Below are 72,089 nucleotides of genomic sequence, written 5' to 3'. Positions count from 1 at the left end.
AGAAGTGGACATAACAGCTGAAACTGCATCTCCAGGGCATATTGTTACCCTTGCACCATCATCAGATAAGCATCCGAAGGGTCCCCCATCTGAAGCTATATCTTGTTGAACAAAACCACCAGGAGGGTTAATTAAAGATTGAAAGGTTATAGTTGAGATCATTATAGCCACTAAACTCAAATTTCCTCTCGTATCTTCTAGCCAAGTGGTGTCGTTATGACTCAAAATATATGCCACAAGCTCTAGAATCTTTCTCCAACCCTTGTTCTGAGTAGTTTTGTTGGCCGGAGTTGAGGTTGCCGGCTCAGTTCCGTTCAACATGCCTCGTATCTCAAGGGTCCTGAATGTGCGTTATGTTTCTGTTTCGCTACTTGTTAATTCTGGTTTACTGTTGCTAACAGATCCAGCTGTTCTACAGCTCATTGTACACGTGTCACTAGATCGTCTGCTCACTTAGGCTATATATAATAGTGCACTGTACTAGCCTCTTTCAGATAAGATTAATAAGAGCCAAATCAGTTTTTCAATTCATTTATTCCTCTAAATTGGCATGGTATCAGAGCTTCTGCTTCTGGCAGTACTCCGATCACTGGCCGCATAAGATTTCATCATCGTTAATTGATCTCCATCATCCTGGATCGATCGGTTGACAAAGATGACGACATTGTCTGGCTCACAGTCTGGTACTACAGTGATGGATTCTTCTTCAGGATCCTCCATTCTAGGCTTTTCGAACAAAAAAATTAGTGTGAAATTGGATGAATCCAATTATCTCCTCTGGAAGCAGCAAGTTGCTTTCATGGTAAAGCAACACCGACTCAAAGGTTATCTAATGGGGACAACTACTGTTCCACCTCCGAAGGTTCGTGATACGGGAGGATCAGAGATTGATAATCCAGATTTTGAAGCATACGAAGCGGTGGACTCAGCTCTTGCGTCTTGGCTCCTTTCATCTGTGAGTCAGTCCATTCTCCCAGAGCTCGTTGGATTAGAATCGGCCTCTCAAATCTGGACGAAATTAAATCGTCTTTACTCCAGCAAGTCTGCTTCGAAGGTCCTGTATTATAAGAACTTGCTTTCAAATCAAAAGAAAGGTGAAATGGCAATGCGAGACTACTTGGCCACAGTTAAATCCACCTGTGATCACCTAGTTATGTTGGGAGAACCAGTTCCTCAGTCAGCTCAGATTTCACATATCCTTAACGGATTAACTGCCGAGTTCGAACCGGTGATTACTGTTATCAACGCTTCTCTGACCAGCTTTGATCTAGATACGGTACAGTCGCTGTTGATTGACTCGGAAGCAAGACAGAAGGCTTTTATACAGAACACAGTGGCACATGCAAACTATACGACACATCTACCCTGGGATTATGGCATTGATGAACAGCCGCAAGTATACTCCTCACAAGCACCCTATATCTCACAAAACAATGGCGGTCGAGGCCCTCCACGAGCACCATTTCCGCTAAATCCGTTTATTGGACGCGGACGAGGTCGTGGACGATCATTTCCACCGAATCGAGTGTCGTGCCAGATCTGTCATCGCATGGGGCATACAGCTGATCAGTGCTACTATAGGTACAATTCCTCTCCAAATCACACACCAAATTACTTTGCCAATGCCTATTTCATTGACTATGGCACATCAATTTACGATGACAATCACTATTATTCTGCATATGTGCCTAATATTTCTGCTGGACATGAGTATCACAATCCGGCTTCGGCTGCTGCTTCTGATTCTTCTACCAAGTCCAGTGTGACTTCCTCTCAACCTACTGCTAGTAGCACTGAATTGCCATCTGCTCAAGCATTTATTGCTAGTCCACACATGGTCTCTGATGATGCCTGGTATGCTGACTCTGGAGCCACTCAGCACGTTGCTAAATCTATGACTGGGCTACAGCAAACTATCACCGGTAATAACGGTAAGGTTATGGTAGGCAATGGCTTTGGCTTGGATATTACTCATACCGGAAATATACAACTTAAATCCCCCTCTTCTCAATTACTTATGAATAATGTGCTTTGTGTTCCTGCCATGAAGAAAAATTTAATGTCTGTTGCTCAAACCACACAAGAAAATGGAGTCTCAATTGAATTCTTTCCACATGCTTGTTTTGTCAAGGATCTGAGAACAAAAAGGATACTGATGGATGGCGTTGAAACGAATCGTATGTATAAAATGGGAGCTGCTCCTCATATGTGTCAATCTTCTGCTCCAACTAAGCCTGTGCCTATGTGTAATCAAGTAACTGTAGCTGACTCTCTCATGGTGTGGCATCATCGACTTGGACATCCAGCTATGGACACTGTCAAAGCCGTTCTAAAGCAAGCATCCATTTCCTTTAATAACACTAGTACTCCAATTTCACTGTGTTCTGCTTGTCAATTTGGGAAAGCTCATAAACTTCCCTTTTCTGCGTCTTCTTCTGTATATCAGAAACCATTGGAGTTAATAACACTTGATCTTTGGGGACCTGCCCCTGTTCTGTCTCATGGCTTCAGTTACTATCTTGCAATTGTAGATGCTTACAGTAGATTTACATGGATCTTTCCATTATATAAAAAATCTGAAGCTTTGCAAAAATTCAAGGAGTTTAAGACGCTGGTTGAAAATAGACTAAACACGGGAATCAAGATGATACAATCTGATAATGGGGGTGAGTTTCAGTGTTTTAAGCAATATGTTGCTGCGTGTGGTATAGAACACCGGTTTACATGTCCATATACTTCAGAGCAAAATGGACTGGTTGAGAGAAGACACAGATTAATTGTTGAAACTGGACTGTCTCTACTTGCTCATGCAAACCTACCAATCTTCTACTGGTCAGATGCCTTTAGTACTGCTGTCTTCCTTTTAAACCGGTTGCCGAGCACTGCTATCCATGGTCAAACACCATTTGAAATGCTATACAAGTCCAAACCTGACTATTCTATCCTAAGGGTCTTTGGTTGTGAGTGCTTTCCTCTTCTTCGGCCTTACAACAAGCACAAACTAGAATATCGTTCTGCTAAATGCATCTTCCTTGGGTACAGTCCACAACATAAAGGTTACAACTGCCTGGATATCCAAACTGGTCGCATTTTTGTCTCCAGACATGTTCGATTCAATGAACATGTATTTCCTCAGATTTCCCAAGTGAATGTTAAGAAGCTAGCTGAGAATAACAGGTCAGAAGAGTTGATGTCATCTTTATGTCCGATTGCCAAACCATCATTGCCCATTTTTTCAAACTCCACAGCTTCTCGAACCACCGACTCTCCCACATCACTGTCCTGCACACAGACCGAACCAATCAACGAACAACCCATTCACAGCACCATCCCACATAGTCTTGCCTCAACTTCTGACCAACCTGAGCCACCACCACTTTCCTCTCAACCTAATACTACTCATTCCATGACCCCACACAGTCCTGTCTCTGCCTCTGACCAACCTGCGCCACCACCACTTCCTTATCTACCTACTAATACTCATTCCATGGTGACTAGGGGAAAGAGTGGTATTTTTATACCCAAAGTGTTTATGGCTATCGGAGATAACTCGATTCCTACCACTATTGAAGAAGCCTTTCAAGACCCTCTCTGGAAGCACGCTGCTGAGGAGGAATTTAATGCTCTAATTAAATTTGAAACATGGGAATTGACTGAACTACCTAATGGACAAAAACCCATTGGATGCAAGTGGCTGTTTAAATCTAAACTTCACGCTGATGGCACTTTAGCAAAGAGGAAAGGTAGATTGGTTGCAAAAGGTTATGTAGAAGAAGCAGGCACAGACTACACTAAAACATTCAGCCCAGTAGTAAAAGCTATAACAGTTCGAATTCTGCTTACCATAGCTGTTACTAATGGCTGGAAACTTCACCAAGTTGATTTTAACAACGCCTTTCTAAATGGTGATTTGCAAGAAGAGGTCTTCATGCAACAACCTCCAGGATTTGAACAGTTTAGTGCTAATGGTAGACCATTGGTGTGTAAATTGAAGAAAGCCATCTATGGCCTCAAACAAGCCCCCCGTGCATGGTTTCAAAAGCTTCATCATGCACTTGAAACTCTGGGGTTTCAAGCTTCAAGAGCTGACTCCTGCCTCTTTGTTAAACAAGCAGGTGACGCCATTATCTATCTCCTTGCCTATGTTGATGATCTTGTGATTGCTGGAAATTCTGAAGTTGCTGTGGAAAATTTGATTACACAAATGAGTGACATTTTTTCTCTAAAAGATCTTGGTGAGTTGTCCTTCTTCCTTGGGATAGAATTTACTTCTACTTCATCTGGGCTATTACTCACGCAGAGGAAATATATTGATCAACTACTGGAAAAAACAAATCTTTGGCTTACCACTGCATATGCTAATGGTAGTAAATGTTCACTTACTACCAGGGGACAGTGCACCATTCTCAGATCCGTCACTATACAGGAGCATCCTTGGTACTCTGCAGTATGTGTGCTACACCAGACCAGATATAGCCTACACAGTCAACAAGCTGAGTCAATTCATGCATGAACCTACAGTCAAACAATGGGAATGTGTTGAAAGACTGTTGAGGTATCTTAAAGGTACATATACACATGGATTACTCATTAAATCAGCTCCAGCTCTTCGTATTCAGGCCTTTGCAGATGCAGATTGGGGAGGTACTCAATCAGACAGGAAATCTACTAGTGGCTTTTGTACTTATTTAGGTCCAAACCCCATTACTTGGACTTCTCGAAAACAAAATGTAACCTCCAGATCTGCCACCGAATCTGAATATCGAAGTGTAGCGGATGCTGTGGCTGACATTATCTGGGTCATGACATTACTAAAAGAAATGAAAATTAATGTTGTGGAAACACCAACCATCTGGTGTGATAATTCTGGCACTGTTGCTCTTTCTGCCAATCCAGTGCTGCACAACAAGTCCAAGCATGTGGAAATTGATCTCCATTTTATCAGGGAAAAAGTATCTGCTGGGATAGTACATGTGGGCTATGTTCCTTCATTTGATCAAGTTGCTGATATCTTGACCAAAGCACAGACTAGTGCAGTATTCAACTATTGCAAAAACAAACTTAATGTTGTATCCCTAGAAGCACCTGACCTGGTTTCAGATCGTTCAACTGCTGTTGAAAATGTTGATGCTTCTTAGCTAATCTAGTTTCTTTTCTCTTACCTTGCTTATCCAAGCAGGGGGAATGTGCGTTATGTTTCTGTTTTGCTACTTGTTAATTCTGGTTTACTGTTGCTAACAGACCCAGCTGTTCTACAGCTCATTGTACACGTGTCACTAGATCGTCTGCTCACTTAGGCTATATATAATAGTGCACTGTACTAGCCTCTTTCAGATAAGATTAATAAGAGCCAAATCAGTTTTTCAATTCATTTATTCCTCTAAATTGGCACTGAAGTCATGTGGAACCATCTCCAGCATATCATTAACTGTTAAACCAAACTTGTTCTTTAACCCTGCTGCTGCTTTTTGCCTCATTTCAGGTATTGAAAGGAGGTACCTTATGGTCTAATTCATTAAATAGTGAACGTGTCAGAATATTCCGCGAGGCCGAGCTAAATATGCGTATGATTGAGTATATTGTGATTATCAAACACCACCAGCATCATGGTCCAACCAATTTGCAGTTTGATTTCATTAACAAATTACTATACCTAGTCACTACGTAATCAAAGGCTAAATTAAATATTTAATAAAATATAATGTTGCTTTACTGATAATTAATTACATTATAAATAAAAAGAATTGTGGCTGAAAATACGTTACCACTCATCTCTAACTATATTTTTCTAAAAACAAACAAATAAGAGTAAAATATTTGAAACGACATATGAATTTCCCTTAGAATTAAATTTTATGTCACACAAGCCTCCTTTACATAATTAAAAATCCATTTTTATCCATCTAAACTGTTGGTTGACCATTAAATTTGACTCTTAAACTTTTGTTTTAACCAAAATACCCCTTTTTATTATAGGAATTATTCAAACATTTAAAAGTTAATTTTTATAAAAGTTGTTCTGATGCATATAATTTCAAACTCCCTAATATTTTATCAAACTTATTACTTCTAATGCATATAATTCTGAACTTCCTAGTATTTTGTCAAATTTATTAATTTTGATTATATTATAAAATTTGAAAATTTTGATTTTTCATCACATTTATTTAAAATTATTTTCTAGGTTTCTTTTTTAAATGGCTAAAATATAGTTAAAATGATATAATTTTAAGAGATTATATTTTATAATAAGTCGTCACTCATGATGTTTTCCTGTAATAACAATAAGAATTTTAGTTTGTCAACTCAATTAGAAAAATCCTATAGCAAATACCACAGAAAAGGGTCAAAAACTTCATGATGAATTCTTCTCTGAAATTAATAGCACATGTAATTGTTAAAAAAAATAAAGAAAAAAGATGGCCCCAAAAAAAAAAAGAAGAAAAAAAGGTAATATTATCATTAATGAAGAAATGGGTAGGAGGAAAGAGAAGCAAAGAGTACCTCAACTTGCTTCAACATGATAGCTGAATGGAGAATGGTATTCTCGGCGCGATCAATACTATTGAAGTTGAGAAGCTCGCCGGTAATGTGAAGCTCTAGTTCTATTAAGGCTTTCAAGGTTTCAAGATGATTGTGCTTAACACATAAGTGAAAAACAGTCTCCTCCTTGTTACGAACATTCAAGGACTCTGGCTTCGCTCTGACCAAGTCTCTCACAACCTCTACTCGCCTCCTCATCACTGCATAATACAGAGGAATTCTTCCTTTTTCATCAACATACAAGCATGGATCACTATCAGTTTCTACCAGTTTCCTCACAATTTCAATGTGACCCTCTGCAGAAGCCAAGTGGAGGGCTGTCCTATTGGAGTAGTCCAACTCAGTGGCTAGTTTGCTATTGAGAGTGACAAGTTCCTCTGTGAATTCACGATGGCCAAGAGAAGATGATATGTGTAAAGGAGTTTCGGCGAAGTCAGAAAGTGAAATTTTGTGCAAGATTTGTGAGTTTTCTTGTACCAATGATTTTAACATCGATACATCCCCCTTCTTAGATGCCTCAAAAAGAATGCTCACTTGGTCGATTTCTTGTTGAGACATTAGAAAAGGGAACTCAAAAGCCGTTGATGAAGCTGAGCTCTATGACTCCCCGTCGCGTTCACTCACTTTTCTTGACTAACTGGGGAAGAATTTACCTTCCAAAAGGCTTTCTTGCTTCTGTCAAAAAGTATAGGCTGCATATATATATATATATATATATGTAATCGATGTGTAGTGGAAGTTCTGAGAAATTTCCAAGCTGTTTCAGACTCAGATGCAAAGAATTCTCATGCCTTCATTTTCTACATCTCCGTCTCTTCCAAGATGTTTCGGACTGTTAGCAAGAAACTTCCAAGTTATTTCAGAGTTAGTTCAAGATAACTTCGATATTATTTCAGATTCAGATAAATCTGGAGGAGTTTCTTCAGGAGGAGGACCAACGTCCACGCGTTGGCACAGTTGAACAGCCATAAATACATAGTTGACTCATCTGCATTCCAAATTGATGGGCTGCGAGTAAACGACCCATGAAAGAAGCTAACGTTTTTAAAACAAGTCATTTCCTTAAACAAGAGGGTGCACGCTTGTTAGGACTCTTGGGGCGCGTCTTCACATTTTCTAATTTATTTATTTAATTTTTTATTTAAAACAAGTAATTAATGACGTATACACAGGTGTGATTGGTGATAATTTTGTACTACTTCAGGTGATTATGAAACAACCTCCAATCCCAAAAACTGCAAACATATTGGAAGGTGATGTCAAAACTCTCCAAACAATATTAGAATTAAACCTTTGGAATGGCTTTTCCCCTCACATAAACGGACTTCGTCAACGCAGAAACTTAATTTAAGCCCAAAATTGGAGTTAAAGTTGAAAACTCTCTAGAGTGGGAAGCATAAAATCAGTTTGGTGCTGTTTATTATTAGAATATATTGGAAAGTAGTCTCTTATTGACTACCTAGAAAGGATATATTTTTCTACTATTTTGATAGGAACCACTTAGACATCATATAGTCACAAATAAAAGTTGCAGAGACAAAGTTCCATAGTCTCAAGATGCCGACGATATATGGCTAGAGAAGAAGCAAAGACATCATAGAGAAAAAGAGTGTGACTTGGTAAAATTCATCCACGTCTTCAAACCTATAGTCATGTTCGATACAAAACATTAAAAATAAGAAGTAGAAATTGAGATTAGGACTGAGAAAATCTATAAAATAAAGATGTCTAGTAGGACAAGTTGAATATTGCATGGAATCAGGCAAATCTGTGCAGACAGGATTAGGGAATATGATAGGGGGTGACATTTCTCAACCCACATCGATGGTTTTGTCTAATTTTATATGATAAGTAATTACTTATATTAAATATTTTTTTAATAATTTTTCTCAATCACAATCACAATCCCTACCTTTTAGTTTTAATGTTTCGTACCAAACGAACTTATGCTCCTTCAAACCCTTGGACATATTTTTCAGCCCATTTGCTTCATCTGCAGCCCATATTTCCTTTTGGCCCATTTCCAGTAAGCCTTGTACCGTGACACTTCATTAATTAGTAAATAATTATTAATTGGGTTGCCAATGAAAGTTGGATAGAGAGAGATTAAGGGTGTGTTGGATTAACATGATAAAGCTGACTTTTATTTCATTGACTTTTGCAAATGTGAGTTAGGTTAAAAATCAGTTAGTGTAGAAGAATTTATATTTAGATTGATTTTTGTAAAATTCAGTTTAATAAATTGAAATTTGTTTGAATAAGTAAAGAAAAAGTAGGTTAAGATGTAAAATAAATGAAAAAGGTATCATTTTTCTCCAAATTAATTTGCTTGATTTACAGATTGATCTGCAATATAATGATACACATAAATATTTTAAAAAAAAATCATATAACATATGATATAATTAAGTAATTTATTTAACTTTCTTAATCTCTTCAAAATAGTCTATTGGGTCTTATATTAAGAACTAAAGCTAGCACATCATATATATAATTTGATAAATTAAGAAAAAATAAAATAATTAAATTTTATTAGTAAATTATTTTCTTCCCACAATATTTTTTATAAACATCAAATCATTTGATCAAGATACGACCCACTTAGATACCCTTATTTTTCTTTTCATCCAATCATCTATTCTCTCTCCACGGCAGAGATGGGTTTTTCTTCGAAAAGTAGCTCTAAATGACTTTCGCAGTACCGAAGCTTTTGGGTCAAATGCTCATCCAACAAAATGCTGACCCAAACAACATGTTGAGCTTTATCACTTCTCAACGTGGCTTCTTTCTTCCTCAATGTGGCTTTTCCCTCCTTAATGCTATGCCAAACACGCTAAAAATGCTGGAAAAGTTGCTAAGTTCGGTAATGTGACTTGAAATTCATTACTTTAATTTTTTTATATATTATTATGAGTCAAAATCCAACTTCTTTTTTGCCAATTAAGGCCTTATTTGCCATCAAGATTGAAATCACTTATAAATACATTTCATATAAGTTGAGATAAAACTCCTCTTATATATTTATCTTGTATTCTTTAAATTACAATTGAAAAGAAGTTTATGAGCCATTCCAAACAGGCTTTAAACATCATGTCTTTTAGACAACGAACAAGGACATAAAAAAAAAGAAGATAAAGTTCAATCGTGGAATTGAGCTTGAAGATTTATAAATAGAAAATAAACTATATAGATTTTATTCTTTGAATTAAACAAGCACAGTTTTGTTTTAATTGAAATTATACAAATATATTTATTTTTAAAAATTCTCCTTAAAGTAAAGTAAATAAATCTTAAACTTCATTGAAATAATAACATATATCTCTATGTTGTTTTAAAAAATAAACTTATAGATATGGTTTATGATATCAATGAAATGATGGAGAGGTTTTTTCATGGGAAAAAGGTTTCTCATACACATAAACAAGTAAGACGAGCTTCAAACCTTGAAGCATGAGATACAAAGTTTGTGCTGAGAATGAGACGAGGGAAGATAAGGAAGACAGTACTGAAAACTACTAAAACACAAGCCATTCATTAAATATTTAAGTGCATAACACATATACACATCGAACATTAAAAGTAATCTACCCCTCAGAAGTTGTAAACACCAAAGACACGCATCAATTGATTGAGATCGACCATATCAAGCATTATTAGCAGTGTGGTCACTGGACTTAGTGGACTTTGCCTTCAATTTCTTCACTACCCATATAACAAATATCATTATGCTGTATAGAATAACCAGTAGGTGTAAAGCAGCAAAAATCCAAGAGGCTACGATCGGCACATCATCCGTATAATCATTGTACGGGATGATAAGGAAGAGGCCGAATAAATAAGTATTTAGTAGGCACGCGAGAGCGGTACCCATGGCTGCAGATAGCATCCACATCACAAACCTATGTTTGAGAGGAAGTCCACTTACAAGCAAGAACGCAACACAAAGAGATGCAACAAAACATATGGTATTGTACATTATGAAGGGGCGAAAGTATTCTTCATTACTATAAGCAAGCATGGCTTCCCCGGGCAATATTGGTCCGGAAGAGAGGTTATGCCCAGACTCATCTCTGTACGGCAAACAGCCGAGGGGTCTGTCTTCTGGAGAAGTGAGGTTAAAAGGGGGATCGCCTGGTCCTACATTTTGTTGGGTGACGTTTCCTGGAGGGTTAAGTGCCGCTTGAAAAGTCATGTTTGAGATGACAGCAGCCACCATGCTCAGATCCCCCCTCATTTCTTCTAGCCAATCGCCCTTATACACAAGCCATTGGTCTATAGTTTCCAAAACATATCTCCACCACCTCTTCTTCTTCTTCCCACTTGTGTCTTCTTCGCTCGCAACATCAATCCTTTCTCTCCTTCCACATTTGATTCCAAACTCCATCAATATGACTTGTATTTCAAGGCTCTTGGAGTCCTTGGGAATTCCGTGAACAATATCGGGGGCGCTTTAACCCTTGTCGTTTTTCCAGTTCAATGCTTCTGATCTTATTCTTGGAATTGACATGATGTAACTCACAGTCTAAACAACAACGGAAAAAAAAAGAAGCAAATTTAATTTGTTACTCTTGTGACTTATATATAACAGGACCAGAAAAAGATCGAAACCAGTTTATATACATAGGTCGTGTCAAACGAATCTTGCATCCTTGCTGCCAGCCATTTTTCTTTCCTTTTTCTTTTTCCTAAATCAAAATTTACATGAGAAAGAGATTCCTTGGAAACATGCAGGTTTTATTTTATTCATAACATTTGATTAAAACACGAAAAGAATTAATGATGGCAGCAAGGGAAGTAAGATCGTCAACTGAATGAAAGGAGATCCTGACTCAAGTCTAGATTGATCTCAAGCTCAAGCTAATTATACATGAGTAAAAGTACCTTGACCTGCTTCAACATGATAGCCAAATGGAGAATGGTGTTGTTGCCAGCCAAGTCTCCTTCAATGAGCAGCTTATTGGTGTGATGAGCACCCAAAGCCACCAAATCCTTAAGTCTCTCCAAGTTTGGGCATCACACACAAGCGGAAAATATTTTTCCCGTTGTCATCATGTAACCTCACAGACTCTGGCTTTGCTCTAATCAGCTCCAACGCAACGTCTCTTCTGCCTCTTATAACTTCATAGTGCAGAGGGATTCTGCCTTCTTGGTCACCAACCAGGCACGCCTCCTTACCAGCTTCCAACAACTGTTTCACAGTGTCCGTATGGCCTTCTGCAGAAGCTAAGTGGAGAGGTGTGCTTCGTAAACAGTTTCTCTCAAGGGCAAGTTCCGGTTTACGAGAAAGGAGGGCTTTTGTGAATTCATGGTGGCCATAGGAAGCTGATATGTGCAGCGGAGTTTCTATGAAGACAGTTTGTGAGCTAATTTCTGCAACATTCCTTGGTCCGCCATTATGCTTAAACCACTTTCCCATTCACTTGAAAATTTTCTTTGTCCTATGCTTCTTCTTTGGTCTCCCAGAAGCTTCGTCAACAACCACAGCAGTAACCAGTGTCTGATGAAGATTTTCATTTCTTGTCTTTTCATCCCTTTTGATGAAAGTTTTCATGGATATCAACTCTCTTTCAAGGCTCTTCAAGTCCTGTTGAATTCTTTTAACAAAATCACGAGAAAGTGTAACCCACGCAGTTCTTCATATTTGCCACCTCTTATTTAAGAACGGAAAGCAGGTCCCTTACAGTCTGCATATATAACCACACATTAAATAAGTATGTTAATACTTGTGTCCCCCCCCCCCCCCCCCCCCCCCCCAAAAAAAAAAATCTCTTAAGTTAATTAAACTATAGTACAGAATTTGTAAATGGTAATAAAATTGAAGTACATCAACTTGCTTCAACATGACGGTCAGATGGAGAATGGTGTTATTTCCATCCAAATCTCTTGAACTGAGGAGCTCGTACGTGTCAGTAGTGTCCAATTCCACCAAAGCTTTTAGGATCTTCAAGCGATTGATGACGCAGAGGTGGAAAATGGTGTTCCTTTTGTGAAGCATGCTCGAAGACTCTGGCCTGGCTCTAATCAATTTCCATCATCACAACCTCAAATCTCCCTCTCATAACAGCATAATGCAAGGGAATCCTGCCTTGTTGATCAGAAACCAAGCATGCTTCATCATAAGCTAACGGCAACTCTTTCACAATCTCGACGTGGCCTTCTGCTGAAGCTAAGTGGAGGGCTGTGCTTTGGAAGGAGTTCAGTTCAAGAGCGAGTTTGGTCTTCTGAGTAAGAAGGGTTTCGGAGAATTCAAGGTGGCCAAGTAAAGCTGATATGTGTAAGGGAGTTTCAACAAAGATAGTCTGTGAGCTGATTCCGTGTAAGATTAATGGATCATGCTGTGTCAGTGCGTTCGAAATCACGTTTAGTTTGAGCCCACTCAAATAGACTTGGAATAAGAAAAAAGCCTATATGGTTTTAATAATTAAGTAATAAAAAATTAATGTAACTACTTTGGCTTATGATTAAGTCAAAGATCATTTTAGAATAAGGTTCTTGGATAAGCCATATCTGACTTTGGGAAGTGGTGTCACTAATATATGTGTGTGTTCGGGCACGCGCGCTTTGTAATAATTAATTTCCTTTGTGGGGCCAAAGTATTGCACCTTAATTTACTGCCTACGTTTGCGAAAAACTTGATTTCATATTTAACTAAGGTTGCGTAGATGAATTCATTATATTCTCTTCAACTCTTCCATCCAATTTCATACCTTGAATGATTTGGCTGTAAGTTTAATTGAATTTTTTAAATAATAACAACTTAGGTGGATTAAATCATGTATGCGTATAGGTGTGTGAATAATATGCACACACACATATATGTTATTGTGAGATGTGTGTGTGTTATTAAAATTTTATACACGTGAATAATATACATATATATAATTTTTCTTATCCTGTTCCGTCTGATAATAATAATACATATTATAGTATTTATTTATATATAGGTTAAAGTTATTTATATATATATTTATTATTATTTAGTATTGTTATAGTGTATTAAATCTCAACAACTGGATATTAATCTAATGGTAGAGATAGTAAATAGAGAAAAGTAGAGAAAAACCTAAATGGAGATATTCTTCTTCGCATGGCGTCAGGCCATAAGATCATTGTTCATGGTTACTATAGTTGAACTTTCAACCTAAAGATCAGTGTCTTGGTCTAATGAATTGATTTGTTTTATGCATAAAAATAAGAAATGGACTCTTTATGCCAGTTCAGAATACTTGCAATTTCTTCCACTCCGTGAAATATAGAGACAATGAAACTTTGAAAAGTAGATTTGATAATGCATAGCAAAGTTGGGATGAAAATATGAAAAGCCCCTGCGATCCTACTTTTGACGTTTTAAGAAAAAGTGCATACAAATAAAGTGACTGCATCCACATCTGCATGTTATATTAGGTCTCTGTCTCCATTCCTCCCTCTCTTATTATTCCTTTAAGTGCCACAACTTCAAAGTATATCAAAAAGGCATCTCCCCTTTGTCTCGTGACTTTTGAGTTCTGACTACTGAGAGAACCATGCATATCTTAATTATCTATAAAATCACTTTTGATAAGAAACAAGTGGCTTGAAAGAAGAGAAGTATTTAACATGGTTGAATTTTCAACTTGGACTTATTGCCTTCATCTAACCAATGGAATAGTTGCGTATGTGAACATTATAATTAGAAACCGACCTTTGCTAAAAAGTAGAAATGCTGACTTGATTTTGGTATTGGTATTTTTTAAATATTGCATCTCTCTATAAATTTTTTATTACGTAATTGATAACTATAATAAAATAAAAATCAATATTATTTAGTTACTACATCATTATTGTGAACATTATTCAATATCGTCAATATTAATACCAATACCTCTGCACCCAAAAAAAAATACAATACCAATTAAATTTATAATAAGTTACTATTTTTGTGTCTTCCAGGGAATGGAGACTCAATCACAATCAGATTACCTATAATTTAAAATCTACAAATCATACAATTCATAGTAAATTTAGTATAATTGAACCTGGTGGCTTGTGGGGATAAAAATCCTTGCAGAGCACAGTTAGAAAACGTGTCATGTATCAGAATAACTGATCTCTGATGTCATAATAATTGAAATTCATAGAACATAACTGATACAAGTCTGAATGAAAATCAGTTACTGAAGTAAATAACATACAGCAGAAGATATAATTTCAGAGAGAAGTAGTAGAAAGACGCCACAGAAGGAGGAGAAGAGACATGGCAAAATGTGGCATCTAATTCACTGGCAGCATCATGCATTTTGGATTCCGGTCCTCGGAAACGACAAAACATTATCCGACAGCCAGTTGGGCTTCTTCCCCCTTCTGATCTTAAGCCAAAATGCGGAGCGCAATGTGGTCAACACAGCAACAATCCCAAGCATCCCAAACCAAAACAAAAGTGATCCGGAAATCACTCTAGTATGTGAGTCGAGAAGCGAAAAATTTGGATTCACCATGGAGAGGGCTTGAAGGTATGTGAGTGTTAAGAATGTGAGAGTAATACACGTGCCAATAGATAACACCCACATAACTGGCTTAAGCTTGACGCATTGACATCCAATGTTTGATTACCTTGACGCATTTCTTCACTGCCCATATAACCCCTCCGCTTACGATGTGTACACCGATGACTCCAAGCGATGCAACCCAAGTCAAACTGGCAACGTTATATACTTTTGATATCAAAAGGAGGCATTGAAGCAAGTGAAAGCCAGGGCTGTGAGAGTGATACACATTCCTATGCATAGCGTCTACAACACAGCTTTATTCTTCAGAGGGAACCCGCTTACGAGCAGAAGGGTAACGCCTAGAGATGCAACGAAAGAGATGTATTGTAAATTACAAAGATGCGAAAGGCATCTGGATAACGAGAAGCAAGCATCGCTTCCCCTGGACATGCATGAATCGCACAATAATCATCTTAAAGCAGCGGAGGGGTCCCACGTTGTCAGCGGATTTGCCGTTGGAATCAGCTATACATCGTTGAATGAAGCTTCCTGGAGGATTAATGGCAACTTGAAAGGTCATAGTCGCAATAACAGTGGCCACAAGACTTATGTTTCCTCTCATCTCCTCTAACCAATCACCATTATGCTTAAACCGCTTTCCCATGCACTTGAAAATTTTCTTTGTCCTATGCTTCTTCTTTGGTCTCCCAGAAGCTTCGTCAACAACTACAGCAGTAACCAGTGTCTGATGAAGATTTTCCTTTCTTGTCGTTTCATCCTTTTTGATGAAAGTTTTCATGAATATCAACTCTGTTTCAAGGCTCTTCAAGTCCTGTGGAATTCTTTTAACAAAATCACGAGCAAGTGTAACCCACGCAGTTCTTCATATTTGCCACCTCTTATTTAAGAACTGAAAGCAGGTCCCTTGCAGTCTGCATATATAACCACACATTAAATAAGTATGCTAATACTTGTGTTTTTTTCCCCCATAATCTCTTAAGTTAGTTAAACTATAGCACAAAATTTGTGAATGGTAATAAAATTGAAGTACCTTAACTTGCTTCAACATGACGGTCAAATGGAGAATGGTGTTATTTCCATCCAAATCTCTTGAACTGAGGAGCTCGTACGTGTCAGTAGTGTCCAATTCCTCCAAAGAGGTGGAAAATGGTGTTCCTTTTGTGAAGCATGCTCAAAGACTCTGGCTTGGCTCTAATCAATTCTATCATCACAACCTCAAATCTCCCTCTCATAACAGCATAATGCAAGGGAATCCTGCCTTGTTGATGTCATAGCCCAAGATGCCAACGTGAGAGAGGCCTACGTAAGTCGTAACAGGATCCATGAGGAGGGAAAGGTGCTAAGGCACAGTACACGTGTCAGAAGCTCCACCTGGAATATGCGGGAATAAAAGTCGTTGCCGAGTGGAGGGAGGTGTGGAATATTTTGTGAATGATCTCACTCTGGCCCTTCCTCTCTTATTCCCGGATTTCCTTTCTGTTTGTCTCCATCTGGACCCCTGTGGTTATTTCCTTATTGCTTCCTTGCTTTCTTTCTGTTATTTTCAGATTATATCCATTGTAGTTGCTTGCATTTCTATGTCTGGATTGGTGTTACTGCATATTGGTGATAGAATATCGTTATCAATGAATCCATATTGTTATCCATTTGTGTTGTTTGATATATATATCCATAACATTTTGGTGCTTTCATTGAGAGGGTCATGATGGCCGAAGCAACTCAATTTAAGGATGTACAAGCTGAGGTGAAGAGCATAAATGAGCACATTCATCATATTGAGGTGTCTTTGAACGCCCAACTAGAGCAACAGGAGAAGAACACTACGGATAAGATTGAGTAGCTGGCAGCCAGTCAGAATTCACGGCTGGATCGAATTGAGGCTACTATTGAAGCCTTCACTTGGGTACCCGATGGCCTATTAGAAAAATCTGTGGCGACACTGACTGGAATGAGCACAGACATTGAAATGCAGAACCGAAATATCGAATATTTAAGTCAAATGGTGTTTGTTGGCAGAACAAGGTGGGACCCAGGGTCTAGTCCGGGGGGTTGAGCTCGATCCACCAATCAAATTTGTCTAAACAGGTGAAGGTTGATTTTCTGAAATTTGATGGGACCGACCCAGCGAATTGGATATTCCTTGCAGAGCAGTACTTTGATTATTACGGGACCCCAGATTCGCATCGATTGGTGTTAGTGGCTATCAACATGGAAGGTGATGTTATTCCATGGTTCCAATCACTCCAAAAGACCAAGGTGATCCACAATTGGGCCGCTCTGACGCGGGCGGGTGAAACCGAATATGGGCCTTCACTGCTTGAACAACCCAGGACCAGATTGTTTAAACTGATGCAAACCGGTCCAACGGAGGAGTATTGTCAACACTTCATGGCTTTGGCAAACCGCACTGAAAGCCTCTATGAGGAGGCCCTTATTGATTGCTTTACAAGTAGTCTGAAGCCTGAGATATGGCATGAAGTGGTATCCTGTCACCCTAACACGTTGCACAGGGCAGTCAAATTGGCCAAGCTATACCAATGGAAGGATAGTGGAGCCATTGCGATGAGGTCACGGAATCAATCTATGGTGACCGGGGCAGGAACCAGGAATCTGGGAGTGTCGTCTGCGGGGAGTACGGCGAAGGCTAATTTGCCGCCCTTGTTACCTAGCCCAAACGTGAAGCCATTGTTTGCAGTAAAGAAAATGTTGCTAGTAGAGATAATGCTCCGAAGAGAGAAAGGACTTTACTATACCTGTGATGCCAAGTTTTCACCAAGCCACCGCTGCCTGAATAAACAATACATGCTGATTGTGAGTGATGAGACAGACGAAGGGCTGGGCTCAGAAGAATTGGTGAATGCTTAGGAAGCAGGGCTCGGGTTAGATGGTGAGGGGGCTTTGCTTCATCATTTGTCCATTCATGCTTATCGGCGATCACCAGGAAAAGCTACCATGCGTTTTGAAGGGGTGATTGAGGGCACTACAGTGCAGATTTTGCTAGATGGAGGGAGTTCAGATAGCTTCATACACCCACGGATAACACAACATTTGAGATTACCAGTAGAGCAGACTCGAAATGTTAAAGTAATGATAGGGCATTGTAATGCTATGAAGGGGGAAGGACTGATTAGGAATTTGTCAGTACAAATTCAGGGGCACATTCTCAAATTTCCTACATATGTATTGGCGATTGCAGGTTCGGATCTGGTTATTGGCGCCTCTTGGCTCGTGACACTGGACCTACACATTACTAATTATACTATGGGGGAGTCATATCTCAAGTTTTACATGGAAGGCAATTTTATTACCTGACAGGGTACTAATGGCACTATGGTGACTCAGGCTGGATTTCATCAGCTATAGAGGATGATTCACACCGATACGGTCAAGGAATGTTTCATGCTCTACTTACATAAGGTAGAAGAGAGTCAAACCACGTATTTGCTAAACCACAGGAGCTGCCACCCTCTCGAGATCACAAACACCGAATAGTGTTACAAGAAGGCACAGGTCTAGTAAAGGTGCATCCTTACAGGTATCCTTTTTCACAAAAGGTTGAAATAGAAAAGATGGTGTCGGAATTGCTTAATGAAGGGTTGATACAACCCAGTACTAGCCCTTTCTTTGCTCCTGTAATTTTGGTTAAGAAGAAGGATGGGACATGGAGGTTCTGTGTTAACTATAAAGCCCTGAATGCTGTGACGGTAAAGGATTCTTTCCCTATGCCTATCGTAGATGAATTGTTGGATGAACTAGGTGGTTCAGTTTTTTATTCCAAGTTAGATCTAAGGTCGAGCTATCACCCGATTTTGATGAAGCCTGAGGACAGAGACAAGATTGCATTTTGAGCTCACCAAGGACTTTTATGAATGGCTTGTAATGCCATTTGATCTCTCCAATGCACCAGCAACTTTCCAAGCCTTAATGAATTTGGTTTTTAAACCTTTCTTAAGAAAGTTTGATATTTTTTTGATTATATATTGATTTATAGCTCTGATTGGCAACAGCATCTACAACACGTAGAAGAAGTTTTGAGATTGATGGAGATGCATCAGCTTTTTGCTAAGTGATAAATCACATTTTTACATACTTTTTATCCTCTCCATTTGGTCTTTTTAGTGAGAAATTGTGCCTAATTGAGTTTAATTAGATCATATTTTATTTTATAGACATTTTACACTTAATGGAAATTAATTGATTAAATCTTAGAAATTTATGGTTAAATCTTCATTTAATATTTTTGCATATGTGGCTATTGATTATTATCTTATCTTGTGCAGATTTTGGGAGATAAATTGAAGATTGATGATGGAGATTATTTGGGCTGAAGTTGATTAAAATTACTATCTTAATTTTAATTTTTCTCTTGGGTGAAATTGTGTAAATAGTTTTAGGGTAGTTTAATTATTTTATTTTATTTTATTTCATATTACTTTAGTTTGAAAGAGGAGGAGTGGCGGAAGTTTTAAAAAGGAAAAAAAAAAAAGGAATTAAAAAGTGGAGGAGGCGGTTAGAATTAATGAAAAAAAAGGGGAGGAGATGTAGATACGCAGACGCAGACGGAGCAAAGGACGAGAGTAGCGATCTTCACTTTATTCTTCTCCAAACTTCTGCGATGCCTTCTTTTCTCCATGATCAGTAACGTTGTGCTCTTATTTTCTGCCATGAACTTCTAATTTCATCTGTAATTAACTATAAGTTTGAACCTTGGGTTTGTAATGAGAGTCCAAGACTTGTAATGGGAACTCTTTTGGTTGAGATTCTTATTTAATTTTCCTTTCCTTTGACTCTCTTTTATACATACTTTTTCTGTGCTCAATGTATGTTCAGAATTGAATATAATCTGTGGTATATCCGGTGAGGGCTTGTGCTGAAAATTCCTGATTATAGATTTATAACTTGAACTAGTAGGCTTTTGAAATTTCAGATTTGATAGTTTCTACAATTCCTCTCTGTTAGGACTTAATTTCTGCAAGTTTGTGTTTTCCAGATTTGGAATATGTTTACTTTGCTATTTTTCTTGAATTATTGAGAGGTCATAAGCCTTTAATCGATTGATTGGAAGTTTGAGAGGGAAATTAAAGGAGGAAATTGATTGATTTTCTCTGTTTGTTAAAATTCCAGGATTAATTGTTGCTTAAGTTTAATTTGGAGTTTAAGTGAGATGTCATTGAACTTTGATTTAAACAAGAGCATAAAACTTGAATGATAATTCAAGGATTTTAGTTTGGAAATTTTCTTAAGGAATCTCAATCAAAGGAATTGAATCTTTTATCCGGACAAGGACCATTACATCCTAAGGGAAGAACTTGTAGTTAATTGCATCGCCATTATAAATTCTTGGTAGTTGTCAATTTGCTCTGTTGTCATTTATTTTTTACTAGTTAATTAGACTTTTAATCTTCAGTTTACAAACCCCCTTTTTTTTTTTAAGTATTTTCGAGTGATCTTTTTCTTATTGAAATTCTTAATTTAAGTGATTAACTCATTGGCTCATCGGGAGACGACCTAGGTTGCGCTTTACTGCAAAATCTAGTTTTATATTATTTTGATGCTATTCGACAGTGGTGTCACTAAGATGTCGAAGTGCTCATTTGGTCGAACCAAGGTTGAATATTTGGGGCATGTCATATCAGTGCTGGGGGTAGAAATGGATCCCCTGAAGGTTGTGGCAGTGTTACAATGGCTCTTGCCATGAAATGTTGCTCAACTGTGAGGTTTCTTGGGTCTTTTCGGCTATTACTGTCAGTTTATAAGGCAGTATGCGAGTATAGCCAGTCCTCTGACACGGTTGTTGTAGAAAGATGGGTTTGCATAGACTAATGAATCGCAAGAGGCTTTTGATAAGCTTAAAGAAGCTTTGACCTAGGCACCCACCTTGGCACTACTAGATTTCAATAAAATGTTTGTGATAGAGACTAATGCATCAAGTTGCAAAATTGGGGCTGTGTTAAGTTAGAATGGACACCCAATAGCTTACTTTTCCAAACAAATTTCTCCTAGGATGCAAGCACAATCTGCATATGTCAGGGAATTATATGCTATCACTCAGGCTGTGGCTAAATTTGGTCATTATGTATTTAGGCAGCATTTTATAATTAGGACTGACCAGGAAAGTCAGAAACACTTACAAGGATAGGTCATACAGACTCCAGAGCAGGAGTCTTATTTGCCTAAGCTGATTGGGTACAATTTTATGATAGAATATAAACTAGGAAAAAACGAATAAAGCACCAGATGCTTTGTGTCGTGTCACATGCATAGCCTTGGTTCAAGTGTAGTCAGACTGGTTGACTGAGATCACTCAGGGGGTTCACTCCTCAGATTGAATTCAGGGATTTATTGCACAATGCATTAATGATCCTCTTTCCATGCCTGAGCACTTTGTTAAAAATGGTTTATTGTTCTGGAAAAATAGATTGGTCGTATCGCATGAACATGTTGATTTGGTTCAGAAACTGTTAGAGGACTTTTATGAGTCCGTAATAGGAGGTCACGCTGAAGCATTTTGAACTTTCCAAAGAATTTTGGCATTATATTATTGGCCCAATATGCGTAAAGATGTTGCTCAATTTGTCAAACGCTGTCTGGTTTGCCAACAAGCTAAGCCTTTGCAGACGCAACCTGCTGGTCTTCTCGCTCCTTTGCCCATTCTCGGTAATATATGGGAGGATATAGTCATGGATTTCATCACCTCGTTGCCCATCACTAAAGGTTTCACTATTATTTTCGTGGTGATTAATAGGTTGACTAAATTTGCTCATTTCATGCCTTTAAAGACAAACTTTACTAGCTAGCAAGTTGCAAGGGTTTTTATTCAGACTAGTGTTTAGTTACATGGGTTCCCTCGGTCTATTGTGTCTGATTGTGATAGGGTCTTTATCAGTTCTTTTTGGAAGAATTTAATTGAATTTTTTAAATAACAACAACTTAGGTGGATTAAATCATGTATGCGTATGGGTATGTGAATAATATACATATATATATATATGTTATTGTGAGATGTGTGTGTGTTATTAAAATTTTATACACGTGAATAATATACTATATACAATTTTTTTATCCTGTTCCGTCTGGTTATAATAATATCATAGTATTTATTTATATATAGGTTAAATTTATTTATATATATTTATTATTATTTAATATTATCATAATATTGTTGTAGTATATTAAATCTCAACAACTGGATATTAATCTAATGGTAGAGATAGTAAATAGAGAAAAGTAGAGGAAAACCTAAATGGAGATATTCTTCTTCGCATGGCGTCAGGCCATAAGATCATTGTTCATGGTTTACTATAGTTGAACTTTCAACCTAAAGATTAGTGTCTTGGTCTAATGAATTGTGCAACATCCAACTTTTATATACTAATATATAGGATCATTTTAACGTCTGTGAATAACTAACGCCAGGTTTCCGACCTGGGAAAAGACAGGGAATTTTTTTTTTCTTTCCTTCAACGTTGGAATTCGTCGATCAAGAAAATTTCAAACCTTTAGAATAATTGAAGAGTGATCCACAATTAACCCTGTTTTCAACTTAATCTATAATCACCTAGAATGATTTCACACTGTGCAATCTCATAATATTATATTAAAAAAATATAGCAACCATCTTTGTTGACAGCACGTACTTTCACCCAGCAGTGCTCTCCTTGTGAAGGATACAAAATAATATTTATATAAAGCAAGTAAAGTTACTTGCCCATATGACATATATAGTAGTACATATATTAACTTATCAAGATATTCTACTTTATACGTACAAAATATAGCAGGCATCTCTGCTCTTCAACCAACTCACCTTCTTCTTAACAACCTCCTTATTCTTTGAGCTACTAGTCTTCGTTGTTCATCATAAATGGGAGGGTGAGATTCTAAAGAATCCCTGTAGTAGTAATTTCCATCAAACAAATGTGCATATTACATAAAGCATGCAAAACAAGCCAAAATGGAATATAACCTTGCAAGCTAATGCATTTAAGCATTTATGCGCAATGACAGATAGACAAGCTGATTAAATAATGCGCAAATACTTGGTAGATACTGCCCCATGTCTATCAGCTACACGTGATCACGGCTAAATAATCCATGCAAGGAATTAAAGATTACATGTTCTCATGCTTTAAACAACAATATGGCACAAACAGACATGCAGCAATCATACACAAGTGTAAGGTAGGAAAGAACTACTACCTGGGCCGCTTCCCTCCAAATCAAACCTTACCATTCTCCTTTCTTTCTGCTTCTTGGTGGGCTTGAGCAGATATAAAAACCTATCATATTCGTAAGGGTAGATCAATATTTGATCCAACTGTAATTCATAAATTAAATAATTCTCTTTAAATCTCAAATCTTCTTTAATCTCTACCCTTACATAATAGTTGGTCATCTTGGATAATTTTTCTTATTCAAACTATTCTCTTTGGAACACTTCCTTCCTTATCTCAACCCATAGTGTTACTTTACTTTTCCTTATTCCACCAAATAATTTAATCTAACACTCCAAAATAAATCTACAAACCTTTCTAGTTATTATTAGCAATTCATATACCTTTAAGATCCTTATTTAACTTCAATAATTCGAAAATTCCAACTTTCCCAATTATCAACCTCACGGACAACAGCAACCAAACAGCACATGCATATATTAATCTAGTTTCCTTCTTTCCTCCCGCCATGTGTGTGTATCACTTTTCACTTCCGATCTGATTTTAGCTTCCAAACTCACTCCTCACGGCATCTTCACACATACATATATACATATATAATAAATTTGTTAAGACAAATCTGCGACTATATATATATGTATATATATTATATCTCATTTATTCTATTGGATTACTTCAACTTCTCAAGCACCAATATAAACTCCATTAGATTTCGGCCAAACACAGAACAACAATACTAGAGAACATTAGAACTCCAATCTCCAAGTGTAACCTCATCTATATGCGTGTATGCCTTCACCTTCCTCTAATGTCCCAAATTCAACCCCCTTAATATAATGGCAAGCTCTCTGTTTTGATAGTCATAAAATAGAGACAGAGAACTTATACACATCACCCCAAAATTTGGAAAATATTTCCAGATTTTAAAAGCATTTTCTACCATCTTTACAAGCTCTTAAGAAAATTAACCACTTTAATTTCCTCCAAACTCCAACTAACTGAAACACTCTCCCAAGTATACATATATATTAAGCTCTTAGCTTCGCCTTTCTCCCGTATTAATTAATATTTAATGCTGCAACTTTTTCTTCTTAAATCACTGAACCAATCGGACACTTACACACACACCCACACACACATTCTTGCATTTACTACTAAACCCCACTGCGCACAACCTATTTCCAATGTACCTCACGGCCTTCATTCCAGGACAATCATTTCAAGCCTAGCATCATAATAATAATACTCCATCAAGCAGAAACGATACCTATGAACCGGGTTACTAACATATATATATATATATATATATATATATAACCCAAAATCAACTCCATTCTTTTGATTCATTGGACTCCCGATTCGGTCAACACAAATAAAATATAATATCACATGCACTTCCAGAAATCCAACTCTTGAAGTTCAAACTGAGAAATTTCCAAGCCTTATATTAGATTGCTTGTCCCCTGTTTGGGAAATTATGAACAAGAGCAGAAAACTCACATGCAAAGTAATATATATATATGAATTCCGGATTCCTCTCTCTCATAGCACCATGTAACCCGATACACATGAACCAAACTCACACCCCCTGTTTCACATTCTCACAGTAGAGAGGGAAAAAGAAACATGCAAGCCCAAAAAAACACCATTACACCATCCATTGTCATCCTTAAACACGACATCATAGCTTAGCTTCTCCCTTCCCACACTTTCTCTCACTATAACCAAGATTCTCTCTCTGGAATCACACCCAAAGAACAGCACCCAATAAAGAAAATGAAACCACGAAGGGATTCATGAGGCTCACCTCGGTCAAAAACCAAAATTGCATGCAAGTTTCAGGCGTCCGATCGGTACTTTCTTCTTCTCTGCTTCTCCACCGTTCTCTCTTCTCTCTCTCTATTTTTTCCTCTGGTTTTCGATGCAGAAATGAAATGAAAGAGGTGGATAAGTGATCCGATGGTTAAAAGGGCGAGGCACACGTGTGAGCTGCGGGAGATTCCTGGACCAGTTTGCCCCTCTATCATATTTATTCCTCAAATTTTATCCTACTCCTATTTTTCTGAAATATAAAATATATCCAGAAATTAAACCAAAATATCTTATATGGATTTTTCTTATCCATTAGCTTCTTTGACCCATAAAATAATGTCTATAAAAATGTTGGGTCAAAAATCAACTCATAACTATTTTCCTTGAATTTTCCAAGAAAATAGCCCTTAATTCCAGAAATTAATCCTTAACTCCTTTTAAGGATTTAATGCCGCAACTATCTTCTTTGCTATCTCAAATGATTATCCTAAAATTTTCAGATTAAATATAAATCTCCAAGTATTTTTCCATAATTTTCAGGAAAAATAAATCATTTTTCTCTTAGAATTATCTATTAAAATTATTTAAGCCATTTTTGGGAAATAACTTTCCAAAATATCTGTAAACCCTGAAAGTCAATATTTCATAATTTTTTTCAATTTTATTTGGCCATTAAATAATTTTAATGAATTTTCTCTTTTCTGCTCATCCTGAGTCAGAAAATTTGGGGTGTTACAAATTGATTTGTTTTATGCATAAAAATAAGAAATGGACTCTTTATGCCAGTTTAGAATACTTGTAATTTCTTCCACTCCGTGAAATATAGAGACAATGAAACTTTGAAAAGTAGATTTGATAATGCATAACAAAGGTGGGAATGAAAATATGAAAAGCCCCTGCAATCCTACTTTTGATGTTTTAAGAAAAAGTGCATACAAATAAAGTGACTGCATCCACATCTGCATGTTATATTAGGTCTCTGTCTCCATTCCTTCCTCTCTTATTATTCCTTTAAGTGCCACAATTTCAAAGTATATCAAAAAGGCATCTCCCCTTTGTCTCATGACTTTTGAGTTCTGACTACTGAGGGAACCATGCATGTCTTAATTATTTATATAATCACTTTTGATAAGAAACAAGAGGCTTGAAAGAAGAGAAGTATTTAACATGGTTGAATTTTCAACTTGGACTTGTTGCCTTCATCTAACCAATGGAATAGTTGCGTATGTGAACATTATAATTAGAAACCGACCTTTGCTAAAAAGTAGAAATGCTGACTTGATTTTGGTATTGGTGTTTTTTAAATATTGCATCTCTCTATAAATTTTTTATTACGTAATTGGTAACTATAATAAAATAAAAATCAATATTATTTAGTTACTACATCATTATTATGAACATTAGTCAATATCGTCAATATCAATATCAATACCTCTGCCCCAAAAAAAAAAAAAATACAATACCAATTAAATTTATAATAAGTTATTATTTTTGTGTCTTCCAGTGAACGGAGACTCATTCACAATCAGATCACCTATAAATTAAAATCTACAAATCATACAATTCACAGTACAATGACTATAATTGAACCTGGCGGCTTGTGGGGGAAAAAAATCCTTGCAGAGCACAGTTAGAAAACATGCCTTGTATCAGAATAACTGAGCTCTGATCTCATAATCATTGAAATTCATAGAACATATCTGACACAAGTCTGAATGAAAATCAGATACTGAAGTAAATAACACAGCAGAAGATATAATTTCAGAGAGAAGTAGAAGAAAGACGTCACAGAGGGAGGAGAAGAGACATGGCAAAATGTGGCATCTAATTCACTGGCAGCATCATGCATTTTGGATTCCGCTCCTCGGACATGACAAAATATTATGCAACAGCCAGTTGAGCTTCTTCCTCTTTCTGATATACCAAAATGCGAAGCGCAATGTGGACAACACAGCAACAACCCCAAGCATCCCAAACCAAAACAAAAGTGATCCGGAAATCACTCTAGTGGGTGAGTCGAGAAGCGAAAAATTTGGATTCACCATGGAGAGGGCTTGAAGGTACGTGAGTGTTAAGAATGTGAGAGTAATACACGTGCCAACAGATAACGCCCATATCACTGGTTTATGCCTCAAAGGAACTCCACTTACGAGTAAGAGGGTGACACACAGAGATCCAATGAAACATGTGGTATTGTACCTTTGGTAAAGATGAAAAGCAGAACTAGATTTAACGGCTAAAAGTGCTTTTCCAGGGCATGCTAGTACGTAATTGTTTTCATCTGATAAGCAACCGAAGGGATCCTCACCTGAAGCCACAGCTTGTTGAACAAAACCACCAGGAGGGTTAATCAAAGCTTGAAAGGTTATAGTTGCGATCATTGTAGCCACTAGGCTCAAATTCCCTCTCATCTTTTCTAGCCGTTTAGTGTCCTTATCACTTAATATGTGTACCACAAGCCCAAGAATCTTTCTCCAACCCTTGTGCTGATGAGTAGTTTTGATGCCAGGAGTTGAGGTTGTGGGCTCAGTTCCGTTCAACATGCCTCGTATTTCGAGGGTCTTGAAGTCATCTGGAACAAGCTCCACAATATCATGGACTGTTAAACCAAGCTTGTTCTTCAACCCTGCTGCTGCTTTTTGCCTTACTTCAGGTATTGAAAGGAGGTACCTTACGGTCTGATTGATAAAATAGTGAACATGTCAGAATATTGTGCGTGGCGGATCTAAATATGATTGAGTAGTAAATTGTGATTCTCAAACACCACCAACACCGATCAAGAACCAACCAGTTTGCAGTTTTAATTCTTTTACAAATTACTAAAGAGTAAAGAGTACCTCAACTTGCTTCAGCATGACAGCTGAATGGAGAATGGTATTCTCAGCGCGATCAGTACCATTGAAGTTGAGAAGGTTGCCGGTAGTGTGAAGCTCCAGTTCTACTAAGGCTTTCAAGGTTTCGAGGCGATTGTGCTTAATGCATAAATGGAACATCGTCTCCCCCTTGTCACGAACATCCAGAGATTGTGGCTTCAGTCTGATCAACTCTCTCACAACCTCTACTCGCCCTCTCATCACCGCATAGTACAAAGGAATTCTTCCTTTGTCATCAGGGTACAAGCATGGATCACTATCAGTTTCTACCAGTTTCCTCACAATTTCAATGTGACCCTCTGCAGAAGCCAAGTGGAGGGCTGTCCTATTGGAGTAGTCCAACTCAGTGGCTAGTTTGCGATTGAGAGTGAGAAGTTGCTCTGTGAATTCACGGTGGCCAAGAGAAGACGATATGTGTAAAGGAGTTTCAGCGAAGTCAGAAAGTGAAATTTTGTGGAAGATTTGCGAGTTTTCTCGTACCAATGATTTTAACATTGATACGTCCCCTTTCTTTGATGCCTCATAAAGAATGCTTATTTGGTCGCTTTCTTGTTGGGACATTTTGATGATCCAGAAAAGGGAAGTCTTGAGAAGCCTCTGTTAATGAAGAATTTAAACTTCAAATGGCTTTCTTGCTTCTTTCAAAAAGTATAGGCTGCATATATAATTGATGTGAAATGCAAGTTCTGAGAAATTTCCGAGTTGTTTTAGACTGATATTTATGTAAGGAATTCTCACTATCTTCAACATCGCCATCTCTTCCAAGTCATTTCAAGGTTTGTTCAAGGTAACTTCGATGTTATTTCAGATTCAGTTAAATCTTAAGAAGTTTCTTTGAGGAGGACCAAGTTGAGCATTTATAAATTTAAAGCTGACTGATCTGTATTCCAAATTGATGAGCTGAACATAAACGACACATGAAATCGTCAAAACCTTGGGCCTAGTTCGAGTGATTATGAAACAACCCTTCAGTATTGCACACCAAAACGGGTCCCAACAAAGATTTGGTCGAAGAAAGTTGAAAGATTCGGTCGTAGAAAAAGTTGGGATGAAATTAATAATTCTTATGTCTCATTGTATTTCCATGACTTTTTTTGTGTGTAGAATATGTTAAAAGTAATATAAAGAGAATCAAAAAAGGAGTATTTTGTAGTACAAATGATTAAATGAGATAACTTGATAAAACCAAATCGCATTATATATAGACACACATAACTAGCTACTTTTTTTTTTAACCAAATAAAACTAACTAATATTTAATTCTTCCATGAGAACAATTGGGGTTTCATATTTTGGTCAGTGATCTCAAAAATTAGTTTTCCATTCCTTTATAAAGAATATCCCTACGTACCCACGTGTTGGAAAGCGACGTCCATGGCGGCCTGCGGCCACATCGGAGAAGCAGCCCCTGGAAAGGATAAAGTGGGGCGGAACTGTCATAATATCAATCACCCGTTTTCCCCTCCCACCCACTCATCACACACAAATACGGAACAAGTTTCTTTGTCGTCTTCTGTGTTTCTTGCGTGAAAGGAACATGGTTTTTGGATATAACTAATGTTCAATGCAAGTTCACATCATCTTCCACGTAGTTTCAAAAAAGTGTTGATCAATGATCATAGAGTGATCTTTTGTCAAAAGTCTAAATAGATAGCAGCGTCCTAGCTCGTTAGTATTACATCATTTACATGACTCAGACGATGGCCACACCTCAATCATATTCAAAATAAATGATATGACTTGAGACATTGACTCTTACTATGATCAGCATATGTATATTTGGAGGGATGTGCATCTTTTTTTTCTTCTTCTTTTGTCTCTTTCTATTTTCCTAATCTCTCCCGTCCTTTTGATTCCTCTTTCTACCTACTTTTTTATTTTTTAACGCAATCACATGGTTCAAAAGGCTGCTAGTAAACCCGGCATGACTGGATCCCACAACACTACTCAACAATAATATTAAGTCAGTCTTTAATATTAAAACTAGTTATAACTTAAATTTGGTTCTTAATATAATATTTTAATTAATTAATTAATTTTTTTCATAATATTGTTATTGATTGTAAGAGGTTTCTATCAAGAGATAATTCTAATAATCTAATGCACATGAAACCACCATTTAATTAAGAAATCATTTTCATTATATAATTTGAGGATTAATTAAGGAAAAATTGGTGACAAATCCCTTATTAGAAAATTAATTGACAAATGGTTCTTAGAAATGATGGGTTATACAAAAAAAGATAAGATGCACATAAAAAAAGTTAGATTGCATATAGGAAAGATGATTTGTATGAAACATTATTTAGATACAAGAAACTAATCTGCACGCAAAAATGATAACTTGCATATAACGAAAGATGGCACTACAAGACTTTCAGCAACAAAGTCTGATAACCATGTCGCCGCTAAAAGTATTCAGCAACGACCTAATGTTGCCACTGAAAAGGACTTTAGCCTGCTACATTTTCAACGGTGACACATATTCAAAGCTCCAAACAATGCAGTCTCTCCCTTCTCTCGCCGGAAACCAGCCCCTGATCTCCCTCCTCTTCAGCTACTCTGTCGAGCTTCCTCTGAGAAGGAAAGCTAGGAAGAACAGCAGCGTGCTCGCCGTCGGTCTCGATCCACTGGCTCAGTCCGGTGAACTCGTCCCCTGGTCCAGAGAAGAAGAGAATGAACAGTCGCCTCATTGTGCAGCTAGATCTCTTCCTCTCTTTCGCTAGCTCGCCTGCGTCTCTGGTTCCCCAAAGAAGAAAGACGAGGAACAGTAAAAAAGCCGCCTCTCTAATCGAACCTGGTTCTTTTGCTCTTAACCCTCCATGACCCTCCGCTCTTCCCGTTTGCTAAAGCGCTGTCGTTCTCTCTAATGCCTCTGCAGTGAACTTACGGCTTCAGTTTCCCAAATCTGAACTCCTCAAAACGGTGCGCATCCGGCCAAGGCAGAAGAAGAAAACATAATAAAAATAAAAGGAAAAAAAATCAAGAAAATAGACTAAAATAAAATAAAATAAATAAACTGAAATAAGAGAAGAGAAGATAAGCTAACACAATCTTAACTCCTAAAATTACTTTTAACTACTTTTATTTCTTTTAAAACTAAGACATTTACAATGAAATAATCCCCCAATTAATGCTCCAAATTAATTTCTTTAATTAACTCTTAGATATCACTCAAAATTCTAATAGTAACGCTCCAAAAATCACTCAAAATACCATGTAAAAATGCTCAAAATGGAGAGTTATCATTATATATATATATTTTTTGCCGTTATCATTATATATATATATATATGTAGACTGTGCATCGATAATAAACTTCATTATTCATGATGTAATAGTTCTGATGCTGCATTCCAGTCAATCACCAAGTTCCACTTGCAAAACCGACATCGGAAGAAAAATAAAACTTGTGGAAATGTCAGAGTTTAACACCCCTACTCAAGCAAAACACAATCACAGAACAGTAAACAAATTAATTTATTACCATGTGTGAGGCGAATAATAGAGAACTAGCGAAAAGAAGTAACAAGACAAACTTGAAGTAACAATAATCTAAAAACAATTCTTATGTTTGGCCCAAGACTTTGACAGCATATTCTGAAGAGATCCATAATTCAGAAGCCTGGCGGTTGTCATATGCTGTCGTTGCCGATGCTAGGATGAATCTGAAGCTTGAATTTTTTTCAACTACTTTTTCTTGCCTAGCCAAATAATAAGCACCATGTTATAAGCCGAACAGCCACACCTAGGAAGCCAATCCAAATCCTACGTGATACTCTCACCATTTCCAAGCAGAGTCAAAAAGTTCACCACCTGGGTTCATCAAATAGAGGCCATTAATGCAGGTGGGTACCAAGAATGAGAGAGTTATGCCCATAGCATCCACATCACAGCCTTATGCTTGAGGGGAACTCCACTTACGAGTATGAGGAGGACAGTGAGAGATGAAATGAAAGCTAAGTTATTGTATTTTGTGTAGGGAGGATGAAAATAAGGTGCGTATCTAATAGCTGATACTGCATCTCCAGGGCATGCCGAGCTATCATCTTTATTTAGAGTCAAAGAATCCAAATGCTCATATTGGAGCTGCGTTTCCTTAGCGGGGCCGGTTTAAGATGTAACCATATCTTATCTGACTTTTTGGACACGTCAGGGAATGTTGAAGATCAAAGTAAAAGGCCAATGTTGTTTCGTAGAGAGTAATATATTTTTGAAATGGCAAGTCAAGCGGCTAGAAAGGTCGGCATCATATTTGATTGGGTTGGTCATGATACAATTAAGATAAAAATAGATTTTTCTTTTTCATAAATTGATTGATTAAGGCTGGTTCTTTACTATGCAAGCTAGCTTATGCTAGAGTTCAAGAGAATATATATACATTATATAAAAGAACGGGAGATATATGGTATCATAGACAGAAACTCAATTATGTAACAATATAATAGATCTCTCAACAAGTTCAACGGTAATAGATGCAAATGTATAGAAATAACTTATTTGAACTTTTCCTATGAATCCTCTATTTGTACGTAAGTTTTGATTCTAACAAGTACTCCTCTGGTTCTTAATATAAGATCCAATTGTTGAGTTGGTTTTGGTCATAAATATAAGACTCATTTCTCATATTTATTAATTTTCTTTAAATTACCCCTATAAATCCTCCTTCAACTATAATCAAATAGAAAAGGAAGATGAAGTATTAAGAAAGATGATTATGGTATTTTAGGAAAAACGTGTCACATTTCTTATAATTAACTAACTTACCTAACTTCTTTAATCTAATCAAATTAGTTAAATGGGTATTATATTAAGGACCGGAGGAGTAATATATCATTGATTCTGTACCATATTGGCTGTTTCATTAATTCTGTAGCTAATCCGTTGGTGGAGTAACGAAACTAGCTTGTGCACAGGTCATTATATTGATTTAACTAGATATGACCAAGTGGGGTTAAAAGCTTTTAATTAATTTTTATTACTCTTTAGTTTTACATTTTTCTTTATTAAAATTTATAATCCCTTTTTTTAATTTTTTAAATTGAACTCATAAAAATTTTTCCTCCTCTCTCTTTCTTTCCATTTCCTTCATACCAAACATAAGGCTAGTATCATATGAGTAGTACGTTTAACATTTTAAAGGACAAAAGAGTGTATTTGGGATGATAAGAAAACGAGGGGATGTGCAAAGTCATAAATAGCTTTGAGTCCACATTGGCGGCTAATAATAATATATTCAAATTAAGGGGGTCATTGAGATGCCTCTAGACTATTCCTGAATTGAGGTAATAGTATGCCTTAAGCTTTTTGACGTTATGTTTGGAAGCACATGAATGGAATTAGCAAGTTGTTTCCCCACCCCCCAGCCCCCACCAGTTATTCAAGCGGGTGGCTAGAAATTTAGAGACTAAGTCTTGTTTGTAAAGAAGGTGGGGTTATCGACCGAACATTGGAAACGGTAAAGGAAATATCGCAACTACTCCGCCGTCATGTTATGGTTACTCCGAAACTAACGCTGGAAATCAACTCAATCATAGTGAAATTGGTATTTAAACAATAGCCACAGGGTTAAAAATGTTCTTCAAAGCACAAACATATACACACATATATATGAGAAACACAAGACCCCAATATTTAGAAATAAGAAGAAAGAGTCTCGAAGAAAGAAGAAGCAGTAAGGAGTAGTTACGGATAAGAAGTTGCAGAAGAGATGAAGTTCAGCAGTTACACGACAGCGACGATGGCCAGAGAAGAAGAGTGACTTGGTAAAATAAAATCCATCCGCGCCTTCTCATGGTAACCCCTTTACTTAGATAATGTAACGATCCTAACGGAGTTGGCCCTAGTTGGTGATCTAAAAGAGAGCCCAAACCAAGAATCAAGGAGACGGGAATGGCTGGAAGCTGAGAGAATAGGATTGCCAAGAGAGTATTATTGGACTGAAGACTTTGGGCTTAGGGTAGGCAAAAGTGAAGATACAAATAGACACAAAGAAGACCAGAAGGAGGGCGGAATGATTTTGCAATCTCTCCTCTTTTTGTGGCTCCCTCCCTCCCTTTGGAATTCTTCTTCTCTTCTTCTGGCATTTCCCTTTCTGCATATTTTTTTATTTCTAAAGTATGATAGTATCCATATTGTGATGAGAACAGTATTACATTTGCTTGACATTTGTTCTGTCATTATATATACATATATTTCTGAATTTTGATTGTTATTGATAACCTATGCTTGTCAAACCCTTGGGCATATTTTTCAGCCCATTTACTTCATCGACAACCCATATTCTCATTTGGCCCATTTTTGATAAGATATGGTGGCACATCACTAATTATTTTAAAATTTATTAACGGGGTTAATCTAGTAGAAGGGGTTAATCCCTCACAACAAGACAAGTCAATATTCGAATCTTCATTGAGAAAGTTGCCAACATTTTGTACTGATAGTATCTCAAACAGGATTGCTATCAGTAGAAGAATACATCTCTTTAGCAGTATATATATATATTAAAGTTTCTTTTTAAAGGAAAGTGAGCCATGCATATAAATCTTAAATTTCATTGAATTAATCTATTTTTTTAAGGAAAAAAGGTTATAAAAATGGTTTACGATAACAACGAAATAAAGATCGAGATGTAATTTCATGGGGGGAAGAAGGCGTCTCATACACATAAGCAAGTGAGATGACCTTCCGGTCTGCACTGAGTCTTGGGAAAGAAGTTCAAGGCCAAGAAAATAGGCGTTCAGAAGGCAGGTGAGAGCTATGCCCATACCTATGGATAGGAGCCACAACACAAATCTATGTTTGAGAGGAACTCTGCTTACAAGCAAGAGGGCAACACACAGAGATGCCACAAAAGAGATGGTTTTATAGGTTATGAATTTGCCAAAGTAATATGGCTCACGATAAGCAAACATGGCTTGCCCGGGACAAGGTCTGTAAGAGCGATCAAACCCAAAATTATCTCGGTACGGCAAGCAGCCGAGGGGTCCGTCATTGATAGAAGTGTTGTAACTGGTAGTGAGGTTGAAATCGGGATCGCTAGGTCTTATATTTTGTTGGATGACGCTTCCCGGAGGGTTAAGTGCAGCTTGAAAGGTTATGGTTGAGATGACAGTAGCCACCAGACTTAGATTCCCCCTCATGTCTTCTACTCAATCGCCATTATACTGGAACCATTGGTCTATTTGGTTGAAAACAATTTTCCACGACCACTTCTTCATCCAACATCTCTCTTCCTTGTTGTCACCGCCAATCTTCTCTCTCCCTCCACGTCTGATTCCACACTCCATCAATATGACTTGTATTTCAAGGCTCTTGGAGTCCTTGGGAAACCCATAAGCGATATCTAGGGCCGTACAACCCATGTCGTTCTTCAAGTTCAGTGATTCTGATCTTATTTTTGGAATTGAAATGAGGTAACTCACAGTCTGAACATAACAACCAACAAGAAAATTTAATTTGTTATGCTTGTGACTTATACCTAACAGAACCAGAAAAAGATCGAAAATGGTTATATATGTAATGTGATCTCAAACTCAAGCTGGTTATACAAGTAAAAAGTACCTTGACTTGCTTCAGCATGACAGCCAAATGGAGAATGGTGTTCTTGCCATCCGAGTCTCGCTCAATGAGAAGCTTATTGGTGTCGTGAATATCCAAAGCCATCAAATCTTTAAGGATCTCCAAGTGGTTGTACATCACACACAAGTGGAAAATATTTTCCCCGTTGTCATCATGTAACCTCACGGACTTTGGCTTTGCTCTACTCAGCTCCAACACAACTTCTCTTCTGCCTCTTATAACTGCATAGTGCAAGGGAATTCTGCCTTCCTGATCACGAACAAAGCACGCCTCTTCGCCGTATTTCAACAACTGCTTCACAATGTTCATGTGGCCTTCTGCAGAAGCTAAGTGGAGAGGTGTGTCTTGTAAAGAGTTTCTCTCAAGGGCAAGTTCTGGTTTGTGAGAGAGGAGGGTTTTTGTGAACTCAAGGTGACCATGTGAAGCTGATATGTGCAGGGGAGTTTCTATGAAGACAGCTTGTGAGCTAATCTTCTGCAAGATTCCAGGGTCTTCCTGTAGCAGTGAGTTCAAGGTTGAAACACATCCTTTATATGAAGCTTCATAGAGAACTCTCATCCTATCTTCTTCATGATGAAGCAGTCTCTATGTTCATCAGCTCCGTCTCTTGCAGAGAAGAATGACTCGTCTGCTTCATCATTATGTGATTGGTTTACTTACTGCGTGATGCAAGTTTAGGGTAACTTTGTGTTCCAATTTATAATGCCGTCTCGTGTCGCTTAACGGAATGTTCTTCCAATTTTTTTCACTGTATATGGTGTCAATAACTTCTGCGTTGTTTCTGATAAAAATCTATTAAAACGGTTATTATTGAGGATTGATGGTGATTATTATTGTTATTCTTTTTCACTGCAAACAATTTCTTTTGGAAGTCCTTTTTTGTGTGCATGAATTTGATCAAGTCAACATTTCTTTTCTTTTCGTGATAAAAATCAAGTCTTCATCCTTCTGTGGTCGTTCAAATAATACAAATGAGACAAATGTAATTATTAACCATATAAAATTTCTTGGTTACTATAGACACAGTATATGAAAATATTCACTTGTATATTTCTGGGTGTTGCTGTACACTGTATATATAAGCAGAATGAAGATCGAGGGAGATTACAGAGGACAGCAGGAGAGATTACAGAGATATTCTAGGAATAATTGAAAAATAAATCTGATTCCCTATAATCTACCTAATATCTCGGGAGTTGGTATTTATATATATAAACTACACTCCCCCTCAAGTGGGATCATAGATGCTAATCATGTCCAACTTGCTAATGAATTTTTCGAACAAGTCTTCAGGAAGCCATTTTGTGAGAATGTCTGCAATTTGCTGTTTTGAGGTCACATAGGACAAACATACAATCCCATCCTCTACTTTTTCTCTAATACAATGTCTATCAACCTCGACATGTTTGGTTCTGCTGTGTTGTACTGGATTTAAAGCCATATTCAGAGCTGCCTTGTTATCACATAATAGCTTCATTGGTTTGTTGATTTGAACTTGAGCCTCCTCTGCTACTCTTTCCAACCAGAGACCTTCCATAATACCTTGAGCTAGGGCCCTCAATTCTGATTCTGCACTGCTTTTAGATACAACGTTTTGTTTTTTACTTTGCCACGTCACTAGATTTCCCCACACAAAGGTACAATAGCCAGATGTGGATCTGCTATCCTCGGAGCACCTGCCCAGTCTGCATCTGTGTAAATTTCCACCATTCTAGATTCACATTTTTAAAGAAAAGTCCTCTTCCTGGTGTTCCTTTCAAATACTTCAAAATTCTGTAGGCTGCATCCATGTGTTTCTTTCTAGGTGAGTGCATATGTTGACTTGCTACCCTTACTGCAAAGGCAATGTCAGGTCGGGTGTGTGATAAGTAGATTAACTTTCCTACTAACATTTGGTATCTGCCAATGTCCATGGGTTCCTCATCTTTTTGTTGTTTTTTTTCTTTCTCAGCCTCTTCTTTGGTAGTTGCCTTTTTCTTACCTTGGTTGGTGCTTTCCCTCTTAACACTCATTGGTGTTTTAATTGGCTTGCAACCAAGCATACCAGTTTCTTTTAATAAATCAAGAATATACTTTTGTTGAGAGACATAGATTCCCTTCTTTGAATGTGCAACTTCCATTCCAAGGAAATACCTTAGTTTTCCTAGATCTTTGACCTCAAACTCTCGATTCAAAGCTGTCTTTATTCTGTTTATCTTGGTTACATCATCACCTGTAAGAATAATGTCATCTACGTAGACAATAAGAATTGCCTTTAGTGCTCCATTCTTCTTAACGAACATTGTATGGTCAGACAGACTTTGCCTTTAGCCTTCAACCTTTAGAACTTTGGAGAATCTATCGAACCATGCCCTGGGGGACTGTTTTAGGCCATACAAGGATTTCTTCAACTTACAAACTTGATTCTGTCTCCCTCTATCAAAACCTGGGGGCAGTGTCATATAGACTTCCTCTTTTAATTTTCCATTAAGGAATGCGTTTTTGATGTCTAATTGTTGTAAAGGCCAATCCAAGTTGGCTGCAATTGATAACAGAACCCTTATTGTATTTAACTTTGCCATGAGCGAATGTCTCATTATAATCTAGCCCATAGGTCTGAGTGAAACCCTTGGCTACCAATCGTGCCTTGAACTTGTGGAGTGTTCCATCGGCATTATATTTCGGGGTAAAGACCCACTTGCATCCAACTTTTTTCTTCCCTTTTGGTAGATTAACCACTTCCCAAGTCTCATTTTTCTCTAATGCTGCTATTTCTTCCATCACTGCCTTCTTCCACTCAGGATGCTCAAGAGCCTCATGTACATTTTTAGGTATTCTGATTTCATCAAGATTAGTGGTAAAAGCATGATAATCATGAGATAGAGTGGCATACGATACATACTTTTGGATAGGATGCATGGTACAAGAGCAAGTCTTCTTTCTTAGGGCAATGGGCAGGTCCTCCTCATTCACTTCTATCGCCGTTTCAGAATCTTTCATTTGGTCAGATTCTGGCAGAGCTCTAGGCATTATGATCTCTATAGTTTCTTTATCTCGCCGTGTGTATACCTTGTTATATTTATTGCTGGTGTTATCTCCCCCTGCCTTTGGCACTTGCACAATATTGGGAGGAATAGGTGTAGAATTACTAGGTGAAATGGATAGAATAGGCTGAGTTGGAGGTATAGGCTCAGGTACACTTTCTACATGCTGAAATTCACTCCAATTCTCCCCCTGAATTGAAGAAGTGGGAAAGTACGGCTCATGCTCAGAAAAAGAGACATCACGACTAACAAGAGAGGTTTTGGAAGTGGGATCATAGCACTTATATCCTTTCTGACTAGATGAGTACCCCAAAAAAATACATCTAACGGCACGTGGATCAAGTTTAGATTGAGGGTGAGGAAGATGAACAAAGGCAGAACAACCAAAGACGCGAAGCGGAAGGTGGTGATCAAGATGAGTGACTGGGTGAGTTTCACAAAGTTTGTCTAAAGGAGAGACAAAAGAGAGAACACGGCTTGGCATTTAATTGATTAAATGAGTGGCTGTAAGAATAGCATCCCCCAGGAAAATTTAGGCACATTACATGTGAATAGGAGCGCACAGGCGACCTCAAAAAGATGTCGATTTTTGCATTCGGCAACACCATTTTGTTGTGGGGTATGAGGGCAAGAGCTATTGTGGACAATGCCATTGGTTTTCATAAAAGAGTCAAGCTGTTGATTAAAAAACTCAGTACCATTATTTGTGTATAAAACCTGAATTGTAGTGTTAAATTGATTTTAGACAAGGTGAAAGAATTCCATAAAAACAGGGGGAACAATGGATTTTTCTAAGTAAACCCAAGTCATTCGTGTGTGATCATTAATGAAGATGACAAACCATTTTGAGTGGGTATGGTTGGAAACACGAGATGGACCCCAAACATCACTGTGAATTATAGAAAACAGACGAGTTGGTTTGTATTGCGATGGTGGGAAAGGTACATGATGGTGTTTGGCAAGTGTACAAGAATCACAATGAAGAATGGAATTTTTATTAAAGGATAAATGAGGAAACAAACGTTGCAAATGAGAGAAACTGGGATGACCCATTCTTTTATGCCATAATAAAATATCATTATTGTCAGAAGTAGAGACAAGACCATAGATTTGCGAACACAAGGTAGTCACGGTAGAGACATCGAGACAATAGAGACCATCATGCTCCCTAGCTATGCCAATCATCTTCCCCGATGAGAGATCCTAAAAATACAGTAAGTGGGAAAAAGTAAGCACCCCACAATTTGCATGTTTAGTAATTTTGCTGATAGAAAGAAGGTTACAGGCCAAATGAGGGACATGTAAGACAGAATTGAGATGCAGTGAATTTGAAAGAGTAACCGAGCCTTTACCGGCAATAGGAGAAGCTGAACCATTAGCAGTGGTGATCGTGTCATTACCAGCATAGGGAAAATAGGTAAGAAACATATGAAGTGTGAAGAGCAAATGGAGGAGTACCTGTGTGAGCTATAGAGGCAGACGCAGCAGGGGGAGGTTGCTACGCTGGGAGGCCTTTAAGAGCAGTAAGTAACTGTTGCAGTTGCTCATTTGACAAGGGTGGAAGAGAATCAGAGGATTAGGAGGGTTCTGGTGATACCTGATAACCCCGAGGTTTACCCTTTCGAGATTTCCAATTAGCTGGTTTGCCATGAATGTCCCAGCAACAGTCATGAGTGTGGCCTGGCTTCTTACAAGACTTTGTGGAGGAAGATGAGGACCCCCCTCTACTGATAAGGGCAGAGGAGTCAGAAATGGTTGAAGAGGCGGGGTACAGCATAACGTCACGACGCGAGGCTTCATGACATACTTTAGAGAAAGCCTCACGAGTGTTAGGCAGCGACGAACGACTTAGAATCCGGCTTCGAATGTCATCAAACTCAGGGTTTAAACCAGTGAGGAGCTGAAAAACACGTTCCTTTTCAACATTGTTTTTGCGTCATGCAGCATCAGTGGAAGATGACCACTCCTCCTTGGTGATCATATCCAATTCCTGCCACAGTCCAACGAGCTCCAACCAGTAGTCAGTAATGGTGCGAGTACCTTGCTTGATATTCCAGATTCTGGTTTTTAGATCATAAAGACGGGCAAGGTCCTCACCATCAGAATAGGATTCTCGAACAGCATCCCACATGTCTTTAGCAGTAGGTAAATACATAAAACTCCGTTTAAGGGAAGGCGACATAGCGTTAATCAACCAGGAGCACACAAGAGAATTGTCCGTGAGCCATTGCTGCATCTCTGAAGACTTTGGGTCACTAGGTGCAGTCAATTCTCCAGTGATTAGACCGAGCTTGCCACGACCACCGATGGCTAATCACATAGCTTGAGCCCACTCCCTGTAATTGCTGCCGATGAGTTTTTCCAACACAAGAGCAATAAAGGAGCTATCGACATTGATGGTCGACACAGAGGTGGCATTGGTCGAACCAGAAACTTGCACAGGGGATCCACCAGGAGGGTCTATCATGGTCGGACGCTACCTGGGGCTCGACCCAACCGATATGTCCTCCGATGTGGAGGACGAAGAAGAGGAATTCACTGGACTCGTTGAGGGATGACTGTCCGCTGGCTCTGGTACCATATAGACATGGTATATATGAAAATATTCACTTGTATATTTCTGGGTGTTGCTGTACAATGTATATATAAGCAGAATGGAGATCGAGAGAGATTACAGAGATATTCTAGGAATAATTCAAAAATAAATCTGATTCCCTATAATCTACCTAATATCTCGGGAGTTGATATTTATATATATATAAACTACAGTTACATATTTCACTATATATACAGTATATTTTTATAAGAGAAATAAAGGAGTGAAGGTTCCTGCACATTGTTCTTATTCCTCAACGGTGCGATCATCAGCTATGGGATCAAGTGGCCATTTATTTCTTTTCCTATTTATAAGAAAAATTAAGCTGGTAGGTCTTTACTATAATTTTCTCCAATTGTAACTTAAATTCTTATAGTTTATTTTTTAAAAAATGATGATGTGTCTTTATAACTTGATTTAGGGAAAATATATTTCAGGTCCTTATAGTTTGATCAAATTTTGAATTAGATTCTTATAGTTTTATTTCTTTTTATTGAATCCTTGTAGTTAATTTTGTTAAATTTACAAAATCCTTCCGCCATTGATGTTGCAAACATTGTTAACAAACAATGGCAAAGAATGATCTGACAATGCACTGTCACTCCCCTCCCCTGAAACATCCTACCTTTAACCTCTCAGGGTACACGTTTGGAAGTGTTATGGTTCAAGCAATTCACAAAATAAGCCCGTAGATTGAACTTTGTGATTGGTTCTCGGGTTACTGTTCACTGGTTAAATTTCAGATTTTCAGTCCAACTTTGAGCAATTATAACTCTTAGCACACACATCTGTTTTAAGTGATCTATCACTTGTTCTAAAGCTCAGGGTGTGTACTTTAATCATGCCAAATTTTATGAGCAGAGTCAGTCATTTGTCATACTTCTACTCCATCACTAATTTGTTGCTCAATTAGGGATAGCTTATCTCCTAACTTGCACTAACAGTTCATGATTAGGACTTTCTATACATAATACCATTCCATTCATATACTAACTATTTCCATACATTATCATAGCTAATTACACAAGCCAACATCATCATTTATAATCACATACCATCAATGGCACCTTTACAACACAAATTGGTATATACAGTGTATAACGTAATGTAAAACCTAATCATTTATAATCACATACCATCAATGGCACCTCATCCAGTCCTTAATATAAAACCTATTTAACAAATTTGATTAGATTAAGGAAGTTAGATAAGTTAATTAATTATAAAAAAAGTGACACATTTTTCCTAAAACACCATAATCATCTTTCTTAATACCTCATCTCTCTCTTCTACTTGATTATGGTTGAGGGAGTATCTATAGAGGTAATTTAGAGAAAATTGATAAATATGATAAATGGGTCTTATATTTAGGACCAAAACCAACTCAAGAATTAAGTCATATATTAAGGACCGGAGGAGTACAATTTTTTCAGTAACAATTAAATATGATTTTTAATCTCTCTTTATTTATCTCTTGCTTTTCCCCTCTGCTTGTTTTCCTTAATTACTGAAGTCTGGCTGTTACCATGTGAGTAAACATTCATATATCACCACTCTTTCATAAAGAGGACATATTGCTAAAAGACAAGTTCTTATAAGTTTTGTCTTTTTTAAATTAATTATTTTATCCTCTAACATTTCCTATCCTACAGTCCTGCTCTCTCTTTTTCTTTCTGATAGATAACAAATAGAAATATAAAGTTCAGATCATTTTTGGCTCTTTTTACTCTCGCATGCGGAAGAGAATGATACAAATTCACTCCGAAAGAAGGAATTGTAAGCCAATGTATAATCAAGTTATAAATCCTTAAGTGAGACCAACTATTTGCTTCTTAAGTTTAATATTACCTCTGATCTTTAATATAAGAGCTAATTTGACATTCAATTTAGTTTTAAATATAAGAATCTATCTACTCTATCTCTCATATTTATCTTTTTTTTCTTCTAAAGTAGTCATTGTAGAAGTTGCATATATTAAAGATTCTATTACATGGTGATTTTTGCTAATACACATGATTAGTAAGAATATATTCTAGAAAAAATAACAACTATTTATTATTTGTCTTAATTTATTCAAATTAGTCAACTAACTTTTATATTAAGGACCAGAAACAGTATCCTACTAAACTATCATATCACTAGTACATAAAATAACACAAAAGCTGTACTTTAACACTTTGATTTTACCGTGTATGGCAACTTTCTACTCTCAATTTCATCTATCATTTCCTATACTCTTGAAAAATATTTAAGAACATGAAATAGACAGCTCGAGGACGCAGTAGCAACGATTTTATAACAAATTCAAAGCTATAAGAACATGGTATCCCGTACACAAGGATCATGCATTTTCGATTCCGCTCCTTGGATCACAAGATATTGTCTGACGGCTGTTGAACTTCTTCTTCCCCTTTTCCATTAGCCAAAAAGCAAAGCGTAACGTGGACAACAAAGCAATAACCCCAAGAATCCCAAACCAAATCACAAGTGCTCCAGAAATCATTCTATTAGGGAAGACAAGAAGCCAAAAATCTGGATTCACCATGAAGAGGCCTTGAAGATATGTGAGCGTTAGGAATGTTAGAGTCGTGCACATGCCAAGAGACAACACCCATACCGCAGGTTTATGCTTCAAAGGAACTCCACTTACGAGTAAGAGGGTGACCCAGAGAGATCCAATAAAACATGCGGTGTTGTACCTTTGGTAGCGATGAAAAGCAGAAGTGGACGTAACAGCTGAAACTGCATCTCCAGGGCATATTGTTACCCTTGCACCATCATCAGATAAGCATCCGAAGGGTCCCCCATCTGAAGCTATATCTTGTTGAACAAAACCACCAGGAGGGTTAATTAAAGATTGAAAGGTTATAGTTGAGATCATTATAGCCACTAAACTCAAATTTCCTCTCGTATCTTCTAGCCAAGTTGTGTCGTTATGACTCAAAATATATGCCACAAGCTCTAGAATCTTTCTCCAACCCTTGTTCTGAGTAGTTTTGTTGGCCGGAGTTGAGGTTGCCGGCTCAGTTCCGTTCAACATGCCTCGTATCTCAAGGGTCCTGAAGTCATGTGGAACCATCTCCAGCATATCATTAACTGTTAAACCAAACTTGTTCTTTAACCCTGCTGCTGCTTTTTGCCTCATTTCAGGTATTGAAAGGAGGTACCTTATGGTCTAATTCATTAAATAGTGAACGTGTCAGAATATTCCGCGAGGCCGAGCTAAATATGCGTATGATTGAGTATATTGTGATTATCAAAGCCCACCAGCATCATGGTCCAACCAATTTGCAGTTTGATTTCATTAACAAATTACTACAACTAGTCACTACGTAATCAAAGGCTAAATTAAATATTTAATACAATATAATGTTGCTTTACTGATAATTAATTACATTATAAATAAAAAGAATTGTGGCTGAAAATACATTACCAGTCATCTCTAACTATATTTTTCTAAAAACAAAGAAATAAGAGTAAAATATTTGAAACGACATATGAATTTCCCTTAGAATTAAATTTTATGTCACACAAGCCTCCTTTACATAATTAAAAATCCATTTTTATCCATCCAAACTGTTGGTTGACCATTAAATTTGACTCTTAAACTTTTGTTTTAACCAAAATACCCCTTTTTATTATAGGAATTATTCAAACATTTAAAAGTTAATTTTTATAAAAGTTGTTCTGATGCATATAATTTCAAACTCCCTAATATTTTATCAAACTTATTACTTCTAATGCATATAATTTTGAACTTCCTAGTATTTTGTCAAATTTATTAATTTTGATTATATTATAAAATTTGAAAATTTTGATTTTTCATGACATTTATTTAAAATTATTTTCTAGGTTTCTTTTTTAAATGGCTAAAATATAGTTAAAATGATATAATTTTAAGAGATTATATTTTATAATTAAGTCGTCACTCATGATGTTTTCCTGTAATAACAATAAGAATTTTAGTTTGTCAACTCAATTAGAAAAATCCTAGAGCAAATACCACAGAAAAGGGTCAAAAACTTCATGATGAATTCTTCTCTGAAATTAATAGCACATGTAATTGTTAAAAAAAATAAAGAAAAAAGATGGCCCCAAAAAAAAAAAGAAGAAAAAAAAGTAATATTATCATTAATGAAGAAATGGGTAGGAGGAAAAAGAAGCAAAGAGTACCTCAACTTGCTTCAACATGATAGCTGAATGGAGAATGGTATTCTCGGCGGGATCAATACTATTGAAGTTGAGAAGCTCGCCGGTAATGTGAAGCTCTAGTTCTACTAAGGCTTTCAAGGTTTCAAGATGATTGTGCTTAACACATAAGTGAAAAACAGTCTCCTCCTTGTTACGAACATTCAAGGACTCTGGCTTCGCTCTGATCAAGTCTCTCACAACCTCTACTCGCCCCCTCATCACTGCATAATACAGAGGAATTCTTCCTTTTTCATCAACATACAAGCATGGATCACTATCAGTTTCTACCAGTTTCCTCACAATTTCAATGTGACCCTCTGCAGAAGCCAAGTGGAGGGCTGTCCTATTGGAGTAGTCCAACTCAGTCGCTAGTTTGCTATTGAGAGTGACAAGTTCCTCTGTGAATTCACGATGGCCAAGAGAAGATGATATGTGTAAAGGAGTTTCGGCGAAGTCAGAAAGTGAAATTTTGTGCAAGATTTGTGAGTTTTCTCGTACCAATGATTTTAAAATCGATACATCTCCCTTCTTAGATGCCTCAAAAAGAATGCTCACTTGGTCGATTTCTTGTTGAGACATTAGAAAAGGGAACTCAAAAGCCGTTGATGAAGCTGAGCTCTATGACTCCCCGTCGCGTTCACTCACTTTTCTTGACTAACTGGGGAAGAATTTACCTTCCAAAAGGCTTTCTTGCTTCTGTCAAAAAGTATAGGCTGCATATATATATATATATATATATATATATATATATGTAATCGATGTGTAGTGGAAGTTCTGAGAAATTTCCAAGCTGTTTCAGACTCAGATGCAAAGAATTCTCATGCCTTCATTTTCTACATCTCCGTCTCTTCCAAGATGTTTCGGACTGTTAGTAAGAAACTTCCAAGTTATTTCAGAGTTAGTTCAAGATAACTTCGATATTATTTCAGATTCAGTTAAATCTGGCGGAGTTTCTTCAGGAGGAGGACCAACGTCAACGCGTTGGCACAGTTGAACAGCCATAAATACATAGTTGACTCATCTGCATTCCAAATTTATGGGCTGCGAGTAAACTACCCATGAAAGAAGCTAACGTTTTTAAAACAAGTCATTTCCTTAAACAAGAGGGTGCACGCTTGTTAGGACTCTTGGGGCGCGTCTTCACATTTTCTAATTTATTTATTTAATTTTTTATTTAAAACAAGTAATTAATGACGTATGCACAGGTGTGATTGGCGATAATTTTGTACTACTTCAGGTGATTATGAAACAACCTCCAATCCCAAAAACTGCAAACATATTGGAAGGTGATGTCAAAACTCTCCAAACAATATTAGAATTAAACCTTTGGAATGGCTTTTCCCCTCACATAAACGGACTTCCTCAACGCAGAAACTTAATTTAAGCCCAAAATTGGAGTTAAAGTTGAAAACTCTCTAGAGTGGGAAGCACAAAATCAGTTTGGTGCTGTTTATTATTAGAATATATTGGAAAGTAGTCTCTTATTGACTACCTAGAAAGGATATATTTTTCTACTATTTTGATAGAAACCACTTAGACATCATATAGTCACAAATAAAAGTTGCAGAGACAAAGTTCCATAGTCTCAAGATGCCGACGATGGCTAGAGAAGAAGCAAAGACATCATAGAGAAAAAGAGTGTGACTTGGTAAAATTCATCCACGTCTTCAAACCTATAGTCCTGTTCGATACATAACATTAAAAATAAGAAGTAGAAATTGAGATTAGGACTGAGAAAATCTATAAAATAAAAATGTCTAGTATGACAAGTTGAATATTACATGGAATTAGACAAATCTATGTAGGTAGGATTAGGGAATACGATAGGGGGTGGCATTTCCCAACCCACATTGATGGTTTTGTCTAATTCTATGTGATAAGTAATTACTTATATTAAATATTTTTTTAATAATTTTTCTCAATCACAATCACAATCCCTACCTTTTAGTTTTAATGTTTCGAACCAAATGAACTTATGCTCCTTCAAACCCTTGGATATATTTTTCAGCCCATTTGCTTCATCTGCAGCCCATATCTACTTTTGGCCCATTTCCAGTAAGCCTTGTACCGTGACACTTCATTAATTATTAAATAATTATTAATTGGGTTGCCAATGAAAGTTGGATAGAGAGAGATTAAGGGTGTGTTGGATTAACATGATAAAGCTGACTTTTGTTTCATTGACTTTTGCAAATGTGAGTTAGGTTAAAAATCAGTTAGTGTAGAAGAATTTATATTTAGATTGATTTTTGTAAAATTCAATTTGATAAATTGAAATTTGTTTGAATAAGTAAAGAAAAAGTAGGTTAAGATGTAAAATAAATGAAAAAGGTATCATTTTTCTCCAAATTAATTTGCTTGATTTACAGATTGATCTGTAATCTAATGATACACATAAATATTTAAAAAAATCATATAACATATGATATAATTAAGTAATTTATTTAACTTTCTTAATCTCTTCAAATTAGTCTATTGGGTCTTATATTAAGAACCAGAGATAGCACATCATATATATAATTTGATAAATTTAAGAAAAAATAAAATAATTAAATTTTATTAGTAAATTATTTTCTTCCCACAATATTTTTTATAAACATCAAATCATTTGATCAAGATACGACCCACTTAAATACCCTTATTTTTCTTTTCATCCAATCATCTATTCTCTCTCCACGGCAGAGATGGGTTTTTCTTCGAAAAGTAGCTCTAAATGACTTTCGCAGTACCGAAGCTTTTGGGTCAAATGCTCATCCAACAAAATGCTGACCCAAACAACATGTTGAGCTTTATCACTTCTCAACGTGGCTTCTTTCTTCCTCAATGGGGCTTTTCCCTCCTTAATGCTATGCCAAACACGCTAAAAATGCTGGAAAAGTTGCTAAGTTCGGTAATGTGACTTGAAATTCATTACTTTAATTTTTTATATATTATTATGAGTCAAAATCCAACTTCTTTTTTGCCGATTAAGGCCTTATTTGCCTTCAAGATTGAAATCACTTATAAATACATTTCATATAAGTTGAGATAAAACTTCTCTTATATATTTATCTTGTATTCTTTAAATTACAATTGAAAAGAAGTTTATGAGCCATTCCAAACAGGCTTTAAACATCATGTCTTTTAGACAACGAATAAGGACATAAAAAAAATTAAGATAAAGTTCAATCGTGGAATTGAGCTTGAAGACTTATAAATAGAAAATAAACTACATAGATTTTATTCTTTGAATTAAACAAGCACAGTTTTGTTTTAATTGAAATTATACAAATATATTTATTTTTAAAATTTCTCCTTAAAGTAAAGTAAATAAATCTTAAACTTCATTGAAATAATAACATATATCTCTATGTTGTTTAAAAAAAATAAACTTATAAATATGGTTTATGATATCAATGAAATGATGGAGAGGTTTTTTCATGGGAAAAAGGTTTCTCATACACATAAACAAGTAAGACGAGCTTCAAACCTTGAAGCATGAGATACAAAGTTTGTGCTGAGAATGAGACGAGGGAAGATAAGGAAGACAGTACTGAAAACTCCTAAAACACAAGCCATTCATTAAATATTTAAGTGCATAACACATATACACATCGAACATTAAAAGTAATCAACCCCTCAGAAGTTGTAAACACCAAAGACACGCATCAATTGATTGAGATCGATCATATCAAGCATTATTAGCAGTGTGGTCACTGGACTTAGTGGACTTTGCCTTCAATTTCTTCACTACCCATAAAACAAATATCATTATGCTGTATAGAATAACCAGTAGGTGTAAAGCAGCAAAAATCCAAGAGGATACGATCGGCACATCATCGGTATAATCATTGTACGGGGTGATAAGGAAGAGGTCGAATAAATAAGTATTTAGTAGGCACGCGAGAGCGGTACCCATGGCTGCAGATAGCATCCACATCACAAACCTATGTTTGAGAGGAAGTCCACTTACAAGCAAGAAGGCAACACAAAGAGATGCAACAAAACATATGGTATTGTACATTATGAAGGGGCGAAAGGATTCTGCATTACTATAAGCAAGCATGGCTTCCCCGGGCAATATTGGTCCGGAAGAGAGGTTATGCCCAGACTCATCTCTGTACGGCAAACAGCCGAGGGGTCTGTCTTCTGGAGAAGTGAGTTTAAAAGGGGGATCGCCTGGTCCTACATTTTGTTGGGTGACGTTTCCTGGAGGGTTAAGTGCCGCTTGAAAAGTCATGGTTGAGATGACAGTACCCACCATGCTCAGATCCCCCCTCATTTCTTCTAGCCAATCGCCCTTATACACAAGCCATTGGTCTATAGTTTCCAAAACATATCTCCACCACCTCTTCTTCTTCTTCCCACTTGTGTCTTCTTCGCTCGCAACATCAATCCTTTCTCTCCTTCCACATTTGATTCCAAACTCCATCAATATGACTTGTATTTCAAGGCTCTTGCAGTCCTTGGGAATTCCATGAACAATATCGGGGGCGCTATAACCCATGTCGTTTTTCAAGTTCAATGCTTCTGATCTTATTCTTGGAATTGACATGATGTAACTCACAGTCTAAACAACAACGCAAAAAAGAAGAAGCAAATTTAATATGTTACTCTTGTGACTTATAAATAACAGGACCAGAAAAAGATCGAAACCGGTTTATATACATAGGTCGTGTCAAACGAATCCTGCATCCTTGCTGCCAGTCATTTTTCTTTCCTTTTTCTTTTTCCTAAATCAAAATTTACATGAGAAAGAGATTCCTTGGAAACATGCAGGTTTTATTAAATTCATAACATTTGATAAAAACGCGAAAGGAATTAATGATGGCAGCAAGGGAAGTAAGATCGTCAACTGAATGAAAGGAGATCCTGACTCAAGTCTAGATTGATATCAAGCTCAAGCTAATTATACATGAGTAAAAGTACCTTGACCTGCTTCAACATGATAGCCAAATGGAGAATGGTGTTGTTGCCAGCCAAGTCTCCTTCAATGAGCAGCTTATTGGTGTGATGAGCACCCAAAGCCACCAAATCTTTAAGACTCTCCAAGTTTGGGCATCACACACAAGTGGAAAATATTTTTCCCGTTGTCATCAGGTAACCTCACAGATTCTGGCTTTGCTCTAATCAGCTCCAACACAACGTCTCTTCTGCGTCCTATAACTTCATAGTGCAGAAGGATTCTGCCTTCTTGGTCACCAACCAGGCACGCCTCCTTACCAGCTTCCAACAACAGTTTCACAGTGTCCGTATGGCCTTCTGCAGAAGCTAACTGGAGAGGTGTGCTTCGTAAACAGTTTCTCTCAAGGGCAAGTTCTGGTTTACGAGAAAGGAGGGTTTTTGTGAATTCATGGTGGCCATAGGAAGCTGATATGTGCAGCGGAGTTTCTATGAAGACAGTTTGTGAGCTAATTTCTGCAACATTCCAGGGTCCGCCAGTAGCAATGAATTCAAGGTGGAAACACACCCTTTATATGAAGCTTCATAGAGAACTCTCATTTTATCTTGTTCATGATTATAGGCAGTCTCAATGTTCATCAGCTCCGTCTCTTGCAGAGAAGAATGACTCATTTGCTTCATGGTTATGCTCCGAGTGAAGAAGAATACGTATGGTTGGTTTAGTTAATGAGTGGCGCAAATGTAAGATAACTTTGTGATCCCATTTATAATTGCTGTCGTCTCGTGCCCCTTAATAGGTGAAGGTTGAAAATGAAATTCTTTAGTTAAAAATTTGTGGCTATAGTGGCCCTTTCTTTTATAATAGTATCCCAATTTCAAAAGTCAAAAAGATTATAAAAGGTCGGGACCGAAAACAATGATGGAACCAAGGCCCCGTCGTTGCAAGTTCCATTTCCATCCTCACGGAAATGGACTGACGGAGACCGACCCTTTCATGTCAACCAAACAGTTTGAGAGCATTGACTTGACTTTATTTGCATGTCCTCGGAAACCACGTTTCCTCTGGCAGTCGCTGAGCACTCAGCAAATTGTGTTTCACTGAGTGTTTAGATTAGCTTTTTAAAAATAATTTTACGAAGTCTGAAGTAAATATATGAAAAAAAATTTATTTTAATTTATGTGAAAATATATTTTTTAAAATGTTTCTATAGGATGCCAAACTCCCCCAAAAGGAGAGGTAAACACATTTTTAGTTACAGGATAGAATGCCAATTCATTTAAACTCCATCTAGTAAAAATAATCCACCTCAAATAGAAATGTATATGTCAGTAATAAAAAGTAATCTTCTAGTCATGTTTATAAGTAAAAAAATGTTTTTTTATTGATAATAGTATTAAATTTTTATGTGGATGTATAATCTTACTTTTTTCAATTTATTAATTTATTATTGTATAAACTATTATTTTTCTTAAAAATTGTCAATATTAAATGGAGTGAAGTTATAAAGTCATTAAATTTTAAGATTTTTCTTAATTCTGTTAAAATATGTTAAAAGTAATTAATTAAAAAAAAGCAACAAACACATATGTTCAAGATATAAATATATTTCGGACATGATATTGTGGCATGATGATAGATTAAAAGAAGAGGGGTAGAGAGATCTTAGACAATTTTATGTTGCTTTTTGATATCTCCCCATGTGTTTGGTTGATTAGTTATTGACATTCCTCTACACTAAGTGTATTATCATAGTGCTAAAGCGGTCTCGAAAAAAGTGGTCTTCTTATATAATCTCTCCATCTCTTGTCATAAGCAACAACTAATATCTTTTTTTTGTCCCTAAATATAAGTAATATTTGCAAGTTGTCTTAAATTTCTATAGCAAATTTCCTATTTTGCTCCATAATTCTATTTATTATAATGATTTTCTTATTCTCTTTATACTCTCTCTCTTAAATAAGAGTATTTTGAAGGAAAAAACTTTCAATTTCTGCTCATTTATTGTCTCTAACTAATTTTAACTAATTTTTTCATCTATATGATGGTGTCTAAGGCTGCTTGTAAAAAGGGACAGAGGGTTTTATCTCCCACAAGGTCAGTTTAGCCTCCTAACTTCCTTTTAAATTACAAAAAAGGTAGATTCCCCTCTGCTCACAAAATGTTAATTGCTGCCATCATGAAAAATTAGAAATGCCTCCAAGAAAAGTGGGATGGACCGTTGGAGCTATGCGCAAGCAATATAAAATCGGTAAAATTATTATGAGATTAAAAAAAAATGTACCCACCGTAAAATAATCTTATGTTAAGTATAATATGAAACCACCGTGAGTAGATTCTTAATTTGACTCAAAGTGGGATGGACCGACGGAGCTACACGCAACGCATCATGCCAAGTTGCCCAATGCGAACACGTGACGGGCGGCTTGTGGCTGTGTGAGTTTTCTTTTCAGAAGTTTGTGATTATGGGCCGCCATCATCCATGTGTGAAAACATTTGCATGGCCCGTGATGAGTTGTAATTTATTCTTGTTAGAAGTTTTTTAGAAATTATATTATTTTATTTGGAATTTTATAGCAATAATCCCTTTTCATTTCTTGGAAAAAGTAATCAGCAGGTTTCTATGGTTTCATTCACTTATTAATCACAGAGTATATTTAAACTAAGCTGGTGGTATTTGTAATATTTTAATAATTTAATCATATGATATTCTAAGGGTTGGTGTCCATGAGCTCACTGGCACTGCGGTGATGGGCTTGGGTCAGCCAATTGCTAAGGGAAGGTTGGATTTTATGTTGATAAGGGAAGGTTGATAATGAAATTTCAGACTCATCTCGGCCTCTAGTGGAATAAATTTCATACTCAATTTAATAACGGAACCATGGCCGCGTGGTTGCCAGTAGTGCCCTTGGAAATTTCCATCCTCGCAAGAGGAGGACTGACGGAGACCGATGCTTTCATGTCAACCACATTAGAGAATACACACTCACTTCGCCTTATTAGGATGCCCTTGGAGGTAACGTCTGTTGAGCACTAAGTGTGGATTGTTTTTCTCAAAAAATGTCCTATATTAAATAGAAATAAAATTAAAAGTTGTTATATTGTAAGGCATAATAAATATAATTTAAAGTTTTTTTTTTGTTCATGTGAAACATATTGAAAATGTCTTAGGATAGTATTTTGTTATTCGGAGAGGCACTGACACTTTTATTTTAAGTGATAGATCGTCCATTGAATATGATTATTTCTAATAAAAGAATATCAGTAAGCAATAAAAAAAAAAGTCTTCTAATTATGTTTATGAGTTAGAAAAAATATTTTTATTTTATTTATAATAGTACTAATCTTTTATAGGATGTATAATTTTGTTTCTGTTTATTATTGTATAGTTTTATTTTATTGGGAGAATCCTACAAAAAGAAGTTTAAAATTATTAAATTCTAAATGAAAAATTCTTACAAAAATATGTTGTTGTTGGCAAATCCAATGTTGTCAAAAACTTTTAAAGTATTGGAATCAAATCTAATTTAAGATTTAGTAATTTCAAACTTATTTTTTGTTGGAGTTTGAAAAGTATAAATATTAAATAGAGTAAAGTTAAAAAATTATTAAATTTTAAAACATAACTAATAGTGTTTGATATTTATTTTAATTCTGATAAAATATGCTAAAATAATTTATAAATAGGATGACAAGAATATTTTGTAAAAGAAAAAAAAAGCAACAAATACATAACGTCCGAAATATAAACATATTTAGCACGTGATATTGGGGCATGATGATAGATTAAAAGATGAGAGCACAAGAGGCGCCTTTTGATATCTCTCTATATAATTTGGTAGATTAGATATTGATATACGATTCATTTCTATGAAAAAAAATACATTAATCTTGTTAATGAAATACTCGTTCTATTTAAAAAAAAAACAATTTCAAAATATTGCCAAATATTTATTGTTTAATGTTGCTGCCATGCACCAGAAACGATCTAAACGGGAAAAGCCTCTCCAGACGAAGAGTGAAAAGTCTAAATCGAAGGAAAATGGGATAGAGCTACGCAAGTAATAGGAAAATTATTGTAAGTTTCTCAAAAATATATATAACCACCAAAAATAAAGAATGTAAGAGCCACCCAATTAAATTTACGAATATTAAAAAAATTAATTAAATTAGTTATTTATAATAAATGTCTCTAAACTTTTCTAAAATCTTAAATAACCATCTTTCATCATGTGCATGGTAACTAATTCTTGATTGAGAGCCTCCTTAATAAATGCAATTAATAGTGATAAATTGGTTGAAAAATTATAAATTTAGGAGGTGAAGTGGATTAAATTATTATATTTATGATCAAAATAAACTCTTTTTCTAGCTTCTATATTTAGGATTGAAGATACCATGTAAAGATGTTGGTAATGGTGAAGAAATGATAATTGGTCAACGCTACTGACTTGTTATTAAAATTGTGATTTGATTTTAAACTACCGATCCAAATCCAAAATTTGCAGGTTAATTTATATTCTTGTTCTGAGTCAAAGTCTGACCGCTAGGAGGAAATGAGTTAGCTAGCTTTGCATTAAAAAATTTAAATAACATAAAAGAAAAAATAACAAAAAAATTTCACCAAAAAAAGTTTGAAATTACTAAATTCCAAATAAAATTTGGTAATACTAGTTTAATAATATTTGACAAAAAAAAAGTCAAATTCTTTATATTTATTGTGTCAAATTCTCCAATTACATATGATCATGTGTTTTTTTTGTTTCATGTGAATTAATAATTAAATGCTAATATTTGGAAAATAGAACACATGGTCATGTATAGTTAGAGAATTTATCATAATAAATATAAGAAATTTAATGTAAATATTGTCTTTTTGACAATACTGAATTTACAAATAACAACATATTTTTATTACAATTTCTTATTTAAAATTAGTAATCTCTAGCTTGTTTTCGTAGAATTCTCCCAGAAAGACAAATAACTACTAGATCAGCATGCCGCACGACATGCCAAGTTGCTAAGGGCTCATTTGAAATCACGTTTAAAAATACTTATAAACATGTTTTATATAAATTAAAATAAAATTATTTTTAGGGAAAAAGACAGAAAAATACAATTTTAACTTCAGAATCCCCCAAACGTCCGCCTAATTCAAGAAATCCCATTTTGGTACTATGAGACCAAATTGGGATTATTATGTGAAAAGAAAAGATCAAATTACCCTTCATTTTAAATATTATTTTTAAAATATCACAACCTCTAGTGGCCGGCCGGTCACCGGACCTTCGGCGGCGGCGGTCACCGGAGCTCCGTCGGTCAGAATTTTTTTTTTTGAAAATTTTTACAATTTTAATATAACAGTTAACAACTTTTGTAATGCTATTAACAACTTCAATATAGCAATTAACAACAGCTTTTCTGGGAAATTCAACAAACTCCGGCAATCGGAAACAATTTTTTTGAAAATTTTTACAACTTCAATATAACTGTTAACAACTTTTGTAACACCATTAACAACTTCAATATAGCAATTAACAACAGGTTTTCTAGGAAATTCAACAAACTCCAGCGACCGGAAACAATTTTTTTGAAAATTTTTACAACTTCAATATAACGGTTAACAACTTTTGTAACCCTATTAACAACTTCAGTATAGCGGTTAACAACAGGTTTTTGAGTTTGTTAAAGGCATTATTGAAGTTATAAAAATGTCACTTTTTGAATTTTTCGAAAAACTTCTTGTTAACTGCTATATTAAAGTTGTTAACCGTTATATAGGAGTTGTAAAACTTTTCAAAAAAACGTAATTGTTAACGTTATACTGAAGTTGAAAATTTTTACAATTTCAGTATAACGGTTAACAACTTTTATAATGCTATTAACAACTTCAATATAACAATTAACAACAAGTTTTTTGGGAAATCAATAAGCTCCGGTGACTGGAAACAATTTTTTTGAAAATTTTTACAACTTCAATATAACGGTTAACAACTTTTGTAACCCTATTAACAACTTCAGTATGACGGTTAACAACAGGTTTTTGAGTTTGTTAAAGGCATTACTGAAGTTATAAAAATGCCACTTTTTGAATTTAAAAACTTGTTATTAACTGCTATATCAAAGTTATTAACCGTTATATTGGAGCTGTAAAAATTTTCAAAAAAACGTAATTGTTAACATTATACTGAAGTTGAAAATTTTTACAACTTCAGTATAACGATGAACAACTTTTATAATTCTATTAACAACTTCAATATAGCAATTAACAACAAGTTTTCTGGGAAATTCAACAAGCTCCGGGGACTGGAAATAATTTTTTTTGAAAATTTTTACAACTTCAGTATAACGGTTAACAACTTTTGTAACGCTATTAACAATTTTAGTATATCAGTTAACAACAGATTTTTTTGAAGAATTATATAACTCAAAAAGCTATTGTTAATAGCTATACTGAAGTTGTTAATAGGGTTATAAAAGTTGTTAACCATTATACTGAAGTTGTAAAAATTTTCAAAAAAATTGTTTTCGATCACCGGAGTTTGTTGAATTTCCCAGAAAAGCTGTTATTAATTGTTATACTGAGTTGTTAATAGCATTACAAAAGTTGTTAATCGTTATATTGAAGTTGTAAAAATTTTCAAAAAAAATTGTTTCCGGTCGCCGGAGTTTGTTGAATTTCCCAGAAAACCTGTTGTTAATTGCTATATTGAAGTTGTTAATGGCATTACAAAAGTTGTTAACGGTTATATTGAAGTTGTAAAAATTTTCAAAAAAATTGTTTCCGGTCACAGGAGTTTGTTGAATTTCCCAAAAAAACTGTTGTTAATTATTATACTGAAATTGTTAATAGCATTATAAAAGTGTTTAACCGTTATATTGAAGTTGTAAAAATTTTCAAAAAAAAAAATTCCGACTGACGGAGCTCCGATGACCAATTGTCGGCTGGTTGCCGGAGCTCCGGTGACCGCCGCCGTCGGAGGTCTGGTGACCGGCCTGCCAGTAGGGGCTGTGATATTTTAAAAATAATATTTAAAATGAAGGGCAATTTGGTCTTTTCCTTTTGCATAATAATCCCAATTTGGTCTCATGGTACCAAAATGAGATTTCTTGAATTGGACGGACGTTTTGGGGATTCTAAAGTTAAAGTTACATTTTTATGTTTTTTTCTCTTATTTTTATATACTTATTTTATATTTTGTAAATAACTGCTTAAAAACCATTTCAATAATGCCACGCGCGGCCTGTGGCTGTGAATTTTCTGTCCCGAGATGCGGGGCCACGTAATGTGCGTGTACCTTTTTACCTTTCGGGAACAAAATTTGTCCTCTCATCCAAAACGGAAAAAAAGTCCACTTGGGAATCCACGTGTACGGCACACATTATTTATATATTTTTTAATTTCTTTTACATTTCTTAAAGCCAATCGTTAGTTCAGCTTTTTTTCTTGATATAAAAAGAAGTTTGTAGTTAGTAACTCTTAAATAAGTAATTTTTACAAAAAAAAAACATGTTACTTAAATAAGTAATTTTTACAAAAAAAAACATGTTACTAATTGCAAGTCAAGTGGTCAAAATCTATTAAAGTGTGAAAATCAAACATGATTTGAGATTTTAGCAATTTCATGCTTTTTTTCCTTAAGATTTTTCTGTGTTTTTCTTTCTTTTTAACCTGCCAACAGTTCAACCAATTTTATATCAGTTTAATGTATGGGAAAATTTTATTTAAGAGCTACTGTAACTAATTAATGTCATTCACCCCCCAAAATATTTAAAAACTTCGGTCAACCCTCTTGAGCCAAAATAAAATTAAAATTCAAGAAGAAAATTACAATACTACCCCTCCTTTTTATTTTTTTAAAAAATAAATATTAAAAGTCCTTAGAGGTCTAGCTGCTGGTGCTCCGGTAGCTGGCAACCAAAATCCGATGGGCGGAGGATTTTTTTAAAAAAAAAATAAGGTGGCCAAGGAGGTTTGAACCCATAACCTTCTGGCACACCAAAATTAATATGACTCTTCTCTATACAATTCCATATACGCAAGGTATAATTCCTGTAATGCCTTTTTTACTTTTTCAACATTTCATGTAGTCTCACTTTCTTGTTTATATATTAGGGGAAAACTTATCTCAATAGCATTAAATTTGATTCTTGGGTCCAAAATACTTGCAATAGCTATCAACAAATTGCATTCACCACAATACTTGTCAAATTTTTCTTTCATAAGTATTGCCATGTCATTCATGAACAAGTCAGGAGACTTTATTGCCTCATCAATCACTTGTTTTACCTTGTGAACTTCAACAAGATATAAATTAGCAGTGGGGTATTCACTACTTGAATGACATGAGTGGCATCATTGAAAATTTCTAAAAGGTGATAAATATTCTCAATCTTTTCCTAATGCTCAGGATCTGGTGCATAAGTATAATGTGGCTCTTTTTCACTGTAGGCTGAAAAGGCATACTTGAATTTCATTATTGTTGTCAACATCAAGAATGTTAAGTTCCATCTTGTAGGACAATCAAGAATGAGTTTTCTTTCTTTCAAACCCTTTAACTCTACAACTTCACAAAAAAATTTCAGCCTTGCATATGAAGCATTTATAAATTTGACACTTTTAAGAATTTTATAAATGATATCTTTAATGGTATTCAAGCCATCTTGCACCAACAAATTTAAAATATATGCACAACATCTAACATGAAATAGTTATCCATCCAAAACTAACTTACTGCTCAGTGACAAATTTTCCTTCAAATTTCTCAAGCAAGAATCATTATAGCTGGCATAATCAATAGAAATTGAGAATATTTTATTCTCAATATCCCATGATCTCAAACATTTAAAAATTGCATTTGCTATATCTACTCCTCATCATGGAGAAGATACTTTGATAAAACTCAGAACTCTCTTTTAAAGATTCCACATAGCATCAACAAAGTGACCAGTAACAACCATGTATTCAGCTACTTGGTGACTTGACTTCCACATGTTTGTTGTAATGCTAACCTTGCTCACATTCTTCAATATATTTTTCAAAGTATTCTTTTCATCATCATACAATTCGAGACAATCACTTCATGTTTCTTATAGCTAGCTTTTCTAAACTCTAGATTTGCATATTCAAAGGCCAACATCAAAACTTCATCTTCTGCCATACTAAAAAGATGTTCATGCACCATGATAGTTGTAGCAAAAATTTCTCTCATCTTTTTGTTGGAGTATTTACTAATAGGAATAATAAAATGATTAATTCACGATTCAATCAATTGGCAAAATGATATGGTGATTTGCTTATTTTGCCAAGAGACAAGCAATTTCTGTTGCAAGCATTTTTCTAAATGCCTCTTGAGATTACTAGTACTAGCTCCCATTCCACTAGTAGCTAGCTTTTCTTTATAGTACAAGCACATTGCTTTCTTGACTCCATCTGCAAGTTGAACTTCTTCAAAATCTTTCTATACATGTTTCTTTACTTGTAGTTGCTACTTGTTGAGAGGTAATATTGTTATTTTCTATTGTATTACTTAAAGGAGATGCAACATGTCTGCTAATTTGTGGCTCAGATTGAGCACCTTGAGGTTAAGGAGGAGCAGATTCGGTTGAATTGTTGCTGCTATCCATTTCAAGAACTTATCCTATATAAAAATAATAAAAACACCATATTCCAATAAAATAAACAAATAAATACAAGGAATAATCAAAACAAAAAAAATAAAAAAATCATATTTATGATTTATTTCTCATCTAAGGAGGCCTTATTATTACCAAGCTTCCTATAATAGTTATAAAAGCATGAAAAATAATCTGTTTGTTAAAATAGTGCTATTTCAAGTGTTCTACTAACAAATAAGAGGCTTTATTATTGCCACTCTCTATGTTAAGAAAAAGTGTTCTGTTCATGGTGAAAAAAGTTCCAACGAGTATTCTTCAATCAAATAAAATAATCAAAACATAAATAACTTCTAAATACTATAAATCAAAATAGAAGAAAGACGGTGTACTAACATAAGAGAACTTTGAAACAACAACTCTAAGTGGATTAGGGGACCGTTCTCTCAAGGGGACCACTTTCTACTTTTTGCTTTCTCTAATGGGTTTGTCTCTGTTCACAAAACACGTGGAACGAAGCTTGGGTCAATTTTTTTAATATAATCATCAACAGAGAGAGATTGACGAAGCTACTTGGAATGCTTACTGGAAAATAAAAAAGTTACTTGAAGCACAAGAGTTACGTATCACGATGAAGAGAGCAAATAATAGTTACAGTGATAGACTGATGATGAGAAAATTGGAGAAAGTACTTCGCAATTGCAAGACAGTGACTGAGCAAAATAGTAGAGCACAAAGCGACAAACTGACGGCTGGATTTCAAGTTTAGGTTCAATTTTCATAATAAACCGGAAGGGAGTTATCAAAATTCAAATGGACACGGATATTATTGTAATTCACTAATTATAATTATATATATAAATTAGAAGATAAGAATAAAAAAATAAATATTATGTATATATATATCATGTAAATATAATTATACGCTCTATGGCTAGACATGCCAAGCTTTAAATAAATAAGCCTGGCCTATTTACATAATGAGAACTTGGCCTGGCCTTTTTAATGAACAGGCTAGGCCTTAACCTAGGCAAGCCGTAGGCTTCTTGATAGGGGTCTGGTTTATTTTCATTCCTAATTCTCACCTATTTAACTTTTAAACTAAAATAAACGTTCAAGAACTGTAGAGAAAAAGAAGATAAATATTACTAATAACGAGACTTGCAAAGAAGATAGCTTGCTTGTAATAATAAAGATGGTTGCAGAGCTTTTTTCCTTCTTTGTCAATCTTTTCTTCCTCATACGGCAACAAAATACACAGGATTGAACCTTCTTCCCTTCTTCTTTCTTTTCCAATCAATGAGGGCAAAATCGTATTTTTAATAATTACAATGTTTTGTTCTCAGGTCGCTGGGAATTTGGGAATAATACGAGGATTTGAACGGACCTTAGCTTAGTAAATTGTGTTGTTTGGGACTTTTCTGTAATTTTCCGAATAATTTTTCTCAACACGGCGTGTTATTTATTGGCGGCCAAAGCATGAAAATACCCAATCCGTTATTGAATTAGTAAGTTGCTGGTTCAGGATTAATCATATGGTTAAATTGAGGGTGAACCAATTTAAATAAAATTGATATATTTTATATTTATATTGAAATTATATTGTATAGGGAACTATTAAAAATACATATAAAATTGTTTTTAATTAACTAACATGATTATTTAATGAATATTTATTGATAATTAATTAATAACAAAATTATGGTATAGATACATTTAAAATGCGCGCTATTGAAATATTAAAACTGGACGCAAAATGATGTTCTTCATGTACTAGCAATTTTATTATCACATGCAACAACACTTGAGGAATAAATAAAAGTGGAAAAATAAATACACTACACATTGTTTAGCCTTTACTCGTAAAGACTGGTGACCGGATGGTACCACTGTTCTATCTTTTCAAAGGATTTATGGGGTTTCTTCAACATCTAGACCAAAAGCCAGGATAGATAAACATATAAAAACGCGACAAGTGATTGGACGAACAAGACCACTAACATAACGAAAGTAACAATAATCCAAAAAAGCACAAGTAGGCTGCGACATCCATTCTCTCTTCCCCATTTTCTTGACTTCTTGATTATCATGACCCATTTCCTCACCACCCAAATGAAAAAGCGCAGTGTGATTAGCACTACTATTAGCGCAAGCAAATATTTAACCCAGGCGGCAACCGATGCTTGCCTCACATTCCTTATTTTTTTGTACTGCAAAAAATGATCTGGGAGCATAATATTGCAGGCAGTAATGTATGCTGCTGCAAGGGATGAGAGAGTGATACACATGCCTATTGATAGCATCCATAACACAGCTTTATTTTTCAGAGGAAATATTCCACTTACTAGCAAGAGGGTGACACCAAGTGATGAAAAAGAGCAGACCGTAAGGAAAACTAAGTAGTCCTCACAACTAGAACGGAGATGAGAGTATGAAGCCATGGCTTGTCCGGGACAATACGTGTTGTTATCATGAAGGATGGTGCAGTTGAGGATGTCATATGATGAAGTGACATTCTTATTATTGAGGACTTCATTTGATGATGAGGTGGCATTTTCATTCCATACTAAGCCTTGTTGAATAAAGCCACCAGGCGGATTAATCATAGCTTGAAAGGTTATAGTTGCGATAACCGTAGACACCAGACTCAGATTCCCTCTCATCTCTTTAAACCATTTATCCTCATGCTTTGACCAATGTCCAATCCATCTTAAAATTTTCATAAGAAAATTTCCAATGCCCTTGAACATCTTAATATAATGACTATCATTATCAGTAGATGTTAGTGGTGGTGGGTGTGGATGGTCAGTTTCAAATTCTTCCTTTTCGGCCTTTGTCAGCATGTGTTGTTTTTCGTACACTTTGAAGTCTTTTGGACTTTGTTCCACAATATCATGAGCTGTAAAGCCTATCTTGTTCTTCAAGTTTGCTATTTCTCTTATTTCTGGGATTGACAGCAGATAGCTTACCACCTAAATAACAAACATGATATAATAAGCAGTTGGTCAATTATGATTTCAAAATACTATAATGTCTTCATATATCATGAACTTATTAACATAAGAACTAGTTAACTGTTGTTCGCTAATATATATATTCCCCGTAGCCTAGATATCAAGCATCTTCTAGAAAGTTTCTTTGGCCTTTCTACTAATAATCACCTCATAGGTTTGTTGAAACACAGAATATTCTTTCCACATATACCTTGTGTTGGAAACTATGATAGATATCGATGTAGGGGTAGTAAAAGAGTGAAAGTTAATATAATAGTGAGATTTAGTATAATTAATATGGGTAATATTGAAAATTAATTTAATTTTATGATAACTTTGATGCTTTAACTAGACTTTAACTACATTTTTTAGTATATGTAAATTAGTTAAAAGTGAGTTACATGTAAAAGCAGGGAGTATATACATATATATTAATCGTAGTGTATGTAAATTGGAAAAGAAAGACAATTGTTATCACGATGAGGGGAAATGATAATAATAGAATATTTTACCTTTAGTCGCTTCAACAAGACAGCTGAATGGAGAATGGTGTTTCCAGCACCATCAGAGCTTGTAAAATTGAGAAGCTCGCCTGTGGTAGCAGACTCTGCTTCCATCAAAGCTTTGAGAGTCTCGAGATGGTTGTAAGCGACGCACAAGTGAAAAAGAGTTTTTCCATTGTCACGAAAACTCAAAGACTCAGGCTTCGCTTTGATCAACTCTTGCACAATCTCTGTTCTTCCTCTCATAGCTGCATAGTGCAGAGGAATTCTTCCTTCTTCATCAGGATTCAAGCATGCCCCATTGTTAACTTTAAGCAGTTCCTTCACAATATGGATGTGACCCTCTGCAGAAGCTAAGTGGAGGGCTGTTCTTTGAGAGGAATCCACCTCAAGGGCTAGATTAGGTTTATGAGTGATAAGTTCCTTTGTGAATTGAAGATGGCCAAGCAAAGATGATATGTGTAAGGGAGTTTCAGTGAAGGTGGTTTGTGAAATGTTGTGCAAGATATGTGGGCGTTGTTGTATCAATGAATTGAGCAGTGAGACATCACCACTATATGCAGCCTCGTAAAGAAGGCTCATTTGGCCACAAGTTGTTTTTATTTGGTTGAGTTCAACTACTTCCATCTCTTCTGTTTGATAATGCCTCTATCACTACACAAGGCCCTTATATATAGATAACTTCCATATCACTATCATGCATGCACCAACTTTTTTATTTTATGATTTTATTTTTTCTAAAAGGCAACAAATACGAAGATAAGCCTCTGATCATCGTAGTTGACTTAGTCAATATATCGAGAGGTAATATATACGCGCGATCGAGTTCGCTATTTATACTTTATAAATTGTACGTGGCGCATCACGGAATAAAGATACCTTTTGGCCTTTTGGTTTCAAAGTGAAGCAAATTCCTGATGTATAAAAGCAGCAACAGAAAACCAACGGAATTGGGTCTAGCAAAAGAAGCTAATCCCTCACAACGTGACGAACTAAGGTTCAAATCTCCACTGGGAGAGGTGCCCACATTTAGTGCCCGACAGTGCTTCAAATAGGATTGCCTCTAATAGAAAAATGCTTATGCTTTAACAGGGGGAAAAACAGAGCAACAGAAATAGATGGTGAATTAGGTTTTTAAGTTAAAAAATTATTTCACTATATATACAGTATTTTGATTAGAGAAACGATATCGAGTGGAGATTCCTACGCGGTGATCTTATTTCTCAACGGCGTGATCGGCTATGGGATCAAGCGGCGATTTATTCTGTGTCTTCGCTAAAATTTTACAGTTGATCAATGTTGGTTGTCTTTGGCATACACTACAAAAAAATTAACTTTTTTTTGTCGCCGCTGAAAAAAGTCGTTGCTGTAACAGCCGTGGTTAAAAACTTTTAGCGGCGACTAAAAAGATCGCTGCTGAAATACACTTTCAGCAGCAATATTTGTCGCCGCTAAAAGACACTTTCGGCGACAACATTTGTCATTGCTGAAAACACTTTCGGTTCTTGTCGCCGCTAAAAGACTTTTCGGCAGTGACAATTTGTAGCCATGGAAAGTGACTTTCATTGGCAACATTCTTGTCGCCGTTGAAAGTAATGCCTAAGAAGAATCGGCTTTATCAACTCCATGTCATCACCGTTGGCCACCACATCATCACCACCGGCCGCCATGTCATCACTAGCCACCTCCACATCATTGCCACATCACTCCTCCCTGCCACATCATCGTCCAAATATTTTCACCTTAAATGTGTTTTATTCATGGTTCGAACTCGTGACCACCTCCTTTCATGTCCGATCTTCTTGCCACTGAGCCAGATTGAATTTGTTTATTAATATTGTAAAATAAAATATATATTATTATATTACACTTTCAATGGTGACATTATAAAATTGCTGCTGAAAGTTAAACCTTCAACGGCTACCATAGAATGTCGCCGCTGAAAGTGAACCCGATGATTCTCAAAGGTATACTTTCAGCAGCAAACTTTTAGTGGCAAAAAAAAAAAGTCACCGCTAAAAGTTTACTTTCAACAGCGACAAAAAAAGTCACCGTTGAAGGTCCACTTTCAGTGACAACATTCAGTGACGACATTTTTGTCACCACTTTTTTTGTCACCACTGAAAGTCGTCGCCTAAAATCCTTTTTTTTTTTTTTGTAGTGATATGCTGGTTCAAAAGATTTAATGTGGTTGTTTGTGTTATTGGCTTGAGGGGAAGATTGTTTATGTCCTCGATGAAATGAGGGGTTCTTGGTATGTTAAGTATGAATAACCTAGTTAAGGCCCAAAAAAACGAAGGGCATGAATAACCTAATTTGATGCAGAGAAAAGTTTTTCTAATACTTAACATAAGAGTTATTAGTTGAAAGTTAAATTTGATCATATAATATTTCAATCCATTTTGTTTCTTAAATTTATAATTTTGTTTCCAAAATAATCTTATCAATTGTAAGATGTTCTTATCAAGAGTTAATTCCGATGTGCTCGATTAAAGAGGTTAGTTCAAGAAAATCAATATACCTTTGTTACAAATAACTACATTAACTAACTTCCTTAATATTGTCAAATTAAATTGGTTATTTAAGTCTTATATTAAAAGTTTAAGCTAGTATCATACTATCTTTAATATAAAATCTAGATAACTAATTTATGAATATTAAGAAAATTAGTTAAGTTAATTATTTGTAATAAATGTATGTTGTATTTCCTAAAATATCCTTGTTAGTCATGTGTATTATAACTACTTTTGATGGAAACCCCTTAACATATGTAATTAATGTGTAATTATCATAAGAATTACTTGAGGGCAAAATGGATAAACATGAAAGATAGAGTGAATTGAGGCCTTATATTTAATTAATACCAAATTGAATATGTAATTAACTCTTATATATTCCCTTCGTCCTTTTTATAACCTTGGACTAATCACATAGATCAATAAATTAGTTAAAATTGGTTAAAGACAATAAATGTATAAGAATTGGAAGTTTTTTCCTCCAAAATATCCTTATTTGTAATTATAATTATAAAAATACATACAAATTTTCTATCATCATATGAAATTTTTATTTTTTGGATCCTATTATCTAAATAACCAACTAACTCGGACAACACTTTGCGATTAGAATGCCTTTCTCCAACTAATAAGTATTATAAATTTTTATTTTTTTTATCCTGTTTTGTATGTTAAATTATAAACACAAATTTATAATTATAATTACAAATAAGCATGTTTCTAATTATAATTTATTATGAAATTTCAAATTTATAAGGAAAAATTGCAAAAAAAAAATCACCAAAATAGAAAAATTATAAATAGGGACCCATGACAACATTGGCATAGATTTTGACAATAATAGTATGGATTTTGACAATAATTTTTGTGAACAAGTTCTTGTGTGTAATTTTTTTATTTCAAGGGTCTTTTTTTTACAATTTTTCCAAGTTATAATTTTATATCATAATTTATTTGTGAAATTTTGTATGTATTTTAGTAATTGTAATTATAAATTTGTGTTTATAATTTAACAAGCATGAAGCTAGGATAGTATGGTCATTCACGAAAGATTACGACTAGGACTGAAAAATCTGGAATATATTTTTGTAAATTTATAGTACTCGTACTTCTTTATTAATAAATTCATTATTTGGCACATACATGTAAAGATATGAAAGGAATGCATTCTAGAAGAAGACACCCACCCACCCCCCCCCCAAAAAAAAAATCGTATGCGTAGGGACACACCGGCCCATCAAGTCTCGCTCACCATCCCACTGACACTCCTCCCCATAACTATCTCAGAAAGGGTCCGTATACACTGCTCATCAGGTGATGAGCATCCGCTGCTCATCACCTGATGAGCCATCTGGGCCGTCCAGATCTAATCTGGACGGTCTAGATTTAATATTTTAAAATAATTATTTTAAAATAAAAAAATATATTTTTAAAAAATGATAGTTAGGAGATTATCTTTATTTTTATCCTATACCTATTAAAATAATTATTTTTAAAAAAATAAAAATAAAAATAAAATTCAATCTGGACCGTCCAGATCTGATGAGCATTGGGTGCTCATCAAAACTGATGAGCACCCAATGCTCTCCGTCTCAGAAAATACTTTGTTTCTTTTTTTTTTTTAAACCGTACGTCGGTGTCAGAGGTGAAATCGTTCTTCACTTCTTCTTTTTTTAACTGTTTCCGGTATATGAGTTAAAAAAAAACTCCAAATAATCGAATTGTATAGTTTAAGAAAACTATTAAAATTAATTAAAAATAATAAGTATGTAGAAAATGTATTTTATTTTTTAAATATGCCCTTATTTATAAATGGGAGTGGGTAAGAGTGAGGGAAAAAAGATAAGAGAATGTATGAAAAAAATAATAAAGAATATTAATGAAAAATAAAATAAGTAAAAATAAATTTATTATTTAGACAAATTCAAAATGGACAGACTAGTTCAAAAATTTGAATCTTATAATGTCAGATAGGTAGTAATTATAATTTATCTCTTTAATTTTTTTAATCTAAAACAAATAATGACACATGTATGATTGACGGTAAATTTTTGCTAGCTGGGGTTGTTATGAAACAACATCTAATAATTCCACACAAAAGACGGGGCCCAACAAATATTTGGTCGTAGAAAGTTGAAAGATTTGGTCGTAAAAGAAGTTGGAATTAAATTGATAATTCCTAAAAATTGATTTTGAAAAGTCGAGATAATGCTCATAAAGTTAACTCCAAACGAAAGGCTACGCAATATAGGCGTCTATTATTAATTTGCCGGTTTATAAGCAACAAACCTTATTGACGCGCTCAAAATGTCGGATATGCTCTACGGCTTGTACGAGGGTCCAAATAGACCAATCCTTCACCCGTTTCAAGCTATTCTCTTCTTGCGTGGTCAATACATATGATTCTAATTAGAAAAAATTAGTAAAAAATTTCTATTTAAAATTTTAATTATTTAGAAGGATCTGAAATTGTATAAGTACAAGTATCATTTATATATAACATATTATCCGTTGTGTATAATTACATATAGCAGATGATATGTTGCGCTTACGGATTATATTTGCACTTGCACAAATTAAGTCTTTATGGGTAATTAAAATTTTAAATGAGGATTTTTTACTAATTTTTCCTTCTAATTAATGCTTCACTTGTTTTTTTAATAAAGAATATTCCTCCGTACCCAACTTATTCCACGGGCACCCTAGAGCCACATCGGATACGTGGAGAGGGAAGGATAAAGTCAGGTTGGTGCCGTCGCATCATATCACCCCCTTCTTTTCTCTCACCACCATGACTTCCTTTGTGGAAAGTTGAGACAGGCCTTTATGCCATGATGCGCCCAGAACAATTCGTATTTGATCTGGAGCCCTTCACCATGTCTTGTGCAAAAGGAATATGGTTGTCCTGGTAAAAAAGGGGGAAAAAAAAGATATAGGGTTGTTGTAAGTTATAAACTAATGTTTAATGCAAGTTCATAGCATCTTTCAAGTTTTTTTTTTTAATTAAATATACACCATATAAATATGTCAACCTCGGGCTCAAATTTAAGACCTTCAAATATAGTGTGCGTCATTGGTACTGAAACAACTAATGCTGACGTCTACCAAACATGACTTTGGCGATGTGAAACGGTAGTTAGAGAGCTGTTTGATGCTCATGCTTGTTTGGGTTGGCTTTTCCTCCAATGCGCTACGAGGCCCTCTTCAAATTATTGTTAAATTTTTTTTAATTAAAGAGATACATAGTAAAAACTCAACATTATAAATTGCACAATTTTTTATGTAGAGTATGTTTGGATAAAATCAAATTATAATTTTAAAAATAATTTTACGATATATAAAATAAGGGAGTGGTTGGCAAACTTGGGAAAAGAACTTCTAAAACTCAAACTAAGATTTGGCCCCAAAAATATCCAAACACCCCGTAATTTTTTGAAACCATAATTTTGTCACAAAATCATGATTTACCTTGCGAAAAACCATGGTTTCATCATAAGTGGAATATTTTCGCTTTTTTGAACGAATGTGGACAAATTTTTTGCCCCATCAGTGTCAGATCAAAACGCCTTCACATTTCTCCTTCTTTCTCCTCTCTCATTCTTTTTGTCTTTTGACTGGTTCTCCTCCCCCATTAAGGTAAAATAATATTTTTCTGTTAAAAAAATTTTATTTTTCTAAAAACATATTTAATCTTATACTCCTCCGATTATAAATATAAGAACTTTATACACATTAATATATAAGGGTCTTATATTTAGGATTGAAGAAGTATTTTATAAATATATATACACATATTAACAATTAATTCATATATTTTTAATATATTATTTATTATGTTGGCAAAAAAAAACTATTAACAAGTTCATTATTCATAGGATCTAATTTAGGAGTTAATATTAGTCTTAAATATAAACCTATTTTATATGATTATCTATTTTTTTAAATTAACCATATTGTTGTTCCCTCAACAATAATTAATTAGGAGAGGGAAAAAGAAAATTAAAAAATATGCTTAGGTTTTCTTGAAAAAAAAATCATATAACTAATTTAAGTAACATTCTTAATCTACTCAAATTAATTAATTAGATCTTATTTAAGAACTGTAGAAGAACTTAAAATATAAATATAAATTAAAATATATTTTTATATAATTATCATATTAATTCATGGACTTTCTAGTAATGTATACCTAAATAAAGTGTTTTTGATAATAATTATCCAAATACTATCTCTTTATTAAAATTATTTTTTCATAAAATCTATTCTTTTAAAATTTATTCTCAAAATCATTTTTTACTCAGAAGTTATTCTCCAAATCACGGTTTGAATTTATCTTAATACCCCTTAAGTGTGTGAGGGTATCTCAATTTACATGGAAGTATTTTTTAAAATTGTTTTTTAATGGAGGAGTTTCCGCGCCAGCAAGTGACAAAGTCGTTGGTTATATTACTGTTGAGTTAAAAATGATTATAAATCTAAACATGTGATGCGAGGCAATTAAGGGAATATGCTAAATCACCAAAAAGACGGGGAAAATCCAGAAATGAAGAAGAGTGCCGGGGCCATGCTCGGGCCATACTCGAACTTCTTTCGGCTCAACCCCATAAAGATGAAGTTATAATGAGGTGAGACGTGTTTTTAAGACATTACTATAATTCCCCCATTTATAAAAGTAAAGTATCAAAAATATTCCACAAACGTGGCAAAAGAATAACTTTGCTAACAACAAGATCATCCAAACTAAATGAATGTTATTTAGCTTCCAGAAGGGCCTAGGTAAGTACCTATTTATGAAAATAAAGTATCGTGATTAATTTTGGCTAAAGCCAATAATGTGTGCCACCCGGCCACCCGTTGCAGGCCTCGCGTGGCGGCGCTGAAAAAGCCTGCCTCGATGCAAATTGGCATTTAGACAATCCAAGCATGTTATCAAGGTATAAAAAAAAAAAAAATCCAAATTTTTTTAATAGTACATATTATTGTTCTATCTTTTATATCTTTTTCTGGTAATATATATATATACATGAAAATATAATGAAACTTTTTTCTTCACAAATCTAAATCACTTAAATGCATTATTAACAATCACAAATATCAAATATTTAAATTTTCCAAATTACTACAAGCATAAAACATTTAGTTTAAGCATGATTTTCAAATGAAATGATTGACTTAATCATGAATCATCGAATCATCTTTTAAAAAATCAAGTTCAATACTTGAACTAACAACTTAGCACAATCATTTGTAATCAAATATCCACTACTAGAAAAACATCTTTTTACATTGTCTTATTTACCCTGCTTATCGCGCTAATGATGTAATAAATGAGGCAAATGGCATATTTATAAACAATGATGTAATTTTTACACCGGTTATTATTATTTTAAATGAGAATTTTTTACCAATTTTTTCTTCTAATTAATGCTTCACTTGTTTTTTTTTCAATAAAGAATATTCCCGCGTACCTAACATATTCCATGGGCACGCTCGAGCCACATCGGATATGTGGAGAGGGAAGGATAAAGTCAGGGTGGTGCTGTCGTATCATATCACCCCCTTCTTTTCTCTCACCACCATGACTTCCTTTGTGGAAAGCTGAGACTGGCCCTCATGCCATGATGCGCCCAGAACAATTCGTATTTGATCTGGAACCCATTTCTTGTGCGAAAGGAATATGGTTGTCCTGGTAAAAAAGGAAAAAAAAAAAAGGAATAGGGTTGTTGTAAGTTATAAACTAATGTGTAATGCAAGTTCATAGCATCTTTCAAGTTTTTTTTTAATTAAATATACACCATATAAATATATCAACCTCGGGCTCAAATTTAAGACCTTCAAATATAGTGTGCGTCATTGGTACTGAAACAACTAATGCTGACGTCTACCAAACATGACTTTGGCAATGTGAAACGGTAGTTAGAGAGCAGTTTGATGGTCAGGCTTGTTTGGGTTGGCTTTTCCTCCAATGCGCTACGAGACCCTCTTCAAATTATTGTTAATTTTTTTTAATCAAAGAGATACATCGTAACAACTGAATATTATAAATCAAATGCACAATTTTTTATATAGAAGATGTTTGGATGAAAATTTAATTATAATTTTAAAAATAATTTTACAGCATATAGAATAGGAGAGTGTTTGGCAAATTTGGAAAAAGCACTTTTAAAATTCAAACTAAGGTTTGGTCTTAAAAATATCCAAAACACCCCATAATTTTTTGATACCATGATTTTGTCATGAAACCATGATTTACCTTGTCAGAACCATGGTTTTATCACAAGCGAAATATTTTCGCTTTCTGAAC

The 72,089-nt window shown here is 35.4% G+C and overlaps 7 protein-coding genes across 7 annotated transcripts in view; all 7 read right to left on the bottom strand.

The window, feature by feature from the left end:
• The window catches only part of LOC114711810 (uncharacterized), a 699-nt gene extending 378 nt beyond the window's left edge, over window positions 1-321 (bottom strand). The window contains exon 1 of the mRNA XM_028896239.1: window positions 1-321. This exon is cut by the window's left edge and continues 378 nt beyond it. Coding sequence (XP_028752072.1) covers window positions 1-321 — 321 coding nt within the window.
• A 9,865-nt stretch (window positions 322-10,186) lies between these two features.
• LOC114711809 (uncharacterized) lies at window positions 10,187-10,927 on the bottom strand. Its single transcript, XM_028896238.1, has one exon. It carries the CDS (start codon window positions 10,925-10,927, stop codon window positions 10,187-10,189), a length of 741 nt encoding a protein of 246 aa, XP_028752071.1.
• A 606-nt stretch (window positions 10,928-11,533) lies between these two features.
• Window positions 11,534-11,959, bottom strand: LOC114711808 (ankyrin repeat-containing protein C6C3.08-like). The gene has a single exon (XM_028896237.1). The coding sequence runs from the start codon at window positions 11,957-11,959 to the stop codon at window positions 11,534-11,536; it is 426 nt and encodes a 141-aa protein (XP_028752070.1).
• Window positions 11,960-26,662: 14,703 nt separating this feature from the next.
• LOC114711823 (ankyrin repeat-containing protein At5g02620-like) lies at window positions 26,663-28,607 on the bottom strand. The gene is made up of 2 exons (XM_028896251.1): window positions 27,853-28,607; window positions 26,663-27,693 (listed from the first exon to the last, which is right to left on the bottom strand). The coding sequence occupies exons 1-2, from the start codon at window positions 28,447-28,449 to the stop codon at window positions 26,857-26,859; spliced, it is 1,434 nt and encodes a 477-aa protein (XP_028752084.1). The 5' UTR covers window positions 28,450-28,607; the 3' UTR covers window positions 26,663-26,856.
• A 2,702-nt stretch (window positions 28,608-31,309) lies between these two features.
• Window positions 31,310-36,027, bottom strand: LOC114711807 (ankyrin repeat-containing protein BDA1-like). Its single transcript, XM_028896236.1, has 4 exons — window positions 35,452-36,027; window positions 35,135-35,315; window positions 34,573-35,035; window positions 31,310-31,325 (listed from the first exon to the last, which is right to left on the bottom strand). Exons 1-4 carry the CDS (start codon window positions 36,025-36,027, stop codon window positions 31,310-31,312), a joined length of 1,236 nt encoding a protein of 411 aa, XP_028752069.1.
• A 7,402-nt stretch (window positions 36,028-43,429) lies between these two features.
• LOC114711806 (uncharacterized) lies at window positions 43,430-44,233 on the bottom strand. The gene has a single exon (XM_028896235.1). The coding sequence runs from the start codon at window positions 44,231-44,233 to the stop codon at window positions 43,430-43,432; it is 804 nt and encodes a 267-aa protein (XP_028752068.1).
• Window positions 44,234-45,078: 845 nt separating this feature from the next.
• Window positions 45,079-45,858, bottom strand: LOC114711805 (ankyrin repeat-containing protein BDA1-like). The gene is made up of 2 exons (XM_028896234.1): window positions 45,262-45,858; window positions 45,079-45,129 (listed from the first exon to the last, which is right to left on the bottom strand). Exons 1-2 carry the CDS (start codon window positions 45,856-45,858, stop codon window positions 45,079-45,081), a joined length of 648 nt encoding a protein of 215 aa, XP_028752067.1.
• Between the last annotated feature and the right edge of the window lie 26,231 nt (window positions 45,859-72,089).

The sequence above is a fragment of the Neltuma alba genome, unplaced genomic scaffold (genome assembly GCF_004799145.2).
Source record: "Neltuma alba isolate B1F8T4 unplaced genomic scaffold, ASM479914v2 tig00011320_pilon, whole genome shotgun sequence".
NCBI classification, from domain to species: domain Eukaryota; kingdom Viridiplantae; phylum Streptophyta; class Magnoliopsida; order Fabales; family Fabaceae; genus Neltuma; species Neltuma alba.
Note: the sequence above shows the minus strand (reverse complement) of the source record. Positions and strands in the feature narration are given on the sequence as shown.

Coding starts and splice junctions, on each gene's coding strand:
- LOC114711808 (XM_028896237.1), bottom strand. CDS start 11,959: ATGGGAAAGTGGTTTAAGCATAATGGCGGACCAAGGAATGTTGCAGAA.
- LOC114711823 (XM_028896251.1), bottom strand. CDS start 28,449: ATGTCCCAACAAGAAAGCGACCAAATAAGCATTCTTTATGAGGCATCA. Junction 27,694..27,852: donor TCATGCTGAAGCAAGTTGAG/GTACTCTTTACT, acceptor TTTATCAATCAG/ACCGTAAGGTACCTCCTTTC.
- LOC114711806 (XM_028896235.1), bottom strand. CDS start 44,233: ATGAGGCAAAAAGCAGCAGCAGGGTTAAAGAACAAGTTTGGTTTAACA.
- LOC114711805 (XM_028896234.1), bottom strand. CDS start 45,858: ATGTCTCAACAAGAAATCGACCAAGTGAGCATTCTTTTTGAGGCATCT. Junction 45,130..45,261: donor TCATGTTGAAGCAAGTTGAG/GTACTCTTTGCT, acceptor TATTAATTTCAG/AGAAGAATTCATCATGAAGT.
- LOC114711807 (XM_028896236.1), bottom strand. CDS start 36,027: ATGAGAGTTCTCTATGAAGCTTCATATAAAGGATGTGTTTCAACCTTG. Junction 35,316..35,451: donor TCATGCTGAAGCAAGTCAAG/GTACTTTTTACT, acceptor TGTTATGTTCAG/ACTGTGAGTTACCTCATTTC. Junction 35,036..35,134: donor AGGGAGAGAGAAGATTGGCG/GTGACAACAAGG, acceptor GCGATTGAGTAG/AAGACATGAGGGGGAATCTA.
- LOC114711809 (XM_028896238.1), bottom strand. CDS start 10,927: ATGGAGTTTGGAATCAAATGTGGAAGGAGAGAAAGGATTGATGTTGCG.